At 47.2% G+C, this 72089-nt stretch overlaps 2 protein-coding genes across 2 annotated transcripts in view; one reads left to right on the forward strand and one right to left on the reverse strand.

The window, feature by feature from the left end:
* Nucleotides 1-9414: 9414 nt before the first annotated feature.
* Nucleotides 9415-43110, forward strand: LOC130377651 (cadherin-7-like). The gene is made up of 8 exons (XM_056584808.1): nt 9415-9580; nt 13077-13264; nt 14864-15117; nt 16858-16994; nt 20091-20212; nt 31094-31211; nt 33603-33851; nt 42503-43110. The coding sequence occupies exons 1-8, from the start codon at nt 9439-9441 to the stop codon at nt 43108-43110; spliced, it is 1818 nt and encodes a 605-aa protein (XP_056440783.1). The 5' UTR covers nt 9415-9438.
* A 22088-nt stretch (nt 43111-65198) lies between these two features.
* The window catches only part of LOC130377652 (cadherin-7-like), an 11304-nt gene continuing 4413 nt past the window's right edge, over nt 65199-72089 (reverse strand). Inside the window, exons 5-7 of the mRNA XM_056584809.1 lie at nt 71746-71863; nt 69824-70081; nt 65199-67349 (exon numbers count right to left, since the gene is read on the reverse strand). Coding sequence (XP_056440784.1) covers nt 66775-67349; nt 69824-70081; nt 71746-71863 — 951 coding nt within the window. The 3' untranslated portion in view covers nt 65199-66774. The remainder of the gene's footprint in view (nt 67350-69823; nt 70082-71745; nt 71864-72089) is intronic.

A 72089-nucleotide genomic window follows, 5' to 3' on the forward strand; every position in this document is an offset into this window, starting at 1 on the left:
GGGCGGGCGCTGTGGTTCGGGGCCACGTGTGGGCTTAGAATACCATTCGTGACTATTGCACTCCTAGTTATTATCATTATTCTATTCTATGTTGCCGTGTATCTGTGTGTCTAACTGTGTTTGTATTTGTATTTGTTAGTGTGTGTTTGTGTGTGTCGCGGGAGGGGGGGAGGGAACCACAACCTTGTTTAGAAAGTCCTTCAAATGATGGTAGTCTCAGTAGAAAAAAGTACAGGCAAACTACATACCTCTAGTCCAACCTGTGTCACCATGGTGTTGGATTATTCCGGAAACATCAACATTTTATTGAACATTTTGGACACTCGACGAATCAATCGCACACGGCGGTTCTCAGACAACGGGAGCAAGGGATTGCTTCATCGCCATCAGCCACTCTCACACAAGGTGCGACGTGACACTCATACCAATCGCCACAGAAACAGGCATTTGCCTAAGTGATGTTTAACCAGCATGTCTGCCCAATAACGGACCATTATACTCGGACGCTCCTGCTATTAAAGAGTGTTTGGGAACGTGTGAATGCGGCGGCATGTACTTTTACAGTATCAAACTATATTTAATTAGCTAAGTGCAGTGTTTAATTTGCGTGATTGATCTTTATGAAGGGGCTAATGCTCCATGATTGTTTAAGAGGCCTGTGTGAGCGGCGTGTGTGTGTGTGTTTGTGAGCGTGTGGGCGCGTGTGTGTCACTAATCATCGTCTGCTCGCACACGCATTGGGCTGTGCTCGCTCATCTACATGGAGAGGGTATTGAGTGCGTACTGGAACAGTAACAAGAACCAGATTCTTTTTTCTCGTGTGCTTTTGTCAAACGTCTTCAATCAATCTTGCGTGGGGAACAGCGCAGGGTTGTTTTTCATTTATTTTATTTTATGGTAAAACATGGTTTCCTTCTCGTCTGTTCTGTCATCGCTGTTTAAGACGCTCAGATGTGACGAGCCTCTTTGATGTGAGAGATTGGATCCAAACAGCTTGACCAGGGACAGTTGTCTTGGTCATATATATATCTGACCAAGAATAAGGCAAAAAAAATTACAAAACAAGAAATAAAATGACACAGGAAGTAAGAAAAAAAATTACAATTTTTTTTTTCACATTTAACAAATCCCTTGGCAACAAACCATGAAGAGAGAATGGCAGATCTCCTTTTTTTGGCCTTTTGCGGTTTAAACTAATTAGCTCCATGTTCTGTGCAGTGGCTACTGTGTTAGCAGTAACTTTGACAGAGTGGCTCAGCCCAACCCCTATTTCCGACCTCCCTGTCGCTACACAGTGCTACAGAGCGGAGGCAGCATGGTGCTAATGAGGTGGGGGACACTCTGGTCCCGTAATAGAGCGCACCCAATCGGACACAATGCCACGCGTTTCGTACCACCAGGCGATATGCCTTGTTGGCTTTGTATCGGGGACGCCAGCGGGTGACGCAAAGGATCATGGGACGGCCTGTGTTAGTAGTCATGTTAAAAAGGAAATGGGACAAAAGTTTGCCAGGCATTCATCCTTATTATCTGAATAGGAGCGTTGGTGCACTCGCCTGACCAGAGAGGTGGAGTCTTGGTCTTCACCGCTCCCATCCGCGACGGTGTGAACTCCCACGGGGCAGCGGCCAGAAAGCCTGCAGGGGGGGTGTTAACCAGCGCACGGTGTCCCACCCACTGGGGCAGCGCTGTAAGAGAGACAGGCCCTAGTGCGGCTCCTCTGGACCCACCGCTGGGAGTGAAGTACCCAACAGGCTGTCTCCGGCCCCAGCTCAGTGGAGCAGACTGACCGTCTCCGTACAAGACGGTGGGGTTAGAGTGACCCGGGCCCGGCCCCCATCCCTCTCTCCCCTCTATCCCTCCCCTAATCCTAAATTGAATGTTCAAGGTGCCCTTGGGCAAAGCCCTAAAGCCTCCGACAGCTTTCCCTGCCCGTGTAAATGTGAACCATAACGCAGGAGGAAAGGGGTATTAGTGGCTGTGCTTGGAGAAGCCATGAGAGCAGAATGGAGTCTTTCACCTTGTTGAGCTCGTTCTCACAGCCACACCGCCCACCTGTTCAAACAAGTACGTTTTCCTTTATTAGTCGTTTGACATTCAAAACTCATCAACGTTAGTTACCCCGCGGCAGATGTTTTCTCTGTCCATACTGGCTGTGTTGACGTATAAAGAATGCATACAGTATCCTCGTACTCTTATACTCATAGACCACCTTCAGCGAGCGGGCTAGCACACAGATAGCTAGCGTGTTGGTCGCTTGTTTCACAATCCAATCAAAAGGTTTCCATTTCTCACCCCCTCTCTTTATATCGGTCTGTCACACTCCTCTCTTTGCGTCTCTTTCTCACTCGCCCTGTCTTTCTCTCACACTAACAGTGTATCTCTGTCCTTCCCTTTCGTTTCTCTCTCTATCACGCTATTATCTCCCTCTCTCGATTTCTCTGTATCGGTCTCACCCTCCCTCTCGACCTCTCTCTGTCTGTCTCTCTCAGTCTCCCCACCTCTCTATCTCCCTCTCTCTCCTCCCTCTCCTGTGTCATCAGGAGCAGAAAAAACAATTAAAGTTATGAAACGTTCAAATAAAAAGCAAAAGGTCAACTTTAATCCTTGTTTATTGTGTAGCGTCTCCTGTGTCTCCTGTTTCCCTCTCCACCTCTCTCTCTCTCTCTCTCTCTCTCTCTCCCTCCCTCTCCCTCTCCCTCTCTCTCTCTCTCCCTCCCTCTCCCTCTCCCTCTCTCCCTCCCTCCCTCCTTCTTCTTAAACCAAATCAATGGCCGACGTGTACAGATTGCCTCCGTCAGCGGCCAGAGCTGATCGCTGTTGTCGGCTGGAGGATAAAGATCCCTGTGTGATCTTTATCATCCCGCTGACTTCACCGGCCCGGTTGTGTCTCCGCCGCTACCAGCGCTGTGCCGCCATCGCCTTCTCTTGGCTCGCCCGCTCCCGGCCGTGTCGGCGTTACGAGCATTGGATCGCAGGAACATTAGAGCCGTGAGGCGGTCATAAATAAGCAGCCCCCCCTCCCCTCTCCACACCACCGCAGTGGAGACAGGTAATCTAGACCGAGCGCCTCTATCTTCTGTCTTGCTAATTGAGAAACAACAACGGGCAACTACGTGCAGATGTAAACACCGTTGGGCATACAAGTTGACATGCACACACACAAACACACACAAGCACAGACATGCACTCACACACACACACACAAGCACAGACATGCACTCTCACACATGCGCACAAGCACAGCTTACACACACACTCACACACACACACAGACATGCACTCTCACAGACAAGCACAGACATGCACTCACACACACACACACACAGACACACACAAGCACGTACATGCATTCACACAAACACACACAAGCTAAGACACACAGATTTATTCATACCCCTATGCACACACCGGCATTCACAAGCATGCACACACGCACATACACACACACACAAACACACCCACACCCACACACACGTTTTCACACACAATCAGAAACGGAGACACACACACACACACACTCCCTGGAGCGTGGCTTCTCAGGAGGATCATTACTCTCTGCCATGAGACATTGCACCCCCCCTGTCATCACGCGTTGTGAAGCTACAACATGCTATCTCTACAGCTAACATGCTAATGATTTATTTACACCAATGCACCAACCAAACAGCAAGACTCTGACTCACACAGCCGCCCCCATGGTTAAATCAGGTCTTCGGCTTCCTCTGGCCGGATCAATTCTGTCAGTAGGGAGGGGTAACTTTTGTTTGGCCACCAATACTGGAGAGGGAGGCACGCATCAGAGAGGTCATAGGGGGCCTGCTGCCATGTCTCCCCGCCCAACACACACACACACACACGCACACACACACACACCCACAGACACACACACACACACACACACGCACACACACACACACACTCAGGCCTGCAGGCAGCGCGGTCAGATATCATCGCTACAGCAACACTCCAACGCTCTTAGCCTCCATTGCTGTCTGCATAACCGCACCGTAGCTCGTTCATCGCTCACAAGAGGCCCGAGGGGCCGGCGGGCGGGGGGGGCTCCTCCGGTCTCCCCCCCCCCCCCCATGCCGCCGTGGGTTTATTTCCTCCTCATGTTACAAATGTCAAGGATCCGGGCCCCCCCCCACACCTCCTGTCTGCCCCTCAGTGGTTGTAGAGACAGCTTAGATAAATCCTCCTGCCCGCGTCTGGGGGGGCCCCCACGTCTGGAGGCCCCCGTCTGGTGCACCGCGGGGGCCCCGGGAGTCACGGCAACCATGTCGATGTCGTCGCAAAAAGCGGCTGAGGGGCCACACGGCGTCGTCGCCGGTGACGGCGGAGACAGAAGGGTTTTAATCGTCCCTCTGGGACAGGTGGCGGGCGCCGCGCGGGGCAACAGAGAGGGTGACAGCGGGACGGTAAGGGGGGGGGGGGGGGGCGTGGCACCCAGCTGACAAACTACCCACCTCATCGACCCCTCACCGCCGTGACTAGATAAGCGGCGACCCCTCGGAGAGGAATATGTGCTCCGCTGTGCCGGGCCCTGGTGTGTGTGTGTGTGTGTGTGTGTGTGTGTGTGTGTGTGTGTGTGTGTGTGTGTGTGTGTGTGTGTGTGTGTGTGTGTGTGTGTGTGTGTGTGTGTGTGTGTGTGTGTGTGTGATCGTGTGTGTGCGATCGTGTGTGTGTGCGATCGTGTGCGCGTGCTTGTGTGTGTGCCTGTGCGTGCTTGTGTGCGTGACCTGCGCTTCTGTTCTCTCCTTTGTTGTCGCGTTGTGGTCGTTGTCGCGGCAACGCTGGAATCAGGATTCATGGCGTTGTTGAGCAGCCTCCATATCTCTCAGGGCTGAGCCCCGGTGATATTAAATAAGTACATCTGTCGCGTCGTGGCGCCTATCGGAGGCCCAGGCAACCATCGCTAGTCTCGCCGCAGAATCCACTTCCCCTCTCCCTTGTGTCTTGTGATGGTTTTAAACTTTGTATTTATTTTGTTCTCGGTCTAGCAGTAGTTCCTTCTCAACCACGTGAACATACGGTACTGCGTCTTTCCCCCCACCAACCCTCAAAGTCATCTCTTTCAAGTGCAGACCGGCTCTTTTTGTTCCCATGGAGACACTGGGTGGTGGAGGGGGGGGGGGGAGGGGGGGGGGTTCTGCAGTGTTTGTGTCTGGTTGACACAAAGAAGGCATATGCTGGTTCAAAGGCGAGGAGGCGGGGCTTGGAGACGTGTGTCAGTCCACACGGAGCACAGGTGGTGCAGGTGGCAGGTTCTGGAGGGCTGGGATTGGCTGAGAGGTGACACAGTGGGAGGGGCCGCTGAATACTAATGCATTTGGCGGATGAAAAATTGAATGACCAATATTTTGACGCTGTAGCTCTAGAGAGCTGGGCATTATCGCTGCCCGGGAAAGGTATTCATTCCCCCTGGGGAAACGCATGGAAAGAAAATATGAGGGCATACTCAAGTGATAAGAAGAGCCTTACTATAAAAATGTCAGCGAAAATCGCACTCATCTATTTTATATTGTTAAATATTTATTTTATTAAATAAATAATCTTAAAATGTACAAATCACCACTCCTAATTTCACACGCCAGGTGTGTGTGTGTGTGTGTGTGTGTGTGTGTGTGTGTGTGTGTGTGTGTGTGTGTGTGTGTGTGTGTGTGTGTGTGTGTGTGTGTGTGTGTGTGTGTGTGTGTGTGTGTGTGTGTGTGTGTGTGAATGTGGGCATCTTTTATGAGTGCATGTGCACACTTGGACTGAGCAAGACCAACACATCAACAGTCTGTTGGATCTCTCTTCCACCGGGCTGCCCGCAGTCAAACTCTGCTGTGGACGTACTCTCAGCCTGCAACGCCAAAAGCACCTTCCTTGTTCTTTATGCTTCCTATCAGCTCACACAGCTGATTATTGGATAAAGTGTATTATTTGCATCAAAACACTTGTGTTTATTGGCCAGTGTTTGGTCCATTGTGGCATCGTTGGCAGAGGCCTCAGACAGAGAACGGAGGGACAGATCTGTGTAATTTCTCACTCCCAGCAGCTGAATCGCTTCAGCCAATAGCGTGCCTCGGCCAGAAGTACACAGACGGCCTTGATAAAGGAAGAGAGAGAGAGGGCAGGAGATTCAGACACTTAATGTAATTGTCTGCTGTCAGCAACAATAAGGGCATATGATAAAAGATCTCCTCGTCTCAATAATCTGGGTTACAGAACTATGGGGAAAAAAAGCTGCTGGTCGCATTGTATGTTAGGCTTCATATTTGGCCGATTTTTGTTGTCAGTTTTGCCTGGTTCACTTGAGCTGGTTATTTGCTAAAATATTATGTAATGTTGTTGTGGAGCGTTTATCAGTACAGAAACACTGGGGCCTTTTGGTTATCGCTCCTGCTCCTTTTTTCCTTTTCTTTAACAATTCGCATACAGGCTGATTGTATTGATTAGATATCGGACGGTATATTTAATCAGATATACAGACAGAGCTTGACCTCCTAGGCTTACGGTGAGGCATCTCCATCATGCAAGGCCGGTCTTGAACGGCTGTTCCGTAGATCTCGGTTCTCAGAATCGCAGACTCGCCTTCGCCGCCTTTTACGCCGCCGTCGCCTTCATGGGCAGTTCATCTCGTGTCTTTGTCATCTCCTACGGATGTTCGCTCAGGGCTTTTGCCCTGCGAATTTTTTTTCGCATTTTCGTTGGGGTTGATCCAATATAAACAGACACTCAACCAGAGTGTCTGGGGGGAATAAAAGAGAGCTGGGCAAATCAGAAATATAACTATTACATTTTGTGGTATGATAAATGTGTGCGTCTGGCCAAACTGTGCTGAAAACAACAATTTCAAAGTGGACCAGACGTTTTTGATCACAGCTACTGTGGAGATATCTACAATGTCTACTGGAGTGCGAGAGTGTTTTTACACAGGGGGGCGGGAGGCGTGGGGGGGATTCACTAGTACACCATCTGACTGCTCTAAGAGCTTCTAAGATCTTCACAGACTCCTCCAACATTCCAGAATCTGATCATAATGGAATCTAATCTGAAAGGATATTTATCTGAATAGAATCTGATCTGAATGGAATCTAATCCGAACAGAATCGAATCTGAATAAAATCATCTGTTAGTACTCAAATCGCAAATATTTTTTTTATTAATAATAATACAAATAATAATAAATGCTTTATTTTTGAATAGGGACAGTGCACATTAATGAACATTGATGTTTAAACATCTTTGTAAACATGCCGGATTATAGCAGAGCTGCTAATTTGCATCCGTAGTCCCTAATACATTGTAACGAATTGGAATAGAAACTACAAGAACCGAAACTAATCTGAATTGGATCTTATCTGAAAATAATCTTAGCTGAACAGAATTTAATCTGTATCGAATCGACACTGTATTGAATCAAATTAGAATTTATTATGAATCAAATATATTCAGAAAATAAACTATAAAAATATATAAAATAATCAGGATTGAATGAAATCTAAAAATAATCAAACAATCAAATTGGAATATAATTGGATTGCTTGCATCGTCCAAAAAGCCTTTCGTGTCACAGCAATAGACTATCAGGCTTTAATATTCCATCCTGTCAATTTGATTGGTTGTCACTTAATGTGTCACAGCAATGTTCCTGCCAAGAACAACAGCATTTGTTAGACGTCTACAGGAAGGTTTCCTCGAGAGACAGAGCCAACACAATCAGTTTTTCTTCGATCAGAAGAAAAATTCCCCTGTTCATTTTTTCATTTTACTATTCATCTGACACTTTTCTCCAATGTGACTTACAGCGAATTCAGATATGTGTCATTAAGGAGCAACAAGGGGTGAGAGGAGGACTACAGGTTAGGCTACAGATCCTTGGGGATCGAACCCAGTAACTTTCAGGGAGAGAGTATCGCACCCTAGCTACTATATACCGCTCCCATATCTTTGCGTTCCCATCAGCCAGAATATTTATAATATACACTAAATGATGTATTTAGAACCGTATCACATCACAGATTCCAGTGCATCTGAAACGATCCCAGAAATGATTATAGCTATTACATTATCGCATACAGAGTTTCGTTGCCTCTGCTTTGTTAAGATATTTAATCTTCCGTGGTCTGGAACACTCGGTGTAGAGTGGATTCTAATAAGTGAACTGCGTTGCAAGGGAAAAGTCATTAACTTTGAACACAAACGCTGATTGCCTCCAACTGATTTGAACGTGTCACGTTAATTGTTGTATTAATTTTCCGTCGGTTGAATCAGATTAGCGCCTTTGTCCCAGGGAAAGAGTTTTGAAGTCGCCGGCACTTTATTCACCTTAGTTAATAGACCCCGTTCACCTTGAGGCCATTCTGGTTGGTTTTAGTCAGGGGAGGAAAGCTTCTTGAATCTTTGAGGAAACCGTGACATCTCAACAAGATAGATTTTTTGTCTCTTCATGCCACCTACCCACCTAGCCTTGAGAACCCATTTCCACTGAGCTTTCAATCGGTTTTTCCGGAATATTCTACAAGGTTTCCGCACCCACATCAAGCCTGGGGCAGCCTCACATCGCTGAAGTGCTATTCCTGCGGACGCGCTTTGCCGCCAACCTGGTTCCCCAGGGCGACCCAGGGTGTCCCTGGGGGGCGCGGCGTGCAGCGAGAGACACTGCCGCTCTGTGTCGTCCCCCTGGAGCAGATCAACGGCGACGGGGGCCTGAGAGCAGCTGGGCTGTCACCTCACGGCCCGCGGCGTGCGCCACGCTCCGACGTCGAGACCTATGTTCTCTGTAGTCAAAACTCTCACTCCAGAGACTATTGTGGGTGACAGGAGAGCAAACATCTCGGAGCAAACTGTAGCGGGGTGCTCACCGCAGTGTATGTATGCATTGTATCTGTGCATGGATGACATGCGAGTGCGTAATGTTGTATTCCTCTCTTCCCTCTTCATCCCTCTCACTCTGCCTCCTGCCCCCTCTTTCTCTCGTTCCCTCTGTATTCCTGCCTACCTCCCGTGCTATCTCTCTCTCCAACCATAAACTATCTCCCCTCTCTCTCCCTCTCATTGATCAACAATACACCTCTCTCTCTCTCTCTCTCTCTCTCTCTCTCTCTCCCTCTCCCTCTCCCTCTCTCTCTCTCTCTCTCTCTCCCTCTCCCTCTCTCTCTCTCTCCCTCTGTCCCTCTCTCCCTCCCTCCCTCTCCCTCTCTCTCTCTCTCTCTCCTCCCTCTTCCTCTCTCTCCCCCCCTCCCTCTTCCTCTCTCTCCCCCCTTCTCCCATCTATCGTTTTCTCCCCCTTTCACCTGCATCCCCTATCTCTCCCTCTCACTCTTTTGTCTTTCCCTCCCTCCTCATCCCCCCCTCTTCTCCTCTCTCCCTCTACCTCCTCCCCTCCTGTCCATCACTGCCCCTCCCCCCGCCCCCTCCACAGGCATCATCCGGACTGCCCTGCCCAACATGGACCGGGAGACCAGGGATCAGTATGTGCTGGTCATCCAGGCTAAGGACATGGTGGGCCAGATGGGGGGTCTCTCCGGGACCACCTCCGTCACCGTCACCCTCACGGACGTCAACGACAACCCCCCGCGCTTCACCCACAGTAAGAACCAACCCCCCCCCCCCCCCCCATGGCACAGAGTGGCCTAGCATAGCAATGAGTGGTGTGGATTTCCCAGCGTGTCTTTATTGCTTATGCATTGCGTAACATAGCGATATTTGACTTATTAGTGTATTGCAATTTTTATAATTTATATCCAATATTGATGCAAAGCAGTTTGTGGCACAGCATAGCATGGTGTACCACAGAGTAGCCTCTCATAGCATGAGTAGCGTAGCACTAAAAAACACCATTATTAAATGGTATATTTCACAACTTACTTTCTAAGTTTCACATTAGCGATGCACTCGTACGAATGCGGTTATTATCACATAAACTAAGGATGCATTTCTGATGAGGCAAATGCCCTAAAGATCTTTTCATGCTCAAAATGAAATAAAGAAATAAACATACAATCAATAATCATGATCAATAATTTCAAAGCTGGAAAACAAATGTTAGACAGGACTCGCAGCGATTAAACTAATCATTAAAGAATGTTTGTTGTAGAAAGGTTGATGGCATATCTTTTAGGTTGAAACCTTTAAAGACTAGCACCGGCACTATCTCGCTGAACATAACACACAAATTACAACAGCAAGGTTATGAAACCTTGTTTATGAAACATAATCAAAACACTTTGTATCCCTCTCTTTCTCTCTCTCTGACATTGCTACTAATTCTCTTTCGTTACCTCTCTCTCAGCAATACACCTTCCCTATCCCTCTCTTTCTATAACCGATATACCCTCTCTTTCTCTCTCTCTCCCTCTCTTTCTCCCATCAATATACCCCCTGCGCTATCTCTCTCTCCAACCATATACTATCTCCCCTCTCTTTCTCTCATTGATCAACAATACACCTCTCTCTCTCTCTCTCTCTCTCTCTGTCCCTCTCTCTCTCTCTCTGTCCCTCTCTCTGTCCCTCTCTCTGTCCCTCTCTCCCTCCCTCTCTCCCTCCCTCTGTCCCTCTCTCCCTCTCCCTCTCCCTCCCTCCCTCCCTCTCCCCCTCTCTCTCTCTCTCTCTCTCTCTCTCTCTCTCTCTCTCTCTCTCTCTCTCTCTCTCTCTCTCTCTCTCTCTCTCTCTCTCTCTCTCTCTCTCTCTCTCTCTCTCTCTCTCTCTCTCTCTCTCTCTCTCTCTCTCTCTCTCCTCCCCCTCCCCCCCCCTGCTCCATTCAAACCCTCTAATAACACTCGTTACCTCATCCAATCTGGATTGGCTGCCAAGTAGAAAGCAACACAGCCCCGCTCTCCCCCTCTGCATCTCAATACCTCTCCCCTCCTCAGGAGTCCCGGTGCTGTCCTCCTCTCACCCCCCCCCCTCCTCCTCCTCTTCATCAGAGCTGAGTGCTCGTTCTCAGCCCTCCGCCCCGGGATCAATCAACCCGCCGTTCTCCTCTTCCATCCTCTCTCTTTGGGTTGTCAGCCTATTCCCCGGCTAATGGCCTGAGGCCCGCTGCGACTCAAAGGAGTGTCGTTGGCTTCTTCCCGCCATAACCCCCGGAGCGCCAGGAACGCCGGTGACAGCTCAGCCGGGGTGGCGTGCGGCGCGCGGCCCGAAGGTGCACCCACCGCCGCCGCCGCCGTCGCCGTCGGTAGTCCGGTCAATTTGGCGCTCCCCCCGGGGGCGAGGGAGGTGACAACAACAAACCGGGCGAAAACGCTTTAACCATCGGAGTGAGGGAGTGATGGCGGCCGGGAGGGGGGGGGGGGGGGGGGGGACACCGGCAGAGGTTGCGGGGTCACGGAGGGGGAGCAGGGGGTGCGGAGCGCTGGCGGGCGTGTCGGACGTGTGACCCTTCCGCAAGAGGAAGACGAGGGAAGGAGGAAGAGGAGGGAGGGGAGGGGGCGGGTCGCGGGAGGAGGGCAGAGCGAAGCCGAGGTTTCTTTCGGTCTTGTAAAGAGGCTCTATTCCATGGCAAATTAAAAAGCCATTACAAAGATTACACGGCAGCAAACAATGTCGGGGCAGATTAGCATTTGGCCGCGGCAGTGGCGGCTGCATGGTCATCGGGGCAAGGGAGAGAGCGAGAGAGAGGGGGAGGGGGAGAGAGAGCGAGGGGGAAACAGGAAAAGGTCTGGTAATGAGCTCACGCCATGGTGATTGCGCAGATTATGAATATGATTCTATTCCTTTTATTCCCCTTAACACTGCTTCTTTTAAATCCTCCGGGTTTAACCGGACAAAAAGCCTGGCGGTACACAATGGATGGAAGGTTTTTTACTTTTTTTTACCTGAGTAATAGAATTTTGGGGCAGCCATTTTCTTCCTGGAAAGTGCTTTGCCTCCGGGGGAATAGGGGGGGGGTTCTTTAAAGCCTGGTGTGGAGGATACGGGGGTCAATCCTCAGACAGAGTCCAGTAGGTGGAAGAGGATCTATCTCTTGGATCTCGAGACTAATGGCTGAACCTCAAAAGATAATTTAAACCCATTTCATGTGAACGATAAAGAGATGAAAACTTGTCTCTCCAAAAGGAATGAAAGAAAGCGCCAAGATAAAAGAAACGCGTGCATACATAATTAAACAGAGGTACAGGATTCCAAAACTGTTAGAAGATTATTTGCTCGTGGGATTTAAACCGAGTGTTTGGGAAACCTCACATGTCCAGGAGCAGAGTTTTCATCGGGAAACTCAAGCTCGATAAGTTATTCAGTGAAAAAGAAAAATCACTTGCATCTGGCAGTTTTTACCCTCTTTACACTATTTCTCAGAGCAGACTTTGTTTCCCCGCTTCTGAATTCCTCTCAGCCTTTTTTCAGAGAGATTGAATGTCAACACGCGGGCCCGCCATTATCAACGATACACGGCGCAGGTTTAATTGTAATTACTCAAAGGTTTGTTTTGTCCCGGTTATGTCCCCCTCGCTCATAAATTAAACATAAGTACATGATAAGATAACCAAGTGGGTTGTGACCGCTTCCGTCTTCGCGTAAATCAAGTCTCTGCGTCGTGTTCTAATGGCTGTGTGCAGCTGTCAGAGCCATCTACAACATTAGCACTCCCCTCACATCTGTTCCTAGCTCTGCCTGTTGTTACGTGAATTTATCACCCAGACGCGCGAGGATATTAAAAACATGTGGCTTATTACGCATCTTGGCTGCTTGAAGGTGATGTCTTTACGTTGCTTTCGATATGAAATAACCTGCCTTTCCATCGGTCATTGAGTATCGAATTCAAATGACGTTTTTCTTTCTTTGTAATTGCATTAGCTAGACCAATTCTCCTTCTTCTTTGTTATGATACATTCGATCTTGCATAATCCTGTTTTTATGGTGCGAATTAGTTGCTTGTGTTACTAAGGGCTCTAAAAATAAGGTTATAATGATTATGGATGAAATGTGTGACGATAATAATCATGAACTATCATGAATCATAACAATATTATAACATTATTACATAGTTTGTGCCATTAATATGTATAATTGATATTATTGGCGACTACTTTTATTTTGTCAAAATGAATCACCATCCGGTCTCGCTGTACTTCCTGTTCCCATAGAGAACTACCAGAACACTGTGCTGGAGTCACTTCCTGTGCACTCGGTGGTGGCGCGGGTGAAGGCGGCGGATGCAGATGTCGGCCCCAATGCGGAGATGGACTACCGCCTGATGGACGGAGACTACCTCGGGTTGTTCAACATCTCCACTGATGAGGAGACCCAGGAGGGGGTCATCGTGCTGCTGAAGGTAACGAAACAAACGCACCCCGAACTATACAGCCCTCATTCACCCCGGAATAACAGGAATAACCCTGAACCCCAACCCTTTAATCCAACTGCAAACTCTTCATCCTATTGAGGGTACAGGAGTACGACAATCAAATGCACCCCGCGCTACGGGACTCATTCACCCCGAATAGGAATGACCCCAAACCCTAACCCCTTATCCCAAATTGAAACTCTTCGTCCTGTTGAAGGTACAGCAGTAAGGCAAAACAAAGGCACTCCACTACGGCCCACTCATGTGTAGCATAAGAGGTTCTGGGTTAAATCCCCAGTGTCTAAAGCCGCCCCGTCCTTGAGCAAGATTGGTACAGTGGAAAACCAACAGACACACAGGTTCACCCTGTAGGATATTAAAGTCCAAGCTGAGGGGTCCTGGGTTTGAACCCCCGATGTGTGGAGCCTATCCGGGTGAGGCATCGTGGCGCAGGCTGCCCTAACCTCTGCCTGCTCATTAATTAAATTTGTCGGGAAAAAAAACGACCTTAGTGGCATTTGATAAAAGCGTCTGCTAAATAGCAGCAGACCAAACAATCGCACCCCGCCCGGGTACACCATGAACTGGAATAGAAGGTCTTCTATTTCAGGGGAGGTTGAACAGGGCTATGGGCAAAGTGCTGTTATTATATATATTTGTTCTTTTGTTTGAGAGCATTAAAGTGTCTCAGGGGCCAATAGAGATATGGCTCTTGTCCTGTTGGCCAACGGCCATGCTTGTCAGATGGCAGAATTTGATCTTTTGTTTGTTTTGGCGAGATACGACAAGGACCTATAAGAGCCCGGACGACAATGGACGCGTCAGCGAGTGTGAGGATATAGCAGAACGCGGTATTACAGGGTGCAGTGGGAGGCCAGGGAACACCACCACATTCCTGTGAAGAAGCAATCATTTTTGAATGTCTTATCAGGGTTGATTGGTGCCGCTCTCAGAACAAATAATAACGCTTTTCAAGGTGCGGAAAATCGATTTGAAGGAGCGTTATGAAAGAGTGTGTTAAGGCCCCATGTTGAGCAGCATTATGGCCAGTCTTTAGAACCTGTGTTCTTCATTACTTTTAATTTCCTGCTTTGTCAGGAGGTCAGAGGGAATTTCGCACCTATCCATATCTCTGCTGTTTTGTATTCACTGCGATCGACGGAGAAGCTATTGAGGCTGCACCTCCAAAGAAAGATTTTTTTTGGAAGGTCAAACGCTTTTGATTGATGAAGCTCCTCCACCTGTCTTTAATGTGGAGGTGAATCCCTTGTTTCAGCTCCAATTGGAACACGATGAGATTTAAAACGACGCATTTTGCGCTGAGAAGAGATGAAGGGTTATCCCCACGGTAACGACCCAAGGGAACTTTGTATATTTTTAGTACAGTTGTTTATGTATAAGCTTTATAATTAGTGATGTGGAATACGAAAAGCCTCACACAATTTTCTGGTGTTACATTATAAGTGTCCATGTTTAAAACACATTTGAAACACCTGCCACATTGTGAAAGAGTATAAAAACAACCTTCTTTGTTTTGTAAAAATGTTTTCTTTCTCTTTTCTGTCTTTGTTCTTTTGTCGTTGCTAGCCTCTGGACTTCGAGACAAAGAGCAGTTTTTCCCTTAGAATCGAGGCGACCAACCGAAACATCGACTCCAACTTCTTAAGCGCTGGCCCGTTTAGCGACTTGGCCGTCGTCAAGTTGACGGTGGAGGACGTTAACGAGCCACCCGTCTTCTCCACGCCGCTCCTCAAGATGGTGGTGTCGGAGGACGCCAGGATGGGAACATCCATTGGAAGAGTCTCAGCACACGATCCTGACTCCACAAACAGCGGCATACGGTAATAAAGTTTGTTATTAATGATTACATTTCGTTTCAGATGTCTAACTTTAATCATACGCCACCTTCCACAAACCTCACCGTGAAATGGGATTTTGTTTGAATCAAAAGAATGTTTTAATATTAGCTTGCTAACTATGAACAACCTACAGCTAACTAGCTATAACTGTAAGCCATGAAAACGTCACTGGTAATATTTTAGGGGAAATCCAGATTATTGGGGTTAAACGCTTTTTTATCAGACGTTTATAGCCTATTTAATCCTTCACCAGTTATTATTACGTAAAAATCTCCCAGATGCGATCATCACGGTAAAACAAGTAGCCAAGACTACAGTGTGCCTTATTGTGGCTGAATGCTTCTCAGTAGTAAAATCAAAGTCACCCTCACTGGGGATAGAGCTCGACAGCTTAAGCTCTCGCGAGTGTTCTCCGCGTTACACAGACACATTTCTAATATAAAACTCAAAGCAGAAGCCAGGAAACAAAACAACCCCAAGGAGAGGTCAGACTACGCGTGTGTGTGTGTGTGTGTGTGTGTGTGTGTGTGTGTGTGTGTGTGTGTGTGTGTGTGTGTGTGTGTGTGTGTGTGTGTGTGTGTGTGTGTATGCTAAACAGGGAACCGGCGCCTTCAGCCACTCCACATTATCTGTAAAGAATCTGCGGGCTCTCGGAGCCAGGCCCTGTGTGGCGGCGAGACACCACAGCCCCTGGCAGATGGCGACCGTGGGGCCAAGGAGCGCCGCGTTAGCACAAGTGAAAGGCCATCTTGAACAAGAGCAGGGGCCCCAAGGGGGGCCCCTGCCCCTCACAAACACCGGCCCTGGCATTTATGACTTAAGACGCACGCACAGAACCAATCTGTGGTGCGTTGCTTCCAAATCCCAGCTCGATGTGTTATTATTAATTAAATGAGTACTGTATGGCGGCCGCGGCTCTGTCAGGGTTGTTGGTAATCTTAATCAGAAAATGTAATTACTGCAGCATTGTGGGTGTAAATTGCCTCTTTTTGTGATTGCGATGGCGATCGGGCGATGTCGATATATTACGAGACGTCGGTTGAAATTAGAATTATTGTGGAACTAACGCAATCAAAGAGTCAAATTACACTGCAGTAATATACGTTGGATGTCGGACTAATCAAAGTTTTCGTCATTTTTCTGTAGTAATACGAGTTGCGGTGTAAATTAAAAATGCCTTGGTCTGTCTGGGCCATTACCGGACTGCCAAGTTTAGTTTTTTTCCTCTGAATTAAATAACGATAATTCCAAATGTTTTGGTAGGGCTCCGATGTTAATGAGAAATAAATCGCCTTTATCATTTTGTATACTACGACGATGATGAGGACGGTTGTTATTGGCATTATGATGGTTAATAACAAAAATAATTATTATCGATGTTTCAGGGACAGTGCGGCATCTATCTATAATGAACTGGCTGCTGATAACAACAGATTTGATCAAAGTCAAACATGATAAGAGCTTCAGTCTAGCTCAACTGCTAGAGCAAGGCATTAACACTGCCGGGGTTAGGGGATCGATTCCCAATCGGGGCCGCCCACATGCATTCAATGTATTGTCAGAGGCTCTGGATGAAAGCCTCTGACAATTGGCCTACGAGATATAACGATGACTAACGATATTGCGTTTGGAAACGTAAACACAGTGAAATCCCCTTTGGTGGTCTCAAACCCAAACCCTGAGTGTGTGTGTGTGTGTGTGTGTGTGTGTGTGTGTGTCCAGTTACTCCATCGACAGGAACACAGACCTGGAGCGGTTCTTCAACGTGGACGCCCTCAGCGGAGTCATCAGCACGGCCAAGCCGCTGGACCGAGAGGCCAACTCCGTCCACAACCTCACACTGCTCGCCATCGAGAGCCGTGAGTACCGCCGCCGCCGCTGAGCCGTGGCCACGCTTAGCTCGCTGAGCGCCGCCACCGCGCCCTGTCCCGTCCACCGGTTCAACTACATATTGCTTTCACTGTCCTCGTTGTTAAAACCTTAAGACTTTAAAAGAGAAAGTGAAACTTAAACTGAAATTGACCGGAGCGGAATCGTTCACCTGGAACGGCCTGTTGTTTGTGTTAGAAAGCAATCTCTCTTTCTTGAAGAATTCACGATTCCGAAATTAGGATGAAATAATACATAAGTAGAAGTAGCCCTACTCGAAGTGAACTACCCAAATAAGCATTAGAACCGAACTAGGTAGTGGGATTGACCATTTTTAACCTCCCAACTGTTTCGTCATGTATCACTTTCCAATGACTCCATTCAAACCAATTAAACATGTTAGCTCCACAGTAAGCTTCAAGTAATCAGACCATTGAGACTTGCTAAATACAACACAGCTGAGCAAAATGTCAGAATCCCAACATAAATCAAAGAGAGTTTGTGCATTTAGTCAAATTACAACCCAACCTCTACCAGCACATCAAATGACAGCCAATGAGGCTCAAATTCTGCCCAAATGAGATCATAAATGTGGTTTGTATCTAATTCTGAGTTGTCTACTCTTTTTCTCTGCTGGGCCATGTGAGTCACTCTCAGCACAACAGAAACTCTGATTCACAAACACACAAGCACACACAAACACTCACACACAATCACACTAAAACGCAGATAAACACACAGTTACACACACATTAACCAACAAACACACATACAAAATACACAGAAAACCACAAATACACACACACACAAACGGGTTTACACACACTAACCGACACACATCCACAAATCCACGCAAAACCACAAATATACCAAAATAGAGATGCACACGCTAAACAAAAATAAGCAACGTCGGCAAAAAACAGATGCTCTTACACACGAGCGCACACATTACTGTAACATAGACAAGCACAAACACTGGGAGGGACACGCAGACACAAATAGCTACACACTAACACACCCTATATAGGTAGACACACACACACCCACACACAGCCGGCCATCATGTGCGCTTTAGAGGGCTGAGCCGCGGTAGGGGTCACGGTGGGGGTCGCGGCGAGGCTGTCAGGGAATGTTAATTCAGGCGCGGGGCGGACGCACCGACCTCCAGGCCCCCCCCCCCCCCCCCCCCCCTGCCCTCGCTGCTAGCTGCTGAGTAAGACAGCTCCCCCCACCGCGCACGCTACTTCCTGCTCGGCTGCAACGACAAGGAGGCTTCATCCTCCGCCCCTCCCCGGTCTACTGATGCTACGCATGAGGTCTATGAGCTACGCAGCGCTCAGATATCATCCAGAACGTCTGGAACTATTGTCTCTCACTGTTCTGCTGATGCTACGCAACGCTCAGAAATCATCTAGAACATATATATCTATAATCTCTCTCTTTTTTTACTGATGCTTCACAATACTCAGCTATCATCTAGAACGTCTAGATCCATAGTCTCTGACTTTTCTGCTGATGATACACAACGCTCAGATATCATCTAGAACTGTTGTTCCCAACTTTATTTGGGCTGTGACCCCATTTTGACATCAAAAATGTCTTACAGTGAGAGACTATAGATCCAGATGTTTTAGATTACAGAACATCTGGTTCTATAGTCTCTCACTGTTCTGCTGATGCTACGTAACGCTAGATTTAGAACATCTAGATCTATAGCAATATCGTCATATCAAGATCTATAATCTATATCCATCATGTGTTGTATGCACACGATGCATGAAGCCCTCATCCTGAGAATAGTTTCTTGATTTTTTCTCCTTCCTCACAACCATCCATCACTAGGAGAGGTTGTTGTAAGAGCTGTACCAGAGGTACTGGTTATTAGCCTAAGTTTAGATTCAAATCCAGGAGGCAAATCCAATGTTTTCACTGACGGTGTACACAGAAGTCAGAAGTCTTGAGGCGTTAAGGTTTGGAGGATGTTCAAATTTTGGCGTTTTGTACTTTCTGTACTTTCTAAAAACCTTTTTATTGCATTTTATCTTTGAAAGACCCCGTCATTTTTTTGGACAAATACAGATCGCAGGGAGGACAGGAAACATATTAATAAAGGTGTGAAATGTCAGAAGATTCTTCCAGGCAGGCGGGAGCAAGGGTTGAGCCGAGGAGAAGCTTTGAGGCTGAGGAGCAGCCAACAAATCTCTCTCTCTCTCTCTCTCTCTCTCTCTCTCTCTCTCTCTCTCTCTCTCTCTCTCTCTCTCTCTCTCTCTCTCTCTCTCTCTCTCTCTCTCTCTCTCTCTCTCTCTCTCTCTCTCTCTCTCTCTCTCTCTCTCTCTCTCTCTCTCTCTCTCTCTCTCTCTCTGTCTCTCTGTCTCTATGTCACTCTCTCTCGCTCTCTGAATTGGCCTCTATGTCACTCTGGGCCCTATCTTGCATCCGGCGCAATTTACTTTCTCACTGGCACATGTGTCGTTGCTAGTTTGCAACTGGCGCAGAGCGTTCTTTTCCCTCCTGCGCCACGCGTCGGTAAATTAGGGAATGATCTTGCGCCCCAAGGGGCAGTTCGGAGAAAGGAGGAGGCGTGTTCTGGCGCAAACTTTCCCTGGTGCTATTTTGCACTTTCGGAAATCACTTGCGCCACGAACCAGGAAATACCTTTAAAGTCGGTGGCGCATCGTTTAGATGCTATTTTAAGGGCGCATCCATAATGTTGCCTGTGCACCTCTCGCATACACTTTGCTTCTCACATCTACCTAGCCACACATTCTTGGTAAATTATTTGGGAAAGAACAGCTGATACAAAGGTAATAAGTTGTACTTTATTATTTGGCCATAAACTTTTGTGCCGGAAAAATAGCAACATCGCCATAGAACCGCCCACAAAGCTACTTGAGCTTGGCACTTCTCACTTGCGTTTCAGAGCGTTAAAATAGGGCCCTTTATGTCTCTCTCTATATCTCTGCCTGATTCGGTCTCTATGTCACTCCGTGTCTCTCTCTCTCTGGCTCTCTCTCTCTGATTCGGTCTATGTGTCACTCTATGTCTCTCTCTCTATCTCTGACTCTATGTCTGTGTCTATGTTCCAGAGGATCCCACCCAGATAGGTAAAGGCATTGCCCTGATCACCGTGCTGGACATCAACGACAACGCACCCGTCTTCGCCATCGACTACGAGACCCTGCTGTGTGAGAACGCCATGCCTGGACAGGTAGGAGAGCGGACACACACACACAAAAACACACCTGCACACACACACACACACAAACACACATATAGATAATATACTTCTCTCTCTACATATATATACATCTTCCGCACACATAGTACGTCCTTCTTTCTCTCACACACATACACACACACACACATACATATGGTGGTTCAATCTCTCTTCTTCACTGACACACACTATCGTTTTTTTTCCTTTTGCCCTCTCTTTCCCTCTCCGCGTCTCCACACTCATTTTAAAACCAGACACACCAAGGCAATCTCCCTGACTCTGAAAAGCCATTCAAAGTCTTTCTCTGTCACGGCTCGGAACAATTGTCCAAAGCACCGGCTTCTCAGAGCAAGCAGCTCCCGCCGGGGAGAGTGACTGTTGCACTGGAGTGAGGCGTGACTGTTAGGGTTGAGCAGGTGACTCTGCACATTAGCCAGAGACCCGCTACTCTGGTCCCCACAAGGTCAGCCCAACCAGCCGCATCACATCATCCACGGGTATGTCTCACTCTTAGTGGCTCACTCCTGAGGCCGGTGGGGATAGACTCCCTGCAATACTGTCTATACGGGCAAGATGGTGATGTGTTGATGTGGGTGAGTTGTGTGTCTCACTCTTTAGGCGTCACTCTTTAGTCTGGTGTGGTTGAGCTCTGCCATAATGGCCTCACAAGTTCAGCCAAACTAACTACGTCACTATAATCTGGTACCAACTGTTGGTGGTGGAGACATGTATGTCTCACTCTTAGTAGACATCGTCTGGTGTAATTAGACTCCCTGCAATGTCCTGACAAAGTCATCAAATCCAGCTATGATTTCAGACACAGATTGTGTGTCTCAATCTTTATGTGCCACTCGTTAGTCTGGTGTGGTTGAACTCTAAAAACACATGATATCACACTCTTGTAGCCACGTGTTGCCGCGGGTGACTTCCATGCATCCGAGAAGTATAAAACTTCACGTCCCTACAATGTCAGGACAAAAAGCGGTGATCACTGCACACTTGAACAAAATTTTAGCGTGGGTGACTTGGCGCGTGCATGCCTCACCCTTTTAACTATCACTTGAGTCTTAAATGTGGTTTGAGTCTGGAGGATTGTTAATGAACAAACCACAGAACCTCACAGACTGGGAGGTTTGGCTGGCGTGGGTGAGTTGCACGTCTGTGCTCCTCACACCTATGTCTCACACTTGAGTCTCCGGGCCTGGTGGGGGAGGGGGGGGGGGGGGCTGCACTACATCGTGAAGAACCTGAATGCGGGGACTCTGTTGCAGCGGGGTGGGGGGTGAGGGTGGGGGCGGTTTCCAGCACTACATCTATGCGTTGAATTCTCCTTGCGTTTCGTGTTTAGCATTTGGCCTCATTGTTGCTAAATGACTTGTGAGTCTGCCGCGGTGATTTGTCTGTTCTTGGCATTTGGAAAATGCAATCAGAGGCAAGGGGAGCAGGAGCGCGGTGGCACAACTGAATAAGTACAATTGATCAGAGAGAGGGATGGGGCTACCTTGGCTATATGTGGCTATTAGGCCCTTTTAAATACGCTATTTGCATTCATATTTCTGCCTTGTTTGTCAGGGCGCGCACATGAAGGTGTACAAGAATAGCAAATGATTTAATTTGTAAACAGTACCAGTATTTTTGTGTGTGTGTGTGTGTGTGTGTGTGTGTGTGTGTGTGTGTGTGTGTGTGTGTGTGTGTGTGTGTTGTTATTGCGTCTTAGAGGAAATGTTCTTCCTGTACTGCCCTTAACGGCTCTCTGAGTTGTGGATACACCCGCTCCTAATAATGTTTTCTTTATGCCCCGACTTTACGCGTTTATTTCTTTGAATCATTCGATTTGGGTCAGAACGAAGACCCAGAAGATCGATAAAGCGAGATTGTCTTTTCAGTTGCTTTTTATTTATTTTTTCACTCTGTGATTTTTAGTGGACTTTCAGATGACATTTTACACAACGTCAGCTAGCGAACACAAATGAACCACTAGATCCTTCGTCGGCTCCATTGGTGCGTCTCCGTGTTAAACCAATGATCCCCCCGAGTCCACCGCCAGAGAGCGGCTCTAGTATTTATCCAAATCCTCTGTCGATAGCTGCCCGCACAGGCCGCTTCATGCTTCCTCTGTCTCGTTTCCCCCTCGCGACGGCGGTTGATAAATCAAACCTAACGAGAGCATGGATGAAACGACGCTAGGACCGAGTGACCCGGGGTCCAACCCATCACCGCCCCGACCCGTCTGTGGGGCCACGGGGCCCCGGCCAGGGCCGCCGCCACCGCCAACATCAGCTAGGCGAGGTGGCTGCCGTGGTGTAATTACTCTGCCAAGCCAGACGGATGGTCCGCTCAGGACCAGCTAGCCGCCGCGGTTTGCTTCCCCCCGGGTGCTGAGCCGTGGAAAGAGCGGCTGTTGTTGTTGTTGTTGTTGTTGTTGTTGTGGATGTTGTTGTTGGTGGTTGGTGGATTCTGATTGGCTGTTTTTTTTGTGTTCTTATAAATGCCATCTATACACAAACACAAACAGACAGTGTGTACCTACACACACATGCATCCACACACACTTCGCACACACATATAATCAAACACACTCACAGATAATCACACACAAACACACACACACACACACAAACACACACACACACACACATAATCACACAGACAAACAAACACAAACAGTCCATTTGCACTGTACTCCTAATGTCATTTGACTCCTGTTCAGGTCAAATGAGTGTCCACCAATCCACCATAAGTTGTGTGCGTGTGCGTGTGTGTGTGTGTGTGTGTGTGTGTGTGTGTTTGCGAAATATATATCTTTGGAAAGATCTGTTCTGCCTGAGTAGATTTTTCATTCACTTTTTTCATTTTGCAATTGACTTCACTTCAAAATAGTTCCACACACAGTATCAGATCGTCAGAGTCTACTTTTCAACGGACTTTCTTCCTACGCGCTGTGGTTGTTGATTTGTTTTGGGGAACGACCCTGGTTTAGTAGCCGCCGAGGACATCGAAGACACGTAATGAAGTTGAACAAACACACACCAAAAAACGTTCCACCACTCACCAGTCCCCAGCGGGCACTTCCCACAGCGCCCGGGAAACAAAATGGCTGACAATTGAATAAATAGAATACAAAAAACACTGTTTCGATCGTAACAAGGGAGGCGTTATCGGCTATGTGTGTTGGTCTGCAGACAGGGGTTTTCATTACCCGTCGGCCCAATACTCCTCATCACTCCTCCCCTTCATTGTTCTCTTCCTCCTTGTCCTCTTCCTTCGCCCCCTTCCCCCTCCTCCTACTTCAAGTCCTCCTCCCCTTCCTCTGCCTCGTCCCACACTCCTCCTCCTCTTCCTCGCCCTCGCCTTGCCACCTCCTCCTTCTCCAGTTTCTCCTACTCCTCCCCTTCCTCTTCCTCCCCCCACGCTCCTCCTCCTCATTCTAGCCCTTCCTCAGCCTCTTCCTCGTTCTCCTCCTCCCCTTCCTCCTCCTCCTAATTAAAATGTTTCCTGTGTTCATCTGTCTGCCTCGGGGGGCTGGGAAATGAAACAACAGGCAGTTCCAGCGACTGCCTCTCCTCTCACTGGGAGTGTCTCGCTCTCTGGCTCTTTATGTCTCTCTACCGCTCGCTCTCTCTCCATGGCTCTCCGTGGCGCGCTCTCTCTCTCTCTGTGAGCTTCGTGAGGAAGCTCAGGTCGCACGCCCGCCCACCGGTGTGGTTGCACCCGGTGGTCTCACGGCGCACAGCGGCGACAAGAGATGAGATAATTACAGACGCAGGTTGTGTGTGTGTGTAAAGTGGTGTGGTGTAAAGTGGTGGAGTGGGGTGTGTGGTTATTTGTGTGAGTGTGTATTCAGAGTAAGTGTAAGTGTGTGTGTCCCTGTCTATGCTTGCATGTGTATGTGTGTGTGTGTGTGTGTGTGTCTGTATCTGTATGCATGTGTGTGTGTGTGTCTGGTGTATGTAGAGTATATGTGTGTGTGTGTGTGTGTGTGTGTGTGTGTGTGTGTGTGTGTGTGTGTGTGTGTGTGTGTGTGTGTGTGTGTGTGTGTGTGTGTGTGTGTGTGTGTATGGTGTATGTAGACTGTGTGTGTGTTTCCTGTCTTCTCTATGCAGATTAACAGGAAGCATGTCGTTGGACTAAATTTTCGGTCCTCTTAGCCAATGAGAGAGAGAGAGAGAGAGAGAGAGAGAGAGAGAGAGAGAGAGAGAGAGAGAGAGAGAGAGAGAGAGAGAGAGAGAGAGAGAGAGAGAGAGAGAGAGAGAGAGAGAGAGAGAGAGAGAGAGAGAGAGAGAGAGAGAGAGAGTATTGTGTTTAATTGATATTACGACCCATCGGGCCAGTGGGAGGTGTTTGTCACAGTGTGTGTGTTCAAGCTGTCACCTTTACAAATATGAGTTGACTCACTCAACCATCCCAATTGCCTCTCCAAACACACATACACAAACACAAGCACACACACAGACACATTCACACATACCTCTACTTCTAATGCACTGATAATTAAAATAAACTTGAAAAACTAACAAACACATCTAGACACACACCTATCCTTTTCCTTGATGTGAAATTCCTAATGGAGGTGTTTCACTTTACAGATGCCACCTTCTCCCCCACCCCCGTTACAGCCTCCCTGATAGTTGAGGCCCCACTTGACGTGTTGTTAGTTTCAGAGTAAAGAAGAAGGGACCGAAATGGTAAACACTTGATTTTAGTTCCATCAGCAGGGGCATTAAAAACGCATATCAGAACAGGACGCTAGGCTATGATCGCCGTGGAAACAACATCCTCATCATCAGATCTTTTTACTATTTAGTCGAAGAGCACACACCTTCATTCATTATAAAGCGATGTTATACATTCGATTTCGATAATTATACCTTTAGATCCCTGTCATCAAAGAGCATCCGTGTGATCAAAGGTGGCGGGATCTTGCACAAGGATGGCATGAGGCTAGGCTGTGGACGTTTGGGAATCGAACTCACAACCTTTCAGCTGCGAGTCAAGCACCCTTCCCCCCTATCAATATAATTCATAAAACAATGCATCTAAAATGAACAAAAATAAAGAGGTGTCAACCCCAGTATGGTGTCCCAATTATCAGTTTTCTGTGAAGGTGTGGGGAGGCGTGTGACGGAGACACACACACACACACATCTGCATGCGGCGCACAGAGGAATAAACAAGAGAGCCTCTCTCCGTTTCCTGAAGCACAGCGAAGCACAGGGTCACCCCGGACAGGGCGACTCTCGCTACGGGGCAGGCGCGTGTTCGCATCCTCCATTCCCTCATGAGGTCTGGAAAGTGTGCCGTTGGAAGTGTCTGTTTGGGGGCGGGGGCGGTCGACTTAGCTCGCAAGCCGATTGGATAAGCCAGAGGAGCCGGAGGTCGGGAGGGGTGGTCTGTGTGTGTGTCTGTGTGTGTGTGTGTGTGTGTGTGTGTGTGTGTGTGTGTGTGTGTGTGTGTGTGTGTGTGTGTGTGTGTGTGTGTGTGTGTGTGGTTGATAGTTGCAAGCATGTTAAAAAAAAAAATAATAATAATAATAATAATGATGATTGCGGATGCTGATGTTGCCCCCGGCGATGTGAGGGCGTGGAGGGGTGTGTGATACTGATCAGGGTGTTGTTTGGGGTGTTGATGTCATCAGGCACACGGGTGGTCCTCCCGCCACTCCGCCACCCCTCGGTGACAGCTGTCTCCGCTCACATGTCAACAGGACGTATTTATAGAGAGGCGGAGCGAGTCGACGCCGGGCGCCACCGCTAGCTGACACGCGGAACGCCGCCGCCGCCTCAGCGATGCTGAGACAGTTGTTCAATAGCAGGAAGAATATGAATCCTAATATGAATACATGATAAAAAAAGTTAGCCCATGCTTTTTGGTTAATGCCTTCTGATTGGTCGATGGGGATGACGGCAGGGGACGTATTACCAACTGCGGTAATATGTATATAGAACATCTATGAAGAGGGTCGGAACTAGTATGAAAGTGTTTGACTTGCAAAATGATTTCTATATTGAACCTTTTCATTACTTCCATTCGGGCTGAACCACGTTCTGTATGTCGAAGCAGATAATTGATTATTGTACAGCATGTACTCTCTCTTTCTCTTTCTCTCTCTCTCTCTCTCTCTTCCCCAGAGAGCGGCACAATAATGCTTGACAAGATGTACTGTCCCCTCGTTATGCATTTCATAAAACACGGCTGACTTTTGCTGAACCACCCGTTGAAAGCGTTACTATTTGCAGATTTGCATTTTATTTATTTATTAATTAAACCCGGAAGATTAGACTCCATGAGCTCACATTAAAACTGCTTCCTCTTGCTGTGCCCAGAGTTATGAACTCACTTCCTGTCGTGGGGGAATGAACGAGACACATGCTCTAGGTAATGACGGAAATTATTTCATCAAGACTAGATTCTAACTTGAGAACTTTCACTTGAATTTGAATTCATTCATCAAATGTGTTGATTATCAGACTCTATTCATCATCACCAAAATATATTACATATCCAAAGGGTTTTAAGAGCCAAAATGCATAAAATAATAAAATTCTGCTCATGATCTATGAAATATGTAAGTTTTAAACGGAAAGCAATGCCTTCACAAGTGTAGCATTATCAAGTTGTGTACGCACTTCTGTGTGTGCGCATGTGCGTGCATGTGCGCCTGCGTGCGTGTGTACACGCCAGATACAAAGGACGCATGAACAGCGCCCGTGTCCGCTCCTTTCACCCAGCACACGGCGGTGCGTGCAAACACAAAAAAAAGCGGGAACTCTGATTTATTAGGAATCTTCTCTCTCTCGCTACGACACAAGCCGCTCCGTCGCTGCCGTTAATGTCTTTCCCTCAGAATTTATGTCTGTCTGCGTGTCCTGTCTCCTCTCTCCCTCCCCTCCATCCCCTTACTCGCTCCCTCCCTCCTCTCCCTCTCCTCCCTCCCTCCCCCCTCTCTCTCGTCTCCTCTCCTCTCTTCCTCCCCTCCTTCTCCTCCCTCCCTTCCCCCCCCTCTCTCTCCTCTTCTCTCTTCTCCTCTCCTTCCTCCCCCCTCCCTCTCTCTCCTCTTCTCTCTTCTCCTCTCCTTCCTCCCCCCCTCCCTCTCGTCTCCTCTCCTCTCCTCCCTCTCTTCCCTCCCTCCCCTCCCCTCTCCTCTCCTCACTTCTCGTCTCCCAACCCATTAGAGTATTTCCCTGTGAAGGCCTTCGGGCCGCGTCGCGCATCACAGCCACAGAAATGAAAGGCATTATACATTACAAAGTGTTTGATTTAAGCCTGATTTACACTGCTCTAACCCCCAGCACGGAGCTGAGAGAGATAGGGGGGAGCGAGAGAGAGAGAGAGAGAGAGAGAGAGAGAGAGAGAGAGAGAGAGAGAGAGAGAGAGAGAGAGAGAGAGAGAGAGAGAGAGAGAGAGAGAGAGAGGGAGAGGGAGAGGGAGAGGGAGAGGGAGAGAGAGAGAGAAATAAAGAGTAAGAGAGAACGAGAGAGATAAAATTCATGATAGGCTCTCAGATCCATCTGCAAATATTCCAGAGACATCAGTGCGTTAGGTGGGTGGGGTGGGGTGGGGGTGCAAATACTTTATAAGATTCACCTTCAGCGTCATTGTCATCACGGTCGTCGCGGTGATGGCCAGGGAGCACATCTCCATCAGAGTCGGGGAGGGGGGGGTGGTGGGGGGATCGGGGGGGGACGGGGGAGTTGTATAAGGACGGGAGGAGAAGCTAGTTGCCTGGATCAGTCGACTATGAGGCACTGCACACACACGCAACACACACACCCACACACACACACACACACACCCACACACACACACATACCCGCTGCTGTACTGGAGACTATAAACTCTACTGGTGGATAACCTGCTGCTGATTATTCATGGAAGAGAAACTGATATAACTACAGGCAGCAGACAGACAGACAGACAGACAGACAGACAGACAGACAGACAGACAGACAGACAGACAGACAGACAGACAGACAGACAGACAGACAGACAGACAGACAGACAGACAGACAGACAGACAGACAGACAGACAGAGACAGACAGACAGACAGACAGACCTAGACGGACTGACAGATATACTGACAGAAAGAGAGGCAGACAAACAGAGAGAGACAGATCTTCCCTCAGACAGACATTCCCACAGACAGAGAGACAGATATACCCACAGACAGATATACCTACAGACAGAGAGAAACATATACCCACAGACAGAGAGACAGAGAAACATAGAGAGACAGACAGATTGACCAACAGAGACAGATAAACCTAGAGACAGACAGACAGACTTAGTTGACAGGCAAATATACCTACATGCAGACCGATAAAGCAGAATGACAGCTGTTCCCACGGACAGACAGAGAGACATGTAAACCTAGAGACTGACAGATAGCCACAGACAGCTACGGACTACAGACTCCAACAGATGCACCTACACAGACAGACAGATTTACAATTAAGACAGACAGATGTAGACGTAAAGAAAAAACGATGCACCCAGAAAGATACAGACACACAGACCTATGTATCCACAAAGACTCAGACAGACAGACAGACAGACAAACAGATGAACGTGAGACTGGTAACCTTTCAAACAAATTAGAAACTTAAGAGATGTAAATTTCGACCTGCCCTGGAATAATAAGTGACCACCAACATAAGCGTGCTGACATCTTTTTCCATTTTAATTATTATTGTCATTTTTTCTTTTTTTGAAAAGTGGAACTATTTCCAATTCTTGCCGCGAGTGATGGGGAGTAAAATATGCATGAATATTCTCTGTGTCTGGCCGTTTTGATAATTGGTAGGACGTGCTTCCCACCTACTCGGCGTCCTAATACCTGACAGCTTGTAAACAGCGACGGCTAAATGCGGGCGACAGCTGATCAACAGGGTTTCCATGCCGATGGATCATTGGCGCTTTCCCTCATCCCTGTCTTTTTTTGTTCTTCCATCTGGCTTTGTGTCGGGGAAAAAAAGAGAGCGCGAAACACGCTGGCGCTAAAGAGGTTAAAAATAAGTGATAATTTAGCGTGAAGTATCGTCTTAAGAGAAGCTTCTGGATTAACACACGTGCGTGAGTGCGTACTTGTGCGCGTGCGTATGTGTGTTCATTCTCACATTATAATAGCGGTTTTCCTTTTCTTTGTCTGTTTGTTGTCTAATTCTTTTTTCCGTCCGGTGGCTTGAAAAGAGGTTTTGTCTTGATTGATCTGGAAGCGCGAGGACATCAGGGCTGTAGCACCCACTTTGAAGGTGCTCCCACCGCCTATCAATCCTCACCCATATGGCGCGCGCGGCGGCACTGCAGATGCATCACCTCTCTGTACTCTGCCCTCTCTCCTCCCCTGAAAGAAACATCAGCACCCCCTTCTCCCCCACCAACCCCTGCCGCCACGCAGCCTAGCCTAGCGCTGTGGTGCGCGAACACGCTGCGCACGCCCAGCATGCTAACGCTTAGCTCTGTACCTCTCAGGGAACAGAATAACGTCGGGGGGGGGAATCGTGTCGCGTTTCACTTTGAAAACACATAGAAATAAGAATGATTCTTCATTCGGTTTTTCGTTTAATCGCCGGTGGATTTTTAATCGATATGGTGGCGCTCTGTGCAAAGTCGGTAGGCCTTACCCTGTCTAAGTAAAGACCAAAGGCCTTGTGGTCTTTTTTGCCTTCGGGGCATGAAAAGAAAAGGCGGGAAAGACAGCTTGTGTTTATTTACCTCGCTGAGATCGCAGCTTGTCCAAACCGCTTCAAGGAGAGATCCGCTCCCCTCATTAAGGCTGTGTTCATGTACGTGTATGGTAGGGAGGAGCTGCTGTTTAATAAACACATTTGAACCCGGGTAAATGATGCATTCATTGCAGCACTTGACCCCAATCAATATCCGTCTAATCTTTACGTCGCAGCCATTGAATGGCTGCCATGCCGTCACAACGATACAGGCAGAGGCTGTAGGTATTCCACAGATGTCTTCTTCACATACAGGGCCATCACAGTGAGGTCAGATCTATAAACTGGAGGAATGGCACTATAAGATATTTGCTCCTCGCAGCGGTCATTACGGTGAGGTCGTGCTAGGGGAGGTAAAGCTGGAGGAATTCCACTAAGAGAGAGATATGTCACATCTCTTAGCGATAACACTATTCTCAGGTTACGGTGCTCTGTGTGTGTCTGCCAAAATAGAGGGGTAGTACTTAGGTAACGGCGTGTTTTGCTTTCCGAAAATTACTTTCATACGGCTCTGTCGTAAGCAGGAGATTTGTAGGGGTCTTGCGCCGACCAATAAAAAAGCAGCATTGTCGCCGTTGCCAAGTAAGCACTTACTTCCTGCGATGAGCGGCAGCAAACTATCGGCAACACCAAGAAACAAATCTCCTCTGTAAATCAGCCCCCCATATTGGTTTTGTTGTCACTCCACTCGTACCGTCGAGAGGGGAGATTAACACCTGTGCTAGCTTGTTGATAAATCAGACGCAGAAGAGTCAAATACTCCTCAAGCGCCATGGCAAAGTTTTTTTTTTTGTTATGGCTTTAATTATATGTCTAAAATATAATGACATGCTAATTTGCTTACGTATTATGTCTCCCCATCTGGCAGCGTATTGCTAGCCATTGTATGGCTTTTCTCTGGGCTTGTGTCAGATGTTTTTACCCGCACTGTTTCCATTCCTCAAGACTGTAATTGTGATAATGGGCTTTATAAATAAACCCGACGCAGCTCAACAGTTTAAATATTGTTTGTATCTTTATCCTATGCGTTGCTCTGGGAAGGAACTGCTCAGGGTTTAGCCAGAGTGTTATGAAGGCAGTGATAACAGCGAACAAAAAGCAACATTAATTAAATTAAATTCACTCTTTTGTCCTTCTGTGTGCTCTCAGCTGATCCAGACCATCAGCGCGGTGGATAAGGACGAGCCGCCCAGTGGACACCGCTTCTACTTCTCCCTGGCCTCGCCTGTGGCGGGGAACTTAAACTTCACCCTCCGCGACAACAAAGGTACCCCACTCCGACGGCCTCGGCTCACCCCTGACCCGAACAAACACACTTCAACACTGCGCAGGACCCCGTGAAGGAGTAAAACACATTGGGCAAGAATGCGACCAGGGAAACAGTGCAATGGCAGTGTTTTGTTGTGCTGATGTACTCTCCTGCAAATTTATGAATTTTTATCTCATTGTGATTTATTTTCATTTTAACTGCTTTATTTTGAAGACAAAATTGATCTTGTTTTGTTAGAGAGGAAAACGTTGAATGTATTCAATATATTTGAGGTAAGTACTTCAGAATGTTAGACTGAAGCACTTCATACGTGTAGGACACAAACTCAAATATATTCGATATAGATAATTTAATATGATGAAGACATTAAGCAAAGTAATCGTTTACATAAACGTTGCAGAAGAAAGAACAAAGTTATTATGATCAGAGAAGAATATTTTTCCTTCTTGATATTTTATTATAATTACAGTGAAACGATTACAGATAGAAGTCATTAAAAAGTAAGATTAGAAAGTGATAGAGCAACAAGTCACAATATAAATAGAGTAATAAGATAACACTCTATGCCCTCTGCTTTAGAAACTGAGCGGACATTGTTTGTTGCGTGATGATTTATAGCTTGGTGTTCACCCAGTGCCGGGCTGATTACAAGAGTACTGAACAACACATTCCTTACAAATAAAGGGCACAAGGTTGTGTGTTTCTGTATTTTTGAAACGCTACAGAAGCTCTTACATTACACGTTCTTCTGACATGTTTCTCTCGGTGTGTCCCCATCTTTCCTATCGTCTCGTTCTTAAATATAAAAGAAAAAAAAAACATTTAACCCATCAATACATTGTTTATCTTTATATATATATATATATATATTTGTGCATTTGTGGCGAGAGATTCATTTGCGTTTTGACAGCTGCTTTTATTTTCTGGAGTCCTTTTATTTTGCCAGGCCACCATCTCTGTTCTGTTTTCAGCACAGTCCCTCCTTTGCCTCCCTTTCTATCCGCTTCCTGGCATGATCATGATTCATGATCATGACCAAACATTTAGATTTTTCCCCTCATCAAACAGAATGGTGGAGGAATCAACAGTTGGTTTCTGAGCACAGCGTGAAGTAGCGCGTGTGATCCAAGAGTCGTGTTAATGACACCATCTGTTAATCCTGCACAAGCACTCTAATACCAGCCAACACAATGCACATACCATCAATAATACTGCACACACACATATCTATATTCATAGCTGCAGTGGCTTTAAATCCTAAAAATACATCCTGAAGTCCGTTTCTTAACTGATTGTAAATTTGTGATTAATCTCTCATAAATGTGCACAACCTTGCTTTAATTTTATGCTTTTGTCCTATTTAAAAGACAGGCACTCCTTGTTTTGTTCGGTTAGAACTTTTTTATGTCTTAACACACTTGAAAAGTTTTTGAAGGCATGAAAAAGTCTCAGAAATCCTTCGTATTATTCTGCTCTCAAAGCCATCCTGAGAAAGAGGGATTCCCCTTTTGTCCCGAAGCCCTCTCAGAACAGGGCAGGAGAGTATTTGGTAGGGTCTCTGACTCCCTGCCAAAAGCCTTTGGGTCTGATAAGCCAATGCTCGGAAATACCACTGCTTAGGAACAAAGCGTCTACTAAATGTTAAACAATTATTAGTAATAATGTAACAAAAGTCTATGCTGCACGCCACCTAAGGGGCTGTCACACTCCACCAGGGGGACTCCTATTGGGCGCCTCCAGACAAAAAATGACACAGGCTGGGGATGTTGAATTGGGTCTATTGTAACGCTTGCAGGTAATGAACATGCCACAGTGCTCCACTGCCACCCAGGAGATCTACCTGAGTGTGTGTGGGGATCGCTGGTTTAACATGGGCACACTGATTACTCAATGTGCAACAGGTGTGCAGCCTCACCCAGCCCCAGAGTCCATCAGACTGGGCCCGGGGAGGCTGCTCAACCCAGCCATCATCCACACACACGCCCGCAGCGGGGAAGTCCTCACAAAGTCCAGTATCCAGTCAAGTGGATTTGCATAGAAAATACAATTATTATAATATTGGGCATAGAAATAGAATTATTACAATATTATTTTGGATAGAAATACAAATATTGGAATATATTCTGGCATAGAAATACAAATAGTACCATTTTCTGTTGGATAGAAATACAATATTGTGATATATTGGCATAGAAATACAAACATTACAATGGAAATACAAATTTCTTCTGAATATATATCCAACTATTGTCTAGTGTGTTTGTATAAAAGTACAAATAAACAACCCTCCAAACTAAAGCTGTGACCCACGTACGTTCCACAACTCTGGTCGCTCAACACTCCCCCCCCTCCCTCCCCCCCTCCCCCCATCCCCCCCCCCCCATCCAGACAACACGGCGTCCATCTTGACGAAGCGCGGCGGGTTCCGGCGGCGGGAGCAGCCCGTGTACCGCCTGCCGGTGCTCATCGTGGACAGCGGCAGCCCGGCGCTGAGCAGCACCAACACGCTGGCGCTGCGCGTGTGCGACTGCGACGCCGACGGCGTGGCCATGTCCTGCGGCGCCGTGGCCTACACCGCCACGGGGCTCAGCACCGGAGCGCTGCTCGCCATCCTGGGCTGCATCCTCACGCTGCTCAGTGAGTCCCCCCGGACCCCGACCAAACTGTTGTTTATTTCATTTTGTTATTCATGGAGATACAGTGAGTTGGACAGGAAGGTGTGGAGGGGGAGAGGGGAGGACACGCAGCAAAGGATCATGGGAAGGAATCGAAACCCGGTTCACTGCCGTAAGCACTGGGCCTTAACGGTACACACTCTACCTGGTGAGACTCCAAACTAAACTATTTTTGGGAGAAATGGCAATTTTTTGTTCTGGTGAAACTTTAAAGCTGGAGTAGAAAAGTTGCATGCTGCTGGTTTAACTTAATGAGACTTAAGGGTGTCGCTTTAGTGCAGAGTGAAATAAATGCACCTTCATTAAAAGATAAGCCAAGATATCAGTTGGTATTGGTTCAATCATGACCTTTAACCTTTCAGTTAAAGGTCAATAAAGCTGAGGTTCTAATGTTTGAGATTAACATTAAAGAAATCTAAATACATAAAAGACAAGATTTTACTTTTATCTCCAAGTCATGACCTATCATTTTTCACTGCCTAGAGAGGTAAAAGTTGATTTAAGTTAAAGGTGTTTTGGGGAAGATTAAAAGCTATTATTTGAATGTAATTTGTTAGAAAAGTCCTAGCATCCGTCAGCTATTAGTGAGTGAAATGCGCTGTGAGAAGAGCTGCTTCCACCTGACTGCGCCGGACCCTGAACCTGCCAATTTAAATTTGACACTGCTTCAAGCTAATTTCTAGCCAATCAAGGCATCTCTTCCCTGATTGGTTCTGGGAATCCATCTCACCTGTCAATCACAGGCGTATAAATGCAAGGGGTGCATCTGAATACTAAGTATACAGTATACTATTTCTGTTCAGTGTCTACTACTTCACCGTTAATGTAGTAAGTTGTACAGCTATTCGTAAAACGCCTCCGAAGGCTTCCGAACACCACCAGATGTTTGGAGATTACGTGTTTCCCCTCTCTGCGCTGCACATCAGATGCCGGCAAAATTTAAGTCACATGCGATAATTTACCGTTTTTTTTTGTTTTTTTGTTTCTTCTTCTTCGGCTACCAGACTCCGGCTGAATTGTGGGATAGCGCAGTGACCTACCGTTGTATACTGTGGCGGATATTACGCATTCAGATTTTTTTTGCCTACTACACAATGCATACTGAGCATCCGGACGCGCTATATTTGTGACGTACTGCAAAATGCCTACTATATAGCCGTCCAGTATGAGTATTCGGATGCAGCCTAGGATAAGGCGCTAATGAGAAGGCCTAATGTTGGATTATAAACACTTCAATGAATTAAAGAATGTTGAAGAAGGCTACATATTTTGCATTGAATGATTTAGGGTTGGAGCAAATCATTTAATCACATTAATGTATACTTACATTAATGTGATACTTAAATACTTGATTTTGAGTGATATAAATTTGAATTCATAAAACAGCCATTAACATTAATTTATAATTAATTCATTTTAATCAGTGTTCTTTCTACGTTTAATGCTGGTTTCGTGAAATCAAATAAAGATTAGACAAAATATAATCATATTCATCCCGCAGCGAAGGAATGCTTAATTACAAACATTATGACACTTCCAGGGGCTGTCATATTAGTTTTTTTCAGGTGTTAAATCAGCAATTAATCTTATTGCACAGATTTTTTTCTTGTTTTGAACAGTTGTTGTTGTGTTGTTTCTGACACCTTGCTGTCAAAATATTTAAAACAAGGTGCAGCTTAAAGAACAGAAGATGATAATTGGTCTTTAAAAGCAGTACCAGACTCCCCGACCCTGCCTTATAACAGAACTCTCAGGTTGTGTTCATTCTCCGGCTCCCCTTTGAACACCACTTTAAGTCCCACTGAGTGGAGGACAGGTGTGTCGCATTAACACTCATCAGCAGGTGACGGGGTAACCCTATCAGCCAAAAGGAAGCTATGCAGGAAATAGCATGTTTTTAGCAGTTGACCCTGCTAAACTCGGCTCCTCCTGGTTGATGATGAAAAATCCAGTTTAACGTGGTGTTGCATCCTGACGTGCGTGTGCGTGTGCGTGTGCGCGTGCGTGTATGCGCGTGTGTGTGTGTGTTTTGATTGCCCAATGCACCACAGGTGTGTAGGGCTGGCCCGAATTATTCGAATATTCGAACACTCGTTCGGAAAATTTGTATTCGAAGCTTAAATCAGTATTCGGAGCTTCGTTTTTGTTATTTTTCACGTACGTGACGTTACCAGAGCGAGGGAGGCAAACTATAAGCGTCAACGACACCAAGCAGAGAAGCGAGAGAGGTGGAGGAAGAATAGATATCTTGTTTCCCTTTACTTTATAACACAACATTAGCGGGATCTCTGGAGGAAAAGTAATACTTAAAACCTTAGCTTAGTTTGTTTACGTTCGCTGTACAGCGCCGCGCCAATCAACTGTGACTGGCTTGCTGCAGAGCGTGAGCGTCTTGGGAATACCCGGTCAATATAATGGATACAATATGGACATATAAGACAATCAATATTCGGTATTTGTTATGGATTTATTGTACAAATTCCCTGAAAAGATGCACGTTCCAGGATGAATTGAAAAGCTCCCGTAAGGGCTGAGATGGCAGAGAACAGCTGATTTGGAACGGAGCAACAGCTGTTCGCTTTCACTGGGAAAAACTAAGGAACTTCAACCTACTTAGGCCTACTAATTAACGTTCAAAAGCTATTAAATCTTCAACAAAATATGCAGATACTGTCAAAATCGGTTCCAGGGAGTATATAGGGATTATTAATGTTGTTTTTGATGGTGTTTTTTTCTGGAACGAGTATTCGAATATTCGCTCGGAAAAAACAACGAGTATTCAGAGCCTGAAAAATGGCATTCGGGCCAACCCTACAGGTGTGCAGCCAGGAGTCTAATCAGTCTGACTCGGGCCAGGTGAATCTGTTTAAACCATCAGCCACACACACTCGTCTATGCAAACCAATGTTTTGGGGGGGGGATGGTTTTCCTTGATCTCCGAGTTGTTGCCCAGTCTATACTCTGTAATACACAGCAATTACTGATCAGATAAACAGGCCCATTTACCGTGACGTCCAGTCCCCAATCACAGGCATGACCACTGGTAGAACCACAGAATACAATACTACAAGTAGAACCACAGAATACAATACTACTAGTAGAACCACAGAATACAACAATACCACAAGTAGAACCACAGAATACAACAATACCACAAGTAGAACCACAGAATACAACAATACCACAAATAGAACCACAGAATACAACAATACCACAAGTACAACCACAGAATACAATACTACTAGTAGAACCACAGAATACAATACCACAAGTAGAACCACAGAATACAATACCACAAGTAGAACCACAGAATACAATACTACAAGTAGAACCACAGAATACAATACCACAAGTAGAACCACAGAATACAGCAATACCACAAGTAGAACCACAGAATACAATACTACAAGTAGAACCACAGAATACAATACCACAAGTAGAACCACAGAATACAATACTACAAGTAGAACCACAGAATACAATACCACAAGTAGAACCACAGAATACAATTCCACAAGAAGAACCACAGAATACAATACCACTACTGACACCCTACATGAACACATGATTCTAGGTGCTTGTGACAAACACGACATACAAATACATACAAATATCACACGCTGTGTGCTTTGACTTCTAGAACCCGGGGTCTAGATTATCACCAGTAAAACCTTCAGAACTGCTTTTCACAGAATAGAACATTAAAAATAGAACCCACAACAGAATAGATGACCACTACATTACAACCAGTAGAACCCTCCAAATAGAATCACCACCTCAGCGCCAGTAGAAGCCTCAGAATAGAACATAATGGATCACCACTACATTATCGCCAGTAGAACCCTCAGAATAGAACACACAACACAATAGATAACAACCACCTTATCGCAAGTAGACCCCTCAGAATAGAACCCACAACATAAAAGTTTACCACCTCGTAATCTCACCATGCGGCAAATGATAATAGCTGACTCCTTTATCTTGGCTGAATGCATTATCAGGACAGCGATAGTTCCAGGCTGAGTTGGAAGCCGTGCAGAGCTGAGTCTATCCAGCTCTCACAGGAACATGAATTGGCACCAGCACGCCTCTCACATGGATTCCTTTCTATTGAAGGTCTCCATCTTCTGATTCCTGCAGAGAATGGGTTTGATAGAAGAGTAATGGTGCTGCCGGTCACATAAAACACGGTCAAGCATTCGTCTGTAGCCCTGTGTGTGTGTGTGTGTGTGTGTGTGTGTGTGTGTGTGTGTGTGTGTGTGTGTGTGTGTGTGTGTGTGTGTGTGTGTGTGTGTGTGTGTGTGTGTGTGTGTTTGTTAGGGGGAATACGTGCGTGTTTCTTTGTGTGTCAGTGGGAATGTGTGTGTGTGCGTGTGTGTGTGTTCGTGTGTGTGTGTGTGTGCACGTCATTGGGAGTGAGTGCGGGCGTATTTGTGTGTATCTGTGTGTGTGTGTGTGGGTAAGAGAGAGAGTGATTGAGTAAGTGTGTCAGTGCTTGCTTGTCATTGGGAGTGTTTTCATATATAATCATGTCTGTCCGTGCGCCTGTACTTTATATATTGTGTGTGTGTGTGTGCATGTTCGTGTGTATGAGGCAGTGGGTGTGTGGGTGCTAATGGCTGTGTACTGCCTTTTCCACCATACGGTCTCCTTCATAACCCTTGTGCTGAGACTTCACTCGTCAATCACATCCGTTCACACCACAATGACACATTAGCTCACACAGTCACCTTTCAACATGCCTGCTCGGACTGAAAGCGGTGCGTGTGTGTGTGTGTGTTTTTCCTGGTATGTGTTTGAGAGGATGAGTTACTTAGCAAGTCAGTGTGTCTATATATGTATGTGTATATATATATATATATATATATATATATATATATATATATATATATGTATATATATTTATATATACATATATATATTACATTTACATTTACATTTAGGGCATTTAGCAGACGCTTTTATCCAAAGCGACTTACAATAAGTACATTTGTCATAAGAAGTGCATAAATATATGGCTGTCGGTACAGAAAGGATGCGTGTGAGTGTTAATGTATATTTGCATCGTCTTTTCATGTGCATTAACTCATATTATCAGAGGTCTTACTGTGTGTACGACACACTCTTCTGCCAGCTTGTCCTCAAGACATTACATAAAATACCATATGTGGAAGCTAAAGTCAAACGACATTCATGTTAAGTAGCAAGATGCCTACTGCTAGACTGGGGATAGTGGCCATCAGACCTAGAAGCTATTCGAAAATATATTGATGTGACAAGAAGCAGACATGTTAATTCTCTTGCCCACCACCGTAGCTGATTGGGTTTTAGTGATTCCATCACCGATCCAAACCTGATTCTTTGTTCAGACGCTTTTATTTTGTCCTCGCCGGTCAGGTATGAATAATTCCTCCTCCGGGCCAATTAGAAAGACTGTCTGGAAGGCTCTCAGCTCCGCACATCTATTTATCACTCTGTCTCTCCATTCATCTGTCTGTCTCTTGTGTTTCTTCGATTCACTCCCTCGTTTCATTCGTTTTTCATGCCTGTCTTCATATAAATATACATCCAAAATATTTATGAAACTCTATTTTGTGTACTACATTTACAAGAAAGAAAAGCGAGCAGAATCGACATCTAAACATTGTTAGTGGAGGTAAATATTGATGTATTATAGTCATATATTCTCTACGTCGATGTATTTCAGTCACAGCGATTTCGTGGGATGTACGTTGCATGCGTGCGTTCAGATCAGGTTATGAACCAAAATTAATTATGAGACTTTAATTACGAAAGATACTTCAAAGTGGGTGGATTTAATCTCAAGGGTTCTGTCTTTGTCTCCTTGGAGACACTTTTGGCAATAAGTTGTATTTGTTTCTGTACAGTGTCACAACCGACCTTCAGTCGGTCATAATCATAATACTGCGAACGCAAAGGCTTTCTTTAGAGGGCAGCGTGCTCAGTCCTCATCGTGTTACCTTCACTCGGAAAGAGACAGTGACTTAGCGGACATTTGTTAACATGAAAATCTTCAAGACTGCCACTTTGAAACAACGGTATCATTATAGCTTGGTATTGAACCGCTGTCAGTGGGGAGCTGACATACGCAAGCGAGCATGTTACGGTAATGAAGCGGGCGACACGGAGAGAAAAAAAACACTCATGTAACTAGTTGTGTCTTGATGGATCGCTTACACAATTCAATTACACTAAAGGCCGTAGAACAGGCGAATTGATGGTCGTCCTGCATTACGTTAACGCGAGTCTCGCTGATGAAGACGCAGACCTTAAAAGGTTGGATTGGCCCCCTGACCTCGCCCGGCTTCATGGATAATTTCACACCGGCGGCTCCGTTTCCCCCGTGAAGCCTTGATCCATTCATATTCCCTGGCTCCCCTCGCGCTGGCCTCCAGCCAATGGGAGAGGCATAATGTCTTGTCTTCGAGGCGTGGGTCCCCGAAAGAATATAAGGGAGAGAGAGGGGGGGAGAAGGAGGGATGGAGAGACATGGGGGGGGGGGGGGGGGGGGCAGTAAAGGAGGAAGGGAGACTAATGGAATGGAGGGTGGAAGAGAGAAAGGTGGAGAGAGTGAGGAGGGAGAAGAGAGTGAGGAGGGAGAGAGCCAGTAGGAGGGGATGAGAGAGAGAGAGAGAGAGAGAGAGAGAGAGAGAGAGAGAGAGAGAGAGAGAGAGAGAGAGAGAGAGAGAGAGAGAGAGAGAGAGAGAGAGAGAGAGAGAGACTAGAGCATTTCTATTCCACTGTGCCACGACGCAGCTCATGAGCCGTTGAAATCAAAGACAAAAGTGTCACCAGCACTACGCCCGTAATGTGAATCTTCCAAGCATTTCACCCAATATTAGAGGCTGGCTGTTAAACAGTAGGGACCTGTCTCCCTCACCCTATGTAGCATCCCCCACCCGCTGTAGCTAGCCAACCTACCATGTCACACCCCCGGCAGCCATTTTGAATGCGGGGGGGGGGGGGGGGGGGGCACACTCCAGTCTGAGAATCCCCCGCCGTCCCCGTCCCTCCTCCTCAAATGGAACTCTTACTACGGGATGTGAATTAGTAGTTGCCATTAGTTCCCCGGCACTTTCCCCCCTCCCCTCTATACCGTCCTTCCTGGAGCCCCAGCAGGTGTAGGTGAAAGGGGGCGGAGGGGTCCGGGGGGGGCCACGGGGGCGGGGAGCGATATGTCAGGGGCTCAGGCTGACGGTGACGGATGGCGGATCATTAGACAGGTGCCAGGTTGCTCGGCTGGAGAGTTATTTTCAGCCTATCAACGCATGGCGATGGTGGAGGAGGAGGAGAAGGAGGTGGAGGAGGAGAAGGAGGTGGAGGAGGAGACGGGGGTGGGGTGGGTGCACTCAGACGACCAGTGGGTTAGAGTTTGGCGAAGTTTCATTCCGGTTCTCGCCGCGGTGATGTCAGAGGGTTCCGCGGCCACGGCGGACGCGGAAGCGATATTGGTTTCTTACATTGTGGCGGGGAAATTAGGGGGAAGGAGGAGGAGGAGGAGGAAGAGGAAGGGGAGGAGGCGGCGAGCGACGGCTTCCCAGCGGGCCGGGTCGGGGGCGGGTTCTTCATATTGAGATCCACTTATGGTTTTTTATGCTCGGGTTACGTGGGTTGAGGTGGTACTGTCATCTGAATAAACGGCAGGTAGATGGAAACGTGTTCGGACAGCGAAGAAGATGAGGGACAGGAAGCCTCTTGTTGTCTGGAAAACAACACGGAGACCGAGCATTGATGCTGCCGACTGACTGACTCACGGCTCCGCATGATGAGTGGAGAATGATTTCCGTTTTACACGTTTGATGATAGTGGTTATGATGGTGATGGTTATTATTTATGAAATGATATGTTGTAAATCATAATCATATGAATGCGATGATCGAGATGATAGAACAACACAGGAGAAGGAGAATATAATCATATTATTGTAAAAGCAGCGTTAATAATATTGTATTAGTAATCATGCCATTAGCACTTCCGTTACATCATTGCATCCCAATCGAGGATCATAACATTAATAATATGCTTATTAATAATGTTATATGGCTATATTGCATTCCAGTCATGGTGCTCCTGACAGGATCATAACATTAATAACATGTTTATTAATAATGTTATATGGTTATATTGTCATTCCAGTCATGGTGCTCCTGACAGGATCATAATATTAATAACATGTTTATTAATGACGTTTCATTGTCCTGCCAGTCATGGTGCTACTGATCGTGACGATGTACAGGATCATAACATTAATAACAAGTCTCTTAATAATGTTATATTTTTTCGTTGTCCATCCAGTAGTGATGCTGCTGATTGTGACAATGTACAGGATCATAACATTAATAACGTTCTATTGTCCCTCCAGTCATGGTGCTGCTGATCGTGGTTCAGAACATTAGTAACATTAATATTGTTACATTGTCCCTCCAGTCATGGTGCTGCTGATTGTGAAGATGCACAGGCTCATAACCTTAAGAACATGTTCATTAATAATGTTATGGTTTTATTGTTCATCCAGTCAAGGTGCTGCTGACAGGATCATAACATTAATAACATGTTCACTAATGACGCCATCTTGTTGTATTGTCCCTCCAGTCATGGTGCTGCTGATCGTGACGATGCGCGGCCGCAGGAAGACGCCCCTGATCCTGGAGGAGGAGCGGGACATCAGGGAGAACATTGTGCGCTACGACGACGAGGGGGGCGGCGAGGAGGACACGGAGGCCTTCGACATGGTGGCCCTGCGCAACCTCAACGCCATGCACGCCGACCTGGGCGCCGCCCTGCGCGGCGGCGGCGGCGGCGACCCCAAGGCCCGCCGCGACGTCACCCCGGACACGCCCACCTTCTTCCGCTACCCACCGCCGCAGCAGCAGGCGTCCTCCGGCGGCTCGTCCCGTCGGCCCGCCGCCTTCAAGTCGCTGCCGGACCACGTGGTGTTCCGCGAGTTCATCTGGGACCGGCTGAAGGTGGCGGACGTGGACCCGTCGGCGCCGCCGTACGACTCGCTGCAGACCTACGCCTTCGAGGGGAGCGGCTCGGTGGCCGAGTCGCTGAGCTCGCTGGAGTCGCTGAGCTCGGACTCGGAGCACAGCTACGACTACCTCAGCAACTGGGGCCCGCGCTTCAAGAAGCTGGCCGACCTGTATGGCAACGGAGACGCCGCCGCCGCCGCCGCCAGCAGCGTCAGCGTCTTCTCATAGCCCGAAGAAAAGAAAAAAAAGATGTTTTTAAACTGTTACTGTTTTCTTTGTTTGTTTTTTTTCCACGTCGACGCCGACTCAGAGGAACGTCAGCGACGCTGTTTTATTTATTAGCTGAGGAGGTGAGCGAGTGCTTCGCGGCCGACGAGGCGACGATTTTGATTACAGCTCGACAAACTGTGAACTTAAAAAAAAAGGAACTGGAATGGTGTCAAAAGGTTTTGGCGCGTCTTGCCTCCCTCGCACGCCGGCGTTTCAGAAGTGTGACTCGGTGAGATTCGACACAGACTTCTGAAGAAGAGGACTCCACAGGGGAAGGAACCTTTTTGCTCAAAAGACATTAAAGGCTTGAGATTGGGCTGGGCTCCAGCCACTGTTCAGGGGAGCGATTCAACGGAGAGAGAGAGAAGAGAGAGAGAGAGAGAGAGAGAAGAGAGAGAGAGAGCAGAGAGACAAGTGTTCTTTCATCGGGGTGATGGCCAGAAACCTGGCACTCTTGCATTCCTTGGCCTATCTTACAAAAATAACCCATGGCGTTCTCCTGAATTGAATCTCAGTTCCCCGGCGGCCTGTCGTTTGTCGGTTTGTTTCATTGTTTTTTGCTGAGGGGGCTGCCAGGGGATTAGTGTATCGTTTGGTGTGGGGGAGGGGGGGGGGGGGTTCAAAGACGTTTAATAAAGTATGGAACTAGTTCTTATACTCGGTCATATCTGCTACTAACTGGGGTGTAGGAGTGAAACTTTGTACACAACTTCTCCAAGTTAGCCAGAGTAGCAGCGCTAAGACATGAGCTAGACTACAAATGATGAAGAAGAAGATAAATGGATCGCCTGATGCCTCTTTTTAGGGAGCGGGGCATTGGAAGTACAATCACCTCAAACTCTCCTCACAAAAAAAAAAAAACATTTTTTCAAGATGTTAAAGTGTGATGTTGTTCGAGTTTGTTTTATTCTTCAGCCTTTCTATTGCCATGTCCGATGTATGAGTTCATTAACGATGTAATGAATCCGACTGCAGCCTTTATGGAGTCTGTTGTCCTGTCGGTATCCACCAGAGGAAACGAAAAGATGAAATGGAAGAAATCTTTGCCGAAGATCGTTTTTTTTGTGCTTGGTTTCAAGAATCTTGCGAAGTTTCCTCGAAGATAAAAAAAAAAAGACTGAAGTGACAGTCGTTAGCAGGGTAGTCATCTGAGTAAATCAATTTTGCTTCTGTAGTTTGCGAGTTCAGCCTGTTGTTATTGCAGAGATATCTTCGATCGGGGTCAAAGTTAACAATGCACAGGTTTCGTTATCGATGGTTAACTGTATAATGCTGATATTGTGCAGATATTTTATTTTTATTTCTGCTGAAACAAATGTTACGATTGGATGTCAAAATGTATATCATGTACTATTTATTTTGAGGAGGCAAAATTGTGCTACAAATGTTTCTATCATTTTTGCTGAAAATAAAATGGGCATTTAGTTCCTTAAAAGACCAACCTGGCTTCTTTATACCTGTGACCATTTGAACGATTTTATATTTCACTATTTCAACCCTTCCACTATTCCACTATTAAATTGCCAATGTGTTGTCCTTGTTGCTGTTTTTTTGATTGGATGGGTGTTTTTTTTGTTGTAATAAACAACATTTGTTGAGACTATTTTTTTTTTTATCAGCTCAATTTCAGTTCCATTATCCGTCTATTCACGAAAACCACATTGGGCACAAGAAAACACATATTTTACACATCAAATCACATAAACGTTTGAAAGGTGTACCAAACAATCTCTTCACAAAAGAATGAGAGAGAGCACAGATTAAGATTCGCGGGGTCCAACGGGTGAGAGCAAGGTGATGTGGAGAAGAGGAGGAGGAGGAGCAGGAGGAGGAGGAAGAGGAGTGTGTGATTGTACTTGAAAGGCCCGTTTGGAGATGGAGGCACGGGGCGTGTTGCTCCGTGTGATGAATAGTCCGGCACTCTGCTCTCCTTCTCCACAAAGCTCTCCAGCAAATTAGCTCTCCGGCCCCTCCCGTGGTCAGCTATTGGCACACCGCAGGGACGGATGTCTTTCATGCACGCAAATGTCACACACACACTGCTTCTACGTGCCATCGCCTGCAACATGCACACACTTTTCACGTGCACACGTCTGTCACATGCACACGCATCCCACAAACACCCGCCGTGTATCCATTTAAAATGCCACGTGAACACATGCACGCGTACACGTGTGTGCTACACGCACATACCTGGCACCTATATACACAAACACAGACCCTAGTGCAAACACTATACATGCAGTGTGGAGCGAAACACGGCTATGTTAATAGGAAGAGGGGGAGAGGGGGCCTGTTGACCTATATCTTCCCTGCTAGAGTTTATTTACTGTTAGATGGACGTATTTACAGTGTATTTATACAGTAGGCCTATCTATCCTGCTGTATAGTTGACTGTACATCAGGAGGACGCTGAGTCTGCCCCTAATGTCCAGGGTAGGTCTACCCTACCTGGGGGGATGTGTACACCTGTTTCCGACATAACCAGGGTTGTTTTACATGTTATTCATGATTATGGTAAACCTTACCGCTCTGCAGATGTGATGCAAATGACGTGAAATAATATGTATAAATATATATACTTGCTTTGATGGGTTTGTGTGATTATTTGTTTGTTGGGCTTACTATGTTGCCACAAAAAGGTGTGTTTTTGTGTTTGAGTGTGTGCGTAGATATGTGTTTGTGCAGGTATGTGTGTATGCGTGCGGGTGCGTGTGTTTGTTTGCACGTGAGCCATCCATATAATACTAAATAAACACTTTGGAATGATGCAAGACAAACTCCACTTCTAGCCACAAAGCAACACACTCTGTCTCTTCAGTCGCGTCGTTCACCGATCCAGTGAGGAAGACGAGGGTCCTCCATCGTGGCGACGGCACCCCGACAGGTCTCCGATGAGATGTGATGCGACTGACGCCAGCGCACCTCGCTGTGATGCAATTGGCTGAAATGAGCGCATTGTGTGCGTCTGGGCTCTGGGGGTCGGTAAATAAGCCGTCTCCTCTCAGGTGTTGACTTAGTTGCGGTTGCCTTTGAAGACGACACACGCAGTAACATCTGAGGAGACAAACTATTAGCCGTAGCAGTGGCGCGTTCATTACCATGCTACTCCTGCTAGGCTAGTGCGAAACCACAAAACGAACGGACACGCCGCTGAACTATTGGCCGGGAGTAGCCGGCTCATTACCACGCCGCTCTCACTCGACTGCTCTTGTTTCGAATAGCGGGGACACTAGAAGTGGAACTATTAGGGGTAGCTGCGAGACGGTAGCTAGGAGACGGTAGCTAGGAGACGTAGCTAATGCGACTCGACCGTAGCTAAGCTCTCAATAAACCAAAAGTAATACTGGGTTTAGTTAGCAGCAGTCTCATTATGACACAACTTTAGCTGGGCTGGTGGATGAAAGGAGCGTCACGGCTCTGACTATGAGCCAGGAGAAGCTAGCTCATTAGCATGCTACTCTTCACATTCCGGTGAAGTCAAGGCAGGTGACTCTCGTACGCAGGAGGCCGTTAGTCATCCACAGGCTGTTCAGGAGCACATTTCTTTATAATGGCTGTCTCTTATCTCTCTTATGTCTCTTCATCTCCATTTCTCTCCCGACCACTTATTTACCAGGTATTTATTTATCATTATTGTGACTATTCCCAGGCAGTATATTTGCTTTCAGGCTGAACAATAAAACTCTGATTACCACTTCTCCTCTGCTTGGTACAGATTTATATCGTGATTATTATATACGTCATATACGTGATTATCTAGCATCAGTTTGTTTTACATATCATTTCGTCATTTCCCATTTCAAACAACCAACTGAAAACAACAATGTTAGGAGTAAAGTTCACAAAAGATTGGTTAACTTAAGCCCAAAAAAAGAAAGAAAAAAGGGACGCTTCAACATTAGCTCCCACATCGCTAACGTTGGCCATCTTGCCCGATCTATTAGCCAATCAGAACCATCATCCTCTCCACCTGGCACCTGGGGGTACTTCTGAGCAATCAGGGAGCCCCGCCTTATCAGGGGGCTCAATCCGGCCCCTCGCTTGATTACCCATGTTGGCCCCGGGGCCCCCAGCAGCCACTCAGCCCCGTGTCCTCTCCTCCCTTATCATAACCATGCATCATCAACAAATTGCCCTGACAAAGACGGGCCCCATCTTCCCAACGCCGACTCCGGCAGCGGGGGGAGGAGATTGGGGCCGTGTTCGTCACCGGGCGGCGAGGGGGCTAATGGTGTCTGACCCCCGCGGTGTACTAGAGGAAGGGGGAGGGACAGGGGGGGGGGGGGGGGGCTGGTCTTCGTCTGCAGACACTTGGCCGCGCGCTTGCACACCAGGTGTCAGCCGGTCGGCGGTGGATCCCGCTGGCGTTATTAAGCTCCTAGTGATGAATAATGCACGCGGCCGTGTTTTCATTATCACTCATAATCACCAGATATGGATGAGCTGGAGTGGCTGTGTGTGATTGTTGAGATGCATAATTAATGGCAAGCGGGGAGAAAACATGTTTGTTTTTCCTTAATCGTTCACACACAGGCGCGCCGTTGCTCGAACGTTCATCTTGTGTGTGTTTGGCTTCTGCTTGTCTCGCTCTCTCTCTCTCTCGTACGCACGGACCCAGTCTTACAGTGGCCAAACTGTAATACCCATTACTACATGATGCATGCAGCTCACTGCTTGAAGAAATTATTAGGGGCGGGGGGAGGGGGGGAAGCAGAATACTCTATAGCGTTTTTATGATGGATTCCACGCCGAAAGGATCCGGGTTCAAGCCCCGATGTCCGCACTCTTAACCTGTAGGCCTCCTTCAGTGAGAGACGCCCTCCAACTGCTCCCCCATCCAGGAAACCCAAACGGGCTCTTGAGGATAAAAGTGTCCGCTGAATGACTCGATAGGGAGGAACACATGCAGCATTTCCAAGGGCCGCATTCAGCAGGAGAATGTTTGACATGTGATTCATGATTATGGTAAACCTTACCACTCTGCAGATGTGATGCAAATGACGTGGAATAATATATCAATCTATTGCTTGCTTGGATGGGTTTGTGTGATTATTTGATTGTTGGGCTAACTATTTTGCCACAAAAAGGTGTGTGCGTGTGTGTGTGTGTGTCTTTGTGCATGTGTGGGCAGGTGTGTGTGTGCGTGTGTTTGTGGATGTGTGTGCAGGTGTGTGTGTGTGTGTGTGTGTGTGTGTGCGTGGGCTTGTTTGCGCGACAGCCATCCATAAATTAACATTTTGTAATGATGCAAGTGAAACTCCACTTCTAGCCACAAAGCAACACACTCAACCTGCTTCTCCAAGGACCCACGGCTTGCTGAATGACTCGATAGGGACACACGCAGCATTTCCAAGGGCGGCATACAGCAGGAGAATGATTCTCTGCTTAGCTTCAAACCATTGAGCGGGTTGCCCGAAGTCCTGGCATGTTAATTCCTCCAGATGAATATTTATTCCCCCCCTCACGTGCGGTGGAGCCTCCCAGCTCATCCAAAGCCCCTCGTCCCATTCTCCATTTCTACACTTTCCTCTCGGCCCCTCCAGGAGATACAACTTTTTGAGGGGCCAGTCTTCGCGGGGTTGCTCGTCATGAGCCAGGACGCCTAGCTGTGCCAGTGTCCCCCGTCCCACCTCGTCCTCCCCCCATCCCTCTCTCTGCTCCTTTGAAAAGAGGAAGAAAGCAAGAGAAGGGGAGATCAAAGGGGGCGTGCGGCACCATGTTTTATTCTCTCTCTCTCTCTCTCTCTCTCTCTCTCTCTAAGTCTCTCTCTCTCTAAGTCTCTCTCTCTCTCTCTGCATTGTGTACTCTCTACTATACTTCCACTTAAATGTGATTGGTCCCAAGACCTGGCCAATATAAATTATTCATTTGTGAGGTGTGTGTGTGTGTGTGTGTGTGTGTGTGTGTGTGTGTGTGTGTGTGTGTGTGTGTGTGTGTGTGTGTGTGTGTGTGTGTGTGTGTGTGTGTGTGTGCCTGTGCGCATGCATGGACGTGCATTATGTGCATACATGCAGATGTGTGTGTATGAGTTTTGGTGTGCGTGCGTGCGGGTGTGTGTGTGCATTCGTTCACAACTTGCTGGAATATATGTGTGTGTGTGTGTGTGTGTGTCTCTGAGTGTTTGTGTGTGCGTGGAACGACTGTTCGTACATGCACAGCGGGCAGGAATGTGTGTGTTTGTTTGTGTACGTGTGCCTCTGTGCTTTCGGGTCCATGCGTGTGTGTCTTTCTGCTTCTTGGGGACAGTGCGAGCACAGGCTTGGTAGAAGTAGGTCAAATTGGCAGCAACAAGACAAACAGATGAAAATTTAAACAAACAAAAAAACACACAAATACATATTTTAACTGACCTTCCGTAGAAACACATTCTGACAGTTCATATATAAATAATTAGCAACATTTGAAAGATGTCAATGACGCTGGCAAATGCCAGCGTCATGAAGGTTATATCTTATTCGCTGTTGTAAGATGGACACACAAAAGGCACAATTATTTCCCCTTGACATGAAATGACCTGAGTGTTAAGCTACAGTTTCATAAAATAGTAGATTCATGACTGAGTACCCCAATGTCACATTCATATTGAACAACTTATTTTTCAGACTTTAAGATGTTATGTATATATAGCGAAACAGCAAAGGTAATATCAAACCGAATTGTACAAGAAGATTGAAAGAATTTAGTTTACACCCAATAAAAGGAGATGTGTGGAGGAAGGATAATCCACCAGCAGTGGGGAGGCTGTTGAGAGGTCCTGGGTTCTAAGCCCAACATGGCGTCCCGGAGCAAGCTGTCCTAAACCCTACCTGCTCCTCAATAACATGTATAATTCAAAACCAACCTCAAGGAAAGCCTTAAACACACACGTCTCGACTGACTAAACCGTAGTAAAGAAGTGAACCCCCTCCCGACCCAATTCAACTGTAAAATAAAAAACAAAAAAACCGACGAAAAGCTGAAAGTCCGTTTGGGCCTCGCTGGCAGCGGGACACGCTACGACGACGACGACGGCGACAAGACCCGACGCGCGAGCCCGCATGATGGGAGCGTTTGACTAACGAGGAATTAACGTAATTACAATACGCACCGAGGGCCCCCTCGCCGCTGACGGCTGGGAACATGTCAGCGCGACGCCGCTGTTAATGAGCCGTGCTCGCCCGCGGGCTAATTAGCAGCTAGCGCGTCTTCTCACGCAGGTGTGTCGTTGGCGTCAGAGACGCGCGCGCGTGGGCGCCGGGTGGGAAAATAAAGCAGCGATGACTTTTTGTTTGTTTACCGTGGATACATTAAAATATACTTGTTCAGCACACACTGGAGCTCCTCTCGAGGGGAGGGTTGAGGTTGGGAGGGGGCTGAGCTCTAATTACACTTTTAAATAGTCAGTTAATAGTTAAGAGGGATTATTCTTTGGCTGTTTTTTCTTTTTTTTTTGTAAAATGCACGATAACAAATAGTCTGGAGACCGTGTTCTGGCAGACGGCTTTTGTTCTAGTTGGGTTTCGGTTTTGTCCGTTGCTCTTAGAGGCCCTGGACGCGACACGGGCCAGTGATTAATGGTGCCGTCCATTAGTCGAACCTTCTGCCAACCGAAATCTATTAACACTTCCATGCTCTAATCTCACTCAATATAAATCAGCCGCACGCCTCCAAACTCCACCGCTGGATATATTTGCATAATTAACCGAATATTTAGCCATATGTCATTATTTTCCCCCCCATTTTTTGGCAACCTAGAGAGGACCTCATTTCTGTTAGGGGGATTGGGGTGGTTTGGGGTGTGTGTGTGTGTGTGTGTGTGTGTGTGTGTGTGTGGGGGGGGTATTGTCACTGTCCTGACAAAGGCAGCGGACACAGCCTTCATCAATTATTCATTTTGCTTTGTCTATTGATTTACATAGTTGCACATAAACCAACTGCCCCGGACAGAATAAACAGACACGCCCAGGCAGCTTAATAATTCACCAGCTTTTGTTGTCCCCGGTCTTCAGTGATGGCCCGCTTTATACCGTCATGAAGTTAGAGGAACAAAAGAGGCCATGGAGTTATACTGGTCCCATTTAATAGAGTTTGAACCTGGTCTGTCGCCTCTGTCGCCTCTGTCGCCTCTCTCTCTCTCTCTCTCTCTCTCTCTCTCCTCCCCTCTGTCTCTCTGTCTCCCTGTCTGTCTCTCCCTCTCCTCCCCTCTGTCTCTCTGTCTCCCTGTCTGTCTCTCCCTCTCCTCCCCTCTGTCTCTCTGTCTACCTGTCTGTCTCTCCCTCTCCTCCCCTCTGTCTCTCTGTCTCCCTGTCTGTCTCTCCCTCTCCTCCCCTCTGTCTCTCTGTCTCCCTGTCTATCTCTCCCTCTCCTCCCCTCTGTCTCCCTGTCTATCTCTCCCTCTCCTCCCCTCTGTCTCCGGGTCTCTCTGTCGTCCGTCGCTGTGCTGCGGCTGCATTATTCATTATTCATGTCTTTGGCGGAGAGCGTCTTCAAATGGCTTGTCATTTCCTCTTACCCTCCATCAGCGGCCCGCATGCTGCAGACCCCGGCCGCGCACCCCGGGAGGGGGTGAAGCAATCTGCGTCCCGAGCTTTCGGCCAAACACCCGGTGCGTATACATACTAACGGACCTGTTTACAGGTGGGCTTAAACCTCCGCGTGGAGGGCTAGAGAGAGGGGGAGGAGGAGAGGAGGGTAGGTATGCTTGAGTTGGTATCTTCAGGGTATTCATACAATCTGTTGTGGCACATTTCAATCCTGCGCCACGACACCAGCCCTCCCTCTCCATCGTGCCTGCGAAGCCGTGCACACCGCCACCCTTACCTCCCAAACACACACCAAACCCATCCACCCATGCTCACACACACACACACACACACACAGCCGGAATAAACAGGAGGACCGCATCATCTGACTCGCTGCCAAACTAAAGTTTACGGTGGTGTCAAGGAAAAAGTTGCAGAAGGACAAACAAGGAGGGGTGAAAACAACATAAAAGTTTTTTGCATTGCATTTCATCTCTCTCTCTCTCTCTCTCTCTCTCTCTCTCTCTCTCTCTCTCTCTCTCTCTCTCTCTCTCTCTCTCTCTCTCTCTCTCTCTCTCTCTCTCTCTCTCTCTCTCTCTCTCTCTCTCTCTCTCTCTCTCTCTCTCTCTCTCTCTCTCTCTCTCTCTCTCTCTCTCTCTCTCTCTCTCTCTCTCTCTCTCTCTCTCTCTCTCTCTACGATTCCCCCGACAGCGCCGTGGCAGCCACCGGCGGCGCATGGACGCATGTCTGATGAGACGGCGAAACACATCAAGGCCCGCTCCCGTGTCTTTAGGTTGCGTGCGTTGGCGTGAACACGGTGTAACATTACATGCCTTGTCGGAACCTCCGCTCCCCACCTCTCAAGGCTGGTGACACTCTGTCATCCAGCCCACAAGCCCCTCAGGCCCCCTCCCTCCCCCAGGGCCCCCCCGCCCCCCCCCCCCCCTGCGGTGCGACTTGGCTGTTTGTATTTACAGAGTTTGTTTGCGTGACACCCATCCCCTTATCCCCGCCGTCCCAGGCCCCCAGGCAGCAGCCGCGCTTTCCTCGGCGGTAATTGGGATTGCCGTCATTCGGCGCGCCCCTAATGTCTGCCACTCAGCATTAACATGTCATTAGTTTTTTCTGGGAGCGTTGAGTCAGAAAATTAGAGGTCTCCACAGACCCCGGGCAGCGTCAATACGGGAGGAGGAAGCCGGCGGTGTCGCTGCCGACGGCGGAGCGAGAGAGAGAGAGAGAGAGAGAGAGAGAGAGAGAGAGAGAGAGAGAGAGAGAGAGAGAGAGAGAGAGAGAGAGAGAGAGAGAGAGAGAGAGAGAGAGAGAGAGAGAGAGAGAGAGAGAGAGAGAGAGAGAGAGAGAGAGAGAGTGTGTAGTAAAGGCAAAGACAAAAGGTAGAAGTGGAGGGAGAGAAATCAGTATTTCAGAGGACTATAGGGAGAGAGAGATGGAGCAACCGATAGAGAGGGGTGGAGGGATACACAGAGAGGGGGATGGAGAAAGGTGACGGAGGTGGAGAGAATTGAATAAAGGGAGAAACAAAGAGACAAAGTGGAGTGACAAAAGTCTGTATTTCAGGGGACTAGAGAGAGAGATGGAGAGATTGATAGAGCGGGATGGAGGGATACATAGAGAGAGGGATGGAGGAAGGGGACAGAGCTAGAGAGGAATGGAATAAAGAGAAAAAACAAAGATAAAGTGGAGTGACAGAAGTCTGTATTTCACAGGGCTGGAGGGAGAGCCATGGCACAAAGAGAGAAAACAAAGTGAGTAAGTCAAGTAAAGGACAAAAAGATATACGGCATCAGGCTTGGATACAGGGACTATTATAGGAACACCCCCGGATTGCGAAGCCCGCATGCACATCTGATGATCCCTCCTCTTTGACCTTGGGCTTGTGTGCGGGCGTTGTGCGATTTGCATTCAGTTTAGCATGTGAGTTGTGTTTGTTTATCTGGAGGGGGCGGGGGCTGGCTCGGGGGGGGGGGGGGGGTCCATTACCCCTCTTTGGGTCGTTAACTGTTATTGTAACACCATGTCCGCGCCGCCGAGCGAAGGCACGGCGCCAGGTAGCTAATGACGGAACATCTGGTGCGTTGGGGCAGAAGAGCCGTGCGAGGAGGCGGCGACTCAACCGTTAGCGGGGGCGTAGCGAGCGTGTAGCGGCCCCTGCACCGCCCCGCGACGCCCCGGCCCTCGCGCTCGTCTCATTAGCAGCCGCCGCCGCTGTGGAGATGTACTCTCTGGGCGGATGAAACCAGCACGTAAACGCTAATTAACTGTGTGTTAAACTCAGAGGAAATGCTAATAAACTGCGGGAAGAAGACAAAGGAAAATGCTAATAAACTGCGGGCAAAACAAGGCGGAGACGATAACCCTTTCATCTGTTTATGTCTTTATGACAATTGTCAACTCTGGATAAAATGTAGATCTGTAAAAGATAACACTGTTCTCTTAACCATCTCCACCCCCCCTCCTAGTGAGCGATTACATTGGTGATGTAGTATTTTTATATTGGTGTGTTCCCATGACATCTGTGAAAGGGTGGTATTCACTTCACACTGCAATCATAAAGCGTTAGTGTCAGTTGTACTTTCATAAAATAAACATTGTTATAAGGATAATTATTTTTACGAGTGTATTCTTAAGTTAAATCTGTTTGTTTGTTTTTTTTGCTCTGTTCTGCACTTTTGCTGCCACGCCCAAATGTCCTATCTGGGATTATTAAAATGCTTCTGTTTATACGATAGTCTGTATGAAAAATAAGTGAGTATTAGAGAGAGATTGTTCTTGGTGGATTAATATAGTCTTATATAAATCTAATAATACATCATTAATAATAAATATAAAACTAATATAATTATACGCATTACAATAATTAATAATATAATAATTATATAATGTTATCAAATTAATAATAATAATTATTCAAGTAATAATACAACTACTATTAATTAGTATTATCCCCAATATTATCATAGAAGGGCTTTTGGTGTTTTAAAAAATGTTGTATAATAATGATTCATTCATTTATTATTATTATTATTATTATTATTATTATTATTATATCATTATTATCATAATTTAATAACATCATAATCATCATATCGCCATCATAATTATCATTGTTATAAAATCCTCATTATCATCTCATCCACGTTATGATCTCATCAGCATCATATTATCATATCCCGGTCACCATCAGTATTCCCAGCTGGCCTCCCTGCTCCCTGCTCTCTACCCCGGTACCGCGCTGCTCTGGAGCCCGTCTGGCTGTCAGCGCCGCGTGCTTCTCATGCAGGACCGGGTTCGCATCCCGCACCCTGCCGTACCCACATCTGCATGTCCTCCACCGCACGGGCGGAGCCAGCCGCCACGCTGTCCGCCTCCATTACCCAGCTCTCTGATTTCCCCGTTGTGTGCACTCTGTGTGTGTAGGCTCTGTTTGTGTGCGTGTGCGCGTGTGTGTGTGTGTGTGTGTGTGTTGTGAGCATGCGTGTGCGTAGGGTATGTAAATGCAGACTGTAAATAGGATGTGAGTGTGCGTACTAGAGGCATCTCCTTGAGTCTAAGTGTTTCTGCTGTATGTAGGACGGAAGGAAAGAACAAGAGAAAGCAGAATATTGAATTTGAATACCTGACTGATGCTCTGTTTGTTTGTTCGTGTGTGCGCGTGCGTGCGTGCGTGCGTGCGTGCGCGCGCGCGCGCGTGCGTGTGTGTGTGTGTGTGGGTTCATTCGGTTCAATTTCAATCAGGTTTGCGGCGAGTCTAAAATGTTTCATGAGGTAAAATTGGGTCCAAACATTCACTTTCGATTCTTTCAAGACTGTCAAACGCTCAAAAAACTTTGCCAAGTACCAAAGACACCACGGGTTCCATCAATAATAAAGCGAGAGCACAGATTTCAATCTTCTTGCCAATGCTTTGTTGGCATCGTATCTTTCACATACATTCAGACATTTGGCAGGGAAAGAAGACAACACGGTGAGCCTTGTTTAAGGTCAACGTGCGCTTTGAGCAATTGTTTTGAGCAAAAACTTAAAACCAAAAAACTTAAAGCAGACAGAGAGAGTGAGTCGAGGTAGATGGATAAACAGACGGATATAAACAAATGCATGTCTCACACCGGCCTCTGCGTATTTAAACAACACTTTTGACTTGAGCACACAGCCGCCCACGCACACAGGGGCACAGCGAATCAAATCAGAACCAAACAAAAGAAAATCTGCCATGACTCCATCATTACCGACCACTGCAGCATCAACACATGCATACAGAGCTACACACACACACGCACACATATACACACACACACACACACACACACACACACACACACACACACGCACACACGAAAACACGCAGTGGCGGTGAGGTTACTTACTATAAATTGGACGTTGATTGAGGAAGGACTTCACATACATCCGGTTATGCGGTCTAAATTGCGTGCCCTTTCGCGGCCTCGGCAACAACGCTTCTCAAAGTCAACGTGCGCACCCACATGTTGAGTGCTTAGTTGCCCATGCAGCCGCAGTTCCTCCGCCCTGCTTAGTATTCAGCCGATTCACTTTCCTAAAGGTTACCAAACCTAATTAGACATTTATGCAGGATCTTCAAAGGTCCCCGTGTTATTAATGATGTGCTACTTCTGAGGACCACGTCGATGGCTTTCTCTGACTGGGGAGCACACACACACTCACACGGCCCTCACAATAACCGTGGGGACCCCGCCCCTCGGGCCCCAGCCCTTGGGGCCAATGAAACGCTGGTTTTAGTTTGGGTTTAGGGGGGGAAAGGGGGGGGGAGTCCAGGTGGGTTGGGTCACGAGAAACTTGCCTTACGGTGATAGACATACATGTAGATGCATTGTACACACACACACACACACACACACACACACACACACACACACACACACAATCTATAACCAATTATAATTATATTTGAGTAATATTATTCTCCACAGCGTATATCACGGGATAGAGTTGTGGTTAATGTGTATTTCTTTCGTCAGCAGGTTCTGAGTTCAAACCCCAATATCCACAGTCTGCTGGCCCCCTAGAGCAAGGTGTCCCCTCACCCCTAGCTTCTTAACGAGAGCTATTCAAAGATTTACTGCAACTCCCACTCTGGATGAAGAGTCTGATAAATAAATGAATAGTCCCAAACAGAACACAGTCAAATGTGCGTGGATAATCCCGGTCCATTTTCTAAAGCATTACATGGCAGCAAATACAGGATATTCTAGTATAAATAACAATATAATCTGGATCAAGGTCTATTTGCTAGCCCTTTAAAGCGGCTCTTTAATACACCCAGAGTGTAGATCTGTCGTTTTAATCAGGCCCAGGATAAGGAGTAGATAACGGATCAACTTTCCTCCCCTCTACATCAGTCAATTAATTACAATAAACTTAATTCAATTGGATGAAATTAGGTCCCAATTATGATGTCGTGTTTACATGCGGCACACGGCACTGAGGGGGCAAACGAAGCCACCAATCAAGTGGGAGGCGCCATTTATTATTAACATCTGATTTACATCAATTATGAATGGCAGCTAATTAATGATCCGCCGCATCCATCCATCTCCACGGCGACAGAGCCTACTCTCCTCTCCTCTCCTGCAGAGCGAGGAGAGGGAAACTAAATATAGGGAATCAAATATACAAAACCTAAATGTATTTGAGTTTTAATGCTAATATAACTTGTTTTTGATGTGTGTGTGTGTGTGTGTGTGTGTGTGTGTGTGTGTGTGTGTGTGTGTGTGTGTGTGTGTGTGTGTGTGTTTGTGCATGTGCGCGTGCATGTTTGTGTGGTTTTACCATTAGCATACATAAAACTTGTTTGCAGTGTAATAAACAGAAGAGTGAAAATTAGGAGCGAGTTAAATGCTGTGGGACATTTCCCATCCCTCCATCCTGGAGCATGTCACAAGAATCCCTCAACTGTTGATGAGGTGCATCCTCCAACCTCCACAGAGTAGACAGACCCCGGCGATAACCAGGAAATAGACAGACCCTGGTCTCCAGAAGACACACAGGTCAACACAAAGCCAGAACCCAACCAGTAAATAGATACTCAACGTCCATGCAATACAACTACAGAACAACCAGAGGGTAGACAGACCCCAGAGTGTAACAAACGCAACAAGGAGCCCTAGACTTCACAATGCAACCATTAAAGACAAGGGGGTGAGAGAGGGGTGGGGGGAGAGGGAGGGAGGGCGTAAGGGAGAGCACAAGGGAGGAAAAAAGGATGGAGGTGAGAAAAAAAATGAAAAGAAAGGAAAATAGGATCTGAGAGATAGGAGGTGAAGAGAGAAATGAAGATAAGGGAGAGGGAAATACAGAGGGAGCAAGAAGAAATATATGGAGAAATAAAATACTTTATGCTTAAAAACCCACAATAGTTAAGTAAGGCTGAGGGCAAGGTAGCCGGACACCGTTTTGTCCCCACGTTTCTGGGGACTGATTTAGTGAGCGCACATCCATCCCTCAGCCGGCGCAAAGTCCTGACAGCCGGAGAACCTAATCTCTCTTTTATTAATGGACCTTCTCGCTCTGGACTAGAGGGTTTAGAGTTCTCCATCACCTGCTGCGCCTCGCTGTCTGCTCGTTACAAAACCACATGGAATCATAAAAAGGGAGGTGGAGAAGGTTTTATAGCTTACTCAATGATTAAAGAAGACTTTAAAACAACATAGCACTTGAAGGTCTCGTATACACACAGGTATGGGTTTGGAGGCAAGTTATGGTCTCGGCGAAGGGTTCCCAAACTGTGGGGTGCAATCCAATAGTGGGTCACCGCAGGGGGTAGAGGTGGTCCCAGGATGGCACTAATCATTGGTAGGAACAATTGTTTTATATAAGATATAGAGAAGTACGTGTGAAGAGAGGAATGTTAACCATCTCGCTTTTTTTGACACAGTAATGAGAATGTATTATTGTATAAAATATGGAGGTTTTTCCTGGCCAAAATCATTGCAAAAAAAACATTGAAATCGGTTTTGGAAGCCCTGGCCTTGTCAGCACATGTTGAGAGTTCCTCATTATGAGGATTAACCACCCAATCCGTATCTGTAATGGCAGGTTCCAAAAGGTTCCGTTTCCTACTGGTTGTAATCTCACTGTATTTTAAATATATTCTACTCGAAGCACCATACTCTAACAGTTGCAAAATGTGTCAAAAACCCATTAAAGATGAGTTTGAGGTTCCTTGAACTATAAAGTAACTTCTTGTTTTTAAGAAACTCATGGAGCTCTGACGTGGAGCAATAAGAAGTGAGGATATTACGATAACAAGACAAATTAAATCAAACCAATACAGGAACAGAAGAGTCCACTGCCATGGAGCATCAGAGCAAATATTCGTGATCCCTCCACGTAATCCTCTCAAACAAGAGCCAAGTGTGGAGGTTTTGCTCCATGGACGTCACAAAGAATGGAGACCAGGGGAGAGCATCTTTCAATAAAACATCCTAATTATTGTCTCTTTCATTCCTTTCATCGATCTTCAACAGCAAGATCTTCTGCTTTGTACCGCAGGGTGAGGCCAAAGACAGCGTCTCTAGAGGAGGTATCGATGGAGCGTTCCGGTTTGTGCGTTTCTTCTGTGTGTTTGTGTGTGTGTGTGTGTGTGTGTGTGTGTGTGTGTGTGTGTGTGTGTGTGTGTGTGTGTGTGTGTGTGTGTGTGTGTGTGTGTGTGTGTGTGTGTGTGTGTGTGTGTGTGTGTGTGTGTGTTTATCCGAGTGTGTTTGTGGGAGTGTTTGTTGATCAAATGGAGGGATGCAATCTTCCACTCGGTGGGTCTGCTTACTCCCTCAGAGTTCCAGTTTGGCAGAACTGTGGAAAAAGGGCTTATTATAATCTAAGGGAACGGGAGAAGGCTTTGAAGTGGAAATAAATATTTGCGATGGCCGACCATTTTATTTTGTTAACATGCTAGTGGGTAATGAACTAGCGGTTTGTGTGTTAGTGTCACTTAAAAACCTTCTGGGTGAAGTCAATCATTTCTCTGTTTAACAACCGCGGTCAAGAGACACTCACTAGTTCACTGAATATTATTTAGCTTTTATTTTTATGTCTACCCTATCGACAACTCATACGCTCCAGCTTGTCCGCCCCCGAGCCGCGGCCCTCCGGCGTTCGTTCCCTTTCTCACTCGTCGTTTTTTTATCAACATTTGGACGGCTCAGGGTAAGCAGAAGTTGTCCTAATTTGGACCTTGTAAACCCCCTCGCCAAATGTAGCAGTGATAAAGTGCTCCACGAATATGTGAACTCGCCCTTTTTAGATGGTGCTTAAACATTGAGTTTGGATGCATGTAGGGAAATACTGGAATCATATTTTGCTATTTTTATTTGCCATTCATTATAGAAAAGAAGCCACTTGTATGTTACTTATATCAATGGGGATTTACAGTAATTCAGATACTTGTCATTAAGGAGTAAGTAGGGGTGATCCTCTTGCTCATGGATGCCAAAAGGAAGGCTGGGTCATTTGAATAAAAGTTGTTACTGTTTGCATACATCATAACCACTGCAATGATTATAACTATAACTATAATTACGCCAATATAGAACGTGGCCTACATACATCATTTTCAGACAAATTACGGTTGTGCAGCCTATATATAAATGCAGCTTTTATACAAAGGTGGATGACCAAAATTGGTCTGCACGGATTTTGCCACGGGGCGATTTGGCTCTACAGTGATTATGCCCTGTATTCTATACAAATACCTAAAAAATGTTTTTGACATGATCAATATTTGCTTAAATGGTAATCCACCACTGGCACAAAGAGGTTGAAAAAGCTACCTACTAATAATAACAGGCTGCTAATTGGGTAATATAATCCAATTCCAATATTTTTCTCTTCTGCTGATCCGCCATCCAGGATGATGAATTTATCAGCGTGCTCTTGAATAGCGCTAGTGTTGCGGTGCGATTTCAATGAAACTTTGCATGTGAAAACCACCTTTTCAGCTTTACGATCAAAACCGTGTGCCCTAATTGGCTCTTAAGTGGCTCGTGTTTCAAAGCAGAGCACTCACCGCGGCGCCACCATACAGCCGCGGTATGACCTCCAACTCCGCTAGAAACCTTGGCACGGTCACGCATCGCCGTACGGTACAAACATAGGATATTTCGCGCTTCAAGCGGCTCTTTAATATACTCAGTATAGAGTAGATCTGTTGACTCAATCAGGCCTCAGTGGAGCTAGCCAGGATGGCTAGCAGATAACGGATCGACTCCCCCCCCCCCCCCCCCTCTACATCAGTCAATTAATTTAAAAAAACGTTCAAGTTGATGAAATTAGGTCCAAACGACATCATAATCATGATGTTGTGTTTACATGCGACACACGGCACTGATGGTTTATGACCTCCAACACCGCTAGAAACCTTGACCCGCATCACAGGACTGTTCGTTACCACGTATCATATTATACACAGGTCAAGACCGTAGAACCTTGCCACCTGGGTTGTCCTAACGTGACGCTGCCCGACACGGCGCTCTGTGGCTCGTCAGGTGGGCCATCAGTTTAACGTTGAAGCTCTGCCCGTATCAGATTCGGTCTCGGAACCGAGGCTGGATCCGATGGACACGGACCGCCTCCACACGCCTCCATCACCTGGGTGATGTGGCAGTTTTGCTTTTGGAAGCGTTGTTCCAATAAAACGTGCGTTTTTATCAAATTTCAGGTGTTTTAGAAATGAAATGGTGTCGTTTGGTGGCCAATAGGTGGCACTCTTCCCTCTGGCCCCTTCCCTCATCCATCCCGATGCCCCAGTGCAGCGACGGGGACACTGTGCTGTGGAAGGCGCCGTCCTTCGGAGGAGACGTAAAACCGAGGTCCTGACTCACTGAGGTCATAAAAGATCCCAGGGCACTTATCGCAAAGAGTAGGTGTCCTTGCCCAACCTTATTCAATCTGGACCCCCTCATACTCCTCCTGTACAATTGGCAGACATTAATTCCCTCGCTCTCCACCTCAAGCTGGTGAGTGGTGAGCGTTCTGGCGCAGATTGGCTGGCGTGCTTCACCCAAGTGGGTGCTACACACTGGTGGTGGTGAGTTAGGTCCCCCCCTTCACTGTAAGCGTCTTTGGGTCATTGAAAAGCGCTATATAAATATAATGAATTATTATTATTATTAAATGTCTCTGTCACGACAGCCCTAATTAAAAAATGTCAGTGTGGCGCATCGGCACTATTAGGCTACATTGTTGTGGTCAAACCAAATTTTTTAGCGCAACCTGGGGAGAGATTACCTCGCATCCACATTATAAACGGTCGCACTGCTGAGCCCAGCATGTAATCCTTTGACACAATCCCGCCAATCGAACAGGAATCGTTAGATATAAACATAACAGAATTTCAAAGGCTTTTCACAGACTCATTGATTTGTTATGCCGCATCTTTTCAATTCAAACCACTTGGAATAAAGTTCAAATCAAAAGAATGTCTTTGTGAGTCTTTGCAACTTTCAGCAACACATAGGTAGTCTTCAGGAGCCAGCATTGTACTATAAAATTGCGCATTTGTTACTGCGGCCTTTAAACTGGTGCGGCCTAAATACAGGTTTGTTTCTTTCAAGCCTTAGTTGTTAGCAGAGTGTGGGTTATGTATGCCCATGTAAAGCACTATGAATGACCTTTATGTTTGAAGGGTGCTCCGCAAATAAACTTGCCTCGACTTACTCCCTCGGCCATCAAATACGTTCGTTCTTTTGCCTTTTATTTAGAGAGAACTAACGACACCATTTATTATTTCCATCGCAACGTGGCAAAGGACTCATTTCATTTTAGACTACGATGGGTTCAATTGAAAAATTGACCAATAGAATTCAAAGCATCTTTTGTTTGATAATGAGGGAAATGCTCTCATAAAGTTCACTCAAAGGCAGCCGGAGAACGGTTAGAACCTGAACTGAGCCTCTTTATAAAATACTTGGGTGAAATGTAATCTGTAAACGCTGAATTATTTATGTTTGCATAATATCTCCACCGTTTTTTTCTTTTTTTTCTTTTGGTTGGTCTGATGGCAGCGCACAAACCACTGCCTAGCACCGCGTAGCTTATGTACCAAAGCAGGCCCAGACCGTAGAACGGGTTTCTACTGGGACCTCGTTTAGCTAAATATTGTAGTGAACAGAGTGTGATGTTAAATATTGATTTTTGTGATGCATACTTTAATCCCACTTTTTAATATCAAGTCTCCTAATCTTTTTCTTTTTTCCCCGGAAAGCCGATTAGTCAAGTCCGACTCTGTAATATGCTGAGAGGTTCCGTTTTTATTTGGCTTCTGATTTAAATATCCGCTGCTGGAATCGGCGATGAGTTATTACAGGACGTCGTGAATGCCGTTTAAAACCGGGTTCATAATTACCGAGGCATTGAAATATTTGCAGGCTGAAATCTCTGTATTATGGGGGGAGCAGCAGTGTGAGATTGTAAAGCTGCTAGATAAAGAATGACTGAACTACTTTTGAATTGAAGAGGAACATGCGATTTCATATTTATTAGGCATAGTAAATTTCTTATCTGGGATTCATAAAGAATATTCTATTAAATTAAAAGAACATGGATGTCATGGAATGTAGGCTGATATATATAAATATATATTTCCATGAAATATACGTTTTCTGTGCTGAATTCACCCCTAAGTGCTGATGTTCCTCTTCTATTATGTTCATCCCGGGGGTCCCTCCCTCTATAAAGGGCTCCTTAGTGGGGCTCCGGGGGCCCTAGATATGGGCTGTGAAACTGAGAGACGGCCACAGGGCTGTGGGCGAGAGCGGGGGGAGCGTGGGCGGGGCCGGAACAGGGGCTGATTGCAGTGAACTCCTTCAACTGGCCATAATGGACATAATTACATAAAGAAAGGCAATGTTAGGTGAAATTAACCGTGATATTCACTGCTGGGTAACGACAAAAAAGAATACCCTGGCAAGGTTAAACGACACCGCGGGATGGAGAAGTAGAAGTGGGGCCGGGCTGCTGTTGAAAGGAGAGAGAATTACATAGCTAACGTCACAAAACGGCCACTAAAATAGAGGAGTTGCCTCTTATTGTTTTGAACACCTGCTTCTGTAGAAATGTTTCCGCGGCCGTGATTTCCTTTCATCAGCACGGCTCTGTTAGGTCGTCTCCAGCCGAGTTTCATACAGAATCAATCTAATCTCAAGTCTAGCTGCGGGCGGACAGAAAGCTCTCAGAACTACCTTGGTGAGCGGCCACTCCCGCTTGCATTGGCCGAGCTTGAAAGTAGAAAACTGAGAAAAGACGGACTCCCACTGCCTCGTCGGATAACTTTCACCCCCGCAGTTTTGAAATGCTACCATAGGTCGGATTTAACCGTTACTCACTAGCACTTATTATAAATAAACAAATACATTTTGGACTAATTTGGACTTGTGTTCCGGTTACTATGTCTCTGCCCGGTTGTTGTTTTTGGAAACTCGGATCATACAGCACGTGTACATTTGCTGTAGCTACACTGATTTTCATAGAATATTCTGATTGTTAGCAGTCTCAACTGTTAGCCACTTTGGATAAAAGCTGTTAAATAAATGAAGGTAGTCTAAATGTCACATGTATGTGCAATCGCCAAGCCATGTGCAGGTTAACGCGTGAACCTCGCCGCTAGCCTCTTCTCAGAGCAGCGAGGTCGACGACTAAACACTGACCTTCTCTGACCAACAGCCCAATTAGCTGCTGGTGGGAGGAGATGGAGGTCAGAATGTGGTGGTAGGTGTGGGACTCATCTCCATACAATGACCTCCAGTCACCCCTACGACTCACTGCCACCCACATTCCCTGCATTTTCTACCAATAAAGCAGCATTAACTCAGTGACCAACTGATACTAATGTAGCGTAAGTGGTTAGCAGCAAACAGTTCAAACTTAGCACCAGCAGAATCCAGCTCGGTGTCCAACTGATACAAACAGCAAGCGTCCAACTGATATCAATGTAGCATTGGCACTAGCAAGCTCAGTATCCAAGTGACACTAACCTAGCATTAGCCATCAACAGACGTAAGCTCGGTCTACAACTGATACTGGCATTAGCAATTAGCACCCATCATGCTATGTGTCTAACTGATACTGGCATTAACGATAGCATGGAACAAGCTCAGTGTCTGACTGATAGTAATGGAGCATTAGCCAAAAGCAGACACCAGCTCAGTCTCCAACCGATACTAACGTAGCATTAGATATAAGCTCAGTATTCACTTCGTATTGAACTCATTTCAATTATCTCCACATTCACATCAGCTCTCCAGAGTGATTTCAGATCAGATCACCCATCTCATTAGGTTGTTATTGCCTCCCTCTAGCTCTGATCGTATTTAGCACGCACGTTAGCTGGACGGAGTGACTGGCAGCAGCAAACCACCCAGGTGGGGTTTTTCTTTGCCGCGGGGCCTACATCACCTGAGCCATGGGGTGTGGGGCTGCGGGGGCGGGGGGGGGGGGTTCCACAGCTCCTCTGGCTTCATGTTGTTTCGAGCCGTGAGACCATGGTTACACGTGAACTATGCGTTTTATTCACCGGCAACTCCTCCCTCCCCCAAAACATATTTATCCCATTCTGGGAACCACAAGGGGCTTGCGTTGGTATCAGTCCAATAAAATCTCCCAATAAAACATAAATACACATGAGTTAAATGATTGTGCGTGTCCTTGAAGACGAAATGTGTTCAGCCCTTTGACTCAAAAGACTGAATTTCATTCAACTACATTAATGGAAAAATCTCTTTTTGCATTCATGAATGATTAAACTGCATTAATAAAACGCTAATCAATTCAACATCTATTGAAGCCTGGTTGTTCACTCTGTAAATGGCTGCCATAACAAGGTCACTTCCCAAACCATCGCTAGACACAGGCAGACACCAAAAGGTTGGTTGAAATATTATTCATTTTCATACAAATGTATAGACTGTAAAATTTGTTACACAAAATACGTCAACAAAAATAGTATATATAATAGTATGCATAATAGTATAAAATGCTTACAACACGAAATACTGCAAGTCCTACAGCCTGGTTAGTGTACCTTTGTGTTCAGTGTATTAACAGAGTGCTTGGATCTATTTTCTGCTGATGACGGAAGCTACAGAGAGTAGCAGAGAGGGTTTCTAAGAATGTATCGATCGATCGATCATGATGATCGGAGACATTGAACAGACAATATGTCTCGTCGTTTTTACAATCATGCCTATCACACCGGCAGAGTTCACTGGACAAGGGATCCCTGACCAGTGTTCTATTATTAGTTTGAGTTTTGGAGTTGTTACCCACTGTCCTTAAAGGGCTAGTAAGCACAGCAACGTTTTCTTTCTTAAAACTTAGTTTTTCTGGTGATCATGAACAAAGTAATCCATGCCATTTTATCTCAGTTCCTAAAAACAAGACTTTATTTTCGAGAAAGCTGGTAAAATCCTAAGTTTATGCCTACCTTAAAGACTACCTGATAACCCCACTCTTATTCAGACCTATAGTAACGCACGTCTTTTTGTGACGCTGAGGTGTAAACTCATCGACGTCCCGACCAAGGTACGACCGAGGTACGACAGCGGCGATGTGTTGGTGGGTGTGTTGAGCTCTGTGAGGGCTGACTGAGAAAGGGTTAAGCTGCTCAGACACTAATTGTACAACGCCTTGGTTTGTGTGAATGCAGATGTATGGAGGGTTGTTCTGAAACAAGACGTTGATTTTGATGGTTTATGCGGCCTAGAGATGGTTGGGCGTCCCGGCCCACGATAGTAGAACGCTAGGGGGTTAAGCTTCCCAGTGTAACACTACAGTGACTGGTGCATTTGATACCCAACATCGCTCACTACATCACTCATACCCAACGACGGTACGAAAAAGTATCACAAAGTTGCAATGGGTCGTGACACGCCGCCCTCCTCCAAAGATCTCTCAGTCCTCATTTATTCAATCTCATAGTGTTCAAACTCCAGCTGAAACAAGGTCTTTAGGGAAGTCTTTGGGGGGGGTTCGCTATGTGGCCGTCTAGACACGGGGCCGGTGAAGTCCCTTTAAAGATTGCGATCGTAATCAAAGTCAAACACACACAAAGACAGACTCTCCACCTGTGGGGCCTTCAGAAGGTGTCCTCCTCCGACCCGTACCAGGGCGTCAGCGGGACCACAAAGGGTCTGGGCCGGCCCGCCGGCGGCTCGGGCCCGAAGTCGGCCAGCCCGCAGGAGTCCAGGGAGCTGAGGGAGCCGGCGTCGGAGCCCGCCCCCTCGAAGGCGTACGTCCGCAGGCAGTCGAAGGGCGGGGCGTACGGGTCCCGGTCGGCCTCGTCCAGCCGGTCGAAGATGAACTGCCGGAACACCTCGTCCTCGGGGCCAATCAGGTGCGAGTGTCGCAGGGACATGCGTATGCTGGCCGCCACCTCCGCCCGCCGCAGCTTCCTGTCCCGCCGCCTGGGGTGGGGCCGCAGCGGGACTGACGGCGGGGAGGAGGGGGAGGAGCAGGGGGAGGAGATGTAGGGGGTGGAGGCCAGCTGGGGCCCCGGGGCCCTCGGCTCGCCGTAGCGCAGCACCTTCTGGGACACCTGGTCTGGGAGCTCCAGGTCTTCCCCGTCGACGTCCTCCGCCATCCCGGACACCTCCTGCTGCTTCCTCCTGCGCCTCCTCCTCCTCCTCACCCCCAGGGTGAGGACGGAGAGCGCTGGGGAGCCGGGGAACAGAGGGGGGTTACCAAGGAGACAGCGGCCTCAGCGGGGGGCAGAGCTGGGTTAGGACTGGTTAAGCTGGGAACTAGTCTTGGTTTAGACTCAGGGTCGAAGCACTGGAAGCACGAGCCGAAAGGTAGAATCAAAGAGAGATCAGAGAGGGGGAGAGAGAGAGAGAGAGAGAGAGAGAGAGAGAGAGAGAGAGAGAGAGAGAGAGAGAGAGAGAGAGAGAGAGAGAGAGAGGGGGGAAAGGGGAAAACAGAGAGAGACCAGAAAGAGAGGGAAAGAGAGAGAACAGAGAGAGAGAACACAGAGAGCAGAGACTGAACAAAGAGAAAGGGGAAGAGAAAGACCAGAGAAAGAGAGAGGAGAGATAGAAGAGATCAATAGGAGCAAAGAAGGTGGAAGAGAAAGATAGAAATAAGAAAGATAGCAAAGAGGGCGCCGGTGACAGAAAGAATTTGGAGAGCAGAAGCAGAGACTTAAACAGATATAACCTTTCCATATTCCTTTCATTTCTGGGTTTCACAAAGGAGAAAAAAATAAGGGTTCTCTCGCTGCATATTAGGCCTGTTAAAGTGATCGTTTCACATTTCAGTTTCCAACCTACGCGACTGAAGACGAATTACAGTCCCTGGTTCATCGTGAGCTGAATGACAAGTGGGGGGGACAGGGGGGACATAGAAAGGAGGATGTTTATCGGTATTGTTTTCTCGGGGAGTCACGTCCCGACCCCGGCCTCCACCCTCACCCACCTCCACCCTCAACTAGCTCCACCCTCAACCAGCTCCCCCCCAGGTTCATCCCGTGAAAGGAGAGGGGGAGGGGGACGCATCGAGGAGCAGCAGAGGTCATTGCTCCTGAGGTTGCTGACCAATGGGACGTCCCGCTGCGAGCGACTGAAGCTGCTGATGTAGTGCGCATCACACGCAGTCGTTAAGAGAGCGGGCTGCTGAACGCCAATCTGAACCGGGTTTGGTGAACTGTGTTAATGTTACACACAGCCACACAGGTGAGTTCAGGAATCACTGGTGGTGAAGATGGGAGGGAGGGAGGGAGGGGGAGAGAGAGAGGGGGAGAGAGAGAGAGTGAGAGAGATAGAGAGAGTGTGTGAAAGAGAGAGAGAGAGAGAGAGAGAGAGAGAGAGAGAGAGAGAGAGAGAGAGAGAGAAAAAAAGAGAGAGAAAAAAAGAGAGAGACCGAGAGCGAGAGAGAGTGAGAGTGAGAGTGAGAGCGAGCGTGAGAGCGAGCGTGAGAGTGAGAGTGAGAGTGAGCGCGAGCGCGAGAGTGAGAGCGAGAGAGAGAGAGAGAGATGCACAGAGAGAGAAAATGGGAGAGACATGATGATGATGAAGAGGATGGTGGTACGGGCTGGGGGAATTAACACGGGAGTTACGTTGGTTACAGAAAAGCTTCTAGGGCCTAGCGCTGGGGTTGTACTCACTGTGTCAGGGCGGAGCTGCATTAGCTCGCGCTAACACAACACATCTGCTGGGAAAGAGTTCAATTCAGCGCAATGAGAAAGGAGTTAATCGTTGTACCCCTAGAGGCTCAGTACACATCACAGTACAAACACATCCACATTATACCAAACACAGCAGTGCTTCTCAACCTCTCTTTGGCCTGTGCTCCTTCTTTTGGTCTAATGTGTCAAATTTCTCACAGAAATGTGAGAAATTAAATAACATCTGCTTGCACCCACATTGTTTTGACCTGTTCCACGTCGGCGTTTTTACCCCAACGTCCCGCTGAACGTATGCACACGTCCCGCCACGCTCAGTATGCGGCTACGAGCCATTAGGCAGGTCTGTTGGTATACACACACTGCCTCACTGTGACCTTGTTGTGGTCCGTCACAAATGCACTGTCACCACACATTTCATTCTATCGCTTACAACTTCTCCCCCATGACCCCCACCGTGTGCTAACCCAATCGAAAAAAACATAATAACGATTCAAAAACAGCCACGGATGTCAAAACGAAAAACTCCCACTCTCCTGGAGCAGAGCGGCAGGCTGACCGGAACGCCGGGAGCGTTACGGCGAATGATTCTCAAGGGCACGAACGCCCTCGCGTTCCTGTCCTTCCCCCACACATTGCCAATTGCGACGATCCGACCCGGAGGCAGGAGGCAGAAAACCCAACAGCCGCCGTACTTCAGAATAAAGGCTTAGCTATGGTTCCATCCGAGGCAACGCAAGGGGTTTTGAGGACCCTCCTAGCGTCCACCACAAGGGCCCGACGTGCGCCTCCCAGAAATGTTCACCTTGCGTCGAGGCGACGCAGCAGCAAGGGCTGTGATTGGTCCGCTCACTGAAACCCGACGCAGAACCAAAACAGGTTAACGACCGCGTGGAAGCGTCCGCGTGGGCATTGCATCGACTCGTTGAACCATAACTGAGCCTTAACAACCTGCCCCCCCCCCCCCCCCGCAACGACCACCCACACCCCGTCAGGAGGCGGAGCTCACCTGAGAGCGTGGCCAGGCACACCAGCACGCCCAGCAGGGTTTTGAGGCTGGTGCCCATGGAGAGGGCACGGGCCTCCACGCCGGCACCCCCCAGGGGGCAGTGGCCCGCGGGGCTGCAGCCGCACACGGTGACGGTCAGGGTGCTGGTGCTGGTGAGCGGGGGCACACCGCTGTCCGCCACCACCACCGGCAGCAGGTAGTGGGCGCGGTCCTTGCGGGTGAAGGTGCTGCGGCGGCTCACGATGCTGGCCGTGTTGTCTGGAGGGTGGAGGAGGAGGAGGGGGCGGGGTTAGACGTTGTGGGGGAGCAAGGGGGGAGGAGGATGAGAGACATCTCCCCCCCCCCCCCCTGCCTCCAACATCCCAGTGTTTGAGCACCCACACTGGGATTGATGCTTCAAGACAAAACCATCTGTGGTGGAACACCAGGTACTGCAGACTATCTATCCTCTCTCTCTCTCTCTCTCTCTCTCTCTCTCTCTCTCTCTCTCTCTCTCTCTCTCTCTCTCTCTCTCTCTCTCTCTCTCTCTCTCTCTCTCTCTCTCTCTCTCTCTCTCTCTCTCTCTCTCTCTCTCTCTCTCTCTCTCTCTCTCTCTCAAATTGGAGGATGCTGAGGTCTTAAGGTTTATAACTAGATAAACCCCATTCCCAATGGAGTCTAGGTATATATAATTATGGCCTTTGATTGTAATACATTTTAATCAAATGCGTCTTTAAATTCCATTAGAGAACATATTTTTTGCATGGGCAACCCAGTGGGAACGAAACCCCTCACCCAGGCAGTGTCAATGCCTTGCACTCTCTATCGATGGAAATGTAACCCCTAACCCTGGCAGCATTAATGCCTTGCTCTACCAGTGGGAATGAAACCCCTAACCCAGGCAGAGCTCTTGGCTCGCTCATGCTGCCGAGCTCCGCTGTTGAGCCTCTGTGTGTTTGCGTGTGTTTAAGAGCTGAACAATGCAAGCTGTGCCGCAGCGTCTTTAATCTCCGCGAACAAGACAGGGAACAAGCTTATCCGGCGCTTTGTCGTTTGTTAAAGTCATTCTGCTAGATGTCCTCTCTGCCCTTGGCTGCACCTGTATGATTATGGCAGCGCATTAAGCAAATATGTCTTTCCACACATGGAAATAGGCTCCTTTATTGAATCACGTTTGCCGCCTTGAATTTGCCTGATGTATTAGTATTATGAAGTGTGACTCAGTGACACATACACACACATACACACACACACACACACACACACACACACAACGCCGCACACACATTTGAATGTTTTAGGCTCCAGTGATGCTTCTTTCCATTAACTTTTCACTATTCAGTCATTTAGGAGACGCTTTTATTCAAAGCGAGTGAATTTGCTTTTTAGATACACACCATTAATGAACAGGAAATAAAGTCATTAAGGAGTAGGTGGGTGGAAGATAGCTAAGGTCAAGGACGCCTGGGCAGGTAGAGGCTGCACTGGAGCAGAGTAGACCAGACTAGACCAGACTAGTGGCTCCAACAGAGGTATCGCAGACCCTAGTGAGCAGCTACCTTGGTAAAGATTGAGGGTTACGATTGTGTTTTTGCGTTGGTAAACCAAGAAAACATGAAATAATAACACAAAAATTAATATTTGCAGAATCTGAATTTGCAGAAAAATATTTAAATGGTGACCGAAATAATCTTGGCATTGCGCCAACTGTTCAATCTAACATTTTGAGGTAAAAAAAATTGCAAAAATTGTGCTAATATGCTAAGCTGTCCCATGTTGTGACAGCGGTGGAGGCGGTGGGGGTGGGCGTGCGAGGCTCTATGAATGAGGGACGGGGTGGAGAGTGAGCGATGCCCAGTAGCCTGGCGGCTGCAGAAGGCCAAGGGGGGGGGGGTCACCGTACGGGTCTGAGGAGGGAGATGAATAGGGGGGGGGGGGCTGACCTTGGTGATCTCTGATGGTAAAGTTGGGATTGATGTGCGCATCTGGGACCATGGAGAAGTAGAAGTGATGTCCCTCCGGCGGGTCGTCAGGGTCCACCGCATCCAGCAACTGGATCAGCTGGGAGGGGGGGAGAGGTGTGAGTGGGGGGGGGAGGGAGGGAGGGCCGATAGAGAGAGAGGGGGAGAAATAGAGGGAGGGAGTGAGAGAGTGAGAGAGTGAGAGAGTGGGAGAGAGAGAGAGAGAGAGAGAGAGAGAGAGAGAGAGAGAGTGGAGAGAGAGAGAGTGGAGAGAGAGAGAGACGAGAGAGAGAGAGAGAGAGAGAGAGAGAGAGAGAGAGAGAGAG

This window comes from Gadus chalcogrammus, chromosome 23 (genome assembly GCF_026213295.1).
Source record: "Gadus chalcogrammus isolate NIFS_2021 chromosome 23, NIFS_Gcha_1.0, whole genome shotgun sequence".
Taxonomy (NCBI): Eukaryota; Metazoa; Chordata; class Actinopteri; order Gadiformes; family Gadidae; genus Gadus; species Gadus chalcogrammus.

Bases quoted from the DNA above. Each gene is read 5' to 3' on its own strand.
- LOC130377651 (XM_056584808.1), top strand. From the start codon at position 9,439: ATGGACCGGGAGACCAGGGATCAGTATGTGCTGGTCATCCAGGCTAAG. The intron at 16,995-20,090 runs GTGAGTACCGCC...TCTATGTTCCAG, and splicing joins ACTGCTCGCCATCGAGAGCC to AGGATCCCACCCAGATAGGT. The intron at 20,213-31,093 runs GTAGGAGAGCGG...GTGTGCTCTCAG, and splicing joins AGAACGCCATGCCTGGACAG to CTGATCCAGACCATCAGCGC.